At 37.5% G+C, this 70046-nt stretch overlaps 9 protein-coding genes, 1 non-coding gene and 1 pseudogene across 19 annotated transcripts in view; 6 read left to right on the plus strand and 5 right to left on the minus strand.

The window, feature by feature from the left end:
* Positions 1–1492, plus strand: part of LOC147862244 (uncharacterized) — a 1597-nt gene extending 105 nt beyond the window's left edge. Inside the window, exons 1-2 of the mRNA XM_087322166.1 lie at positions 1–1177; positions 1239–1492. The exon at positions 1–1177 is cut by the window's left edge and continues 105 nt beyond it. Of these exons, the coding sequence (XP_087178292.1) occupies positions 337–1177; positions 1239–1438 (1041 nt within the window). The 5' untranslated portion in view covers positions 1–336 and the 3' untranslated portion in view covers positions 1439–1492. The remainder of the gene's footprint in view (positions 1178–1238) is intronic.
* Positions 1493–2314: 822 nt separating this feature from the next.
* On the minus strand, positions 2315–5437 carry LOC147862245 (pentatricopeptide repeat-containing protein At5g27110-like). Its single transcript, XM_087322165.1, has one exon. The coding sequence runs from the start codon at positions 5021–5023 to the stop codon at positions 2474–2476; it is 2550 nt and encodes an 849-aa protein (XP_087178291.1). The 5' UTR covers positions 5024–5437; the 3' UTR covers positions 2315–2473.
* A 7617-nt stretch (positions 5438–13054) lies between these two features.
* On the plus strand, positions 13055–19499 carry LOC147862246 (F-box family protein). 3 transcript variants are annotated; one of them, XR_015530040.1, is made up of 9 exons: positions 13055–13164; positions 13388–13513; positions 16118–16272; positions 16398–16485; positions 16572–16750; positions 17086–17228; positions 17307–17397; positions 17799–17965; positions 18595–18723. XR_015530040.1 is itself a non-coding variant. In XM_087322668.1 (7 exons), exons 1-7 carry the CDS (start codon positions 13112–13114, stop codon positions 18724–18726), a joined length of 876 nt encoding a protein of 291 aa, XP_087178794.1. In that variant the 5' UTR covers positions 13055–13111; the 3' UTR covers positions 18727–19499. The 3 variants fall into 3 exon arrangements, 1 of the variants encoding a protein (XP_087178794.1); XR_015530039.1 differs by having other exon boundaries at positions 17307–17380; positions 17773–17965; XM_087322668.1 differs by lacking the exons at positions 17307–17397; positions 17799–17965 and having other exon boundaries at positions 18595–19499.
* Positions 19500–22709: 3210 nt separating this feature from the next.
* Positions 22710–23483, plus strand: LOC147862247 (pentatricopeptide repeat-containing protein At4g18520, chloroplastic-like). The gene has a single exon (XM_087323085.1). It carries the CDS (start codon positions 22710–22712, stop codon positions 23481–23483), a length of 774 nt encoding a protein of 257 aa, XP_087179211.1.
* Positions 23484–25554: 2071 nt separating this feature from the next.
* Positions 25555–32937, plus strand: LOC147862248 (carbon-nitrogen hydrolase family protein). 4 transcript variants are annotated; one of them, XM_087322173.1, is made up of 14 exons: positions 25555–25768; positions 26750–26949; positions 27188–27493; positions 27602–27825; positions 28490–28593; positions 28733–28870; positions 29911–30079; positions 30183–30318; positions 30399–30537; positions 30629–30805; positions 30946–31113; positions 31632–31727; positions 31817–31945; positions 32442–32937. In XM_087322173.1, the coding sequence occupies exons 2-14, from the start codon at positions 26756–26758 to the stop codon at positions 32673–32675; spliced, it is 2214 nt and encodes a 737-aa protein (XP_087178299.1). In that variant the 5' UTR covers positions 25555–25768; positions 26750–26755; the 3' UTR covers positions 32676–32937. The 4 variants fall into 4 exon arrangements, with proteins under 4 accessions (XP_087178299.1, XP_087178298.1, XP_087178300.1 ...); XM_087322172.1 differs by having other exon boundaries at positions 25555–25740; XM_087322174.1 differs by lacking the exon at positions 25555–25768 and having other exon boundaries at positions 26840–26975.
* Positions 32938–34294: 1357 nt separating this feature from the next.
* TRNAM-CAU (transfer RNA methionine (anticodon CAU)) lies at positions 34295–34366 on the minus strand. Its single transcript has one exon. It is a non-coding gene; the product is annotated as a tRNA-Met (tRNA).
* Positions 34367–36117: 1751 nt separating this feature from the next.
* LOC147862250 (ATP synthase subunit beta, mitochondrial-like) lies at positions 36118–40775 on the minus strand. The gene is made up of 9 exons (XM_087322136.1): positions 40262–40775; positions 39009–39084; positions 38784–38872; positions 38574–38691; positions 38385–38488; positions 37983–38141; positions 37669–37893; positions 37081–37392; positions 36118–36653 (listed from the first exon to the last, which is right to left on the minus strand). Exons 1-9 carry the CDS (start codon positions 40751–40753, stop codon positions 36546–36548), a joined length of 1683 nt encoding a protein of 560 aa, XP_087178262.1. The 5' UTR covers positions 40754–40775; the 3' UTR covers positions 36118–36545.
* Positions 40776–46475: 5700 nt separating this feature from the next.
* Positions 46476–51664, plus strand: LOC147862251 (CLK4-associating serine/arginine-rich protein). 2 transcript variants are annotated; one of them, XM_087322355.1, is made up of 13 exons: positions 46476–46744; positions 48060–48098; positions 48244–48392; positions 48527–48602; positions 48790–49066; positions 49176–49285; positions 49406–49453; positions 49563–49787; positions 50138–50248; positions 50375–50514; positions 50620–50800; positions 51258–51308; positions 51540–51664. In XM_087322355.1, exons 1-13 carry the CDS (start codon positions 46548–46550, stop codon positions 51559–51561), a joined length of 1626 nt encoding a protein of 541 aa, XP_087178481.1. In that variant the 5' UTR covers positions 46476–46547; the 3' UTR covers positions 51562–51664. The 2 variants fall into 2 exon arrangements, with proteins under 2 accessions (XP_087178481.1, XP_087178483.1); XM_087322357.1 differs by having other exon boundaries at positions 46634–46744; positions 48060–48165.
* A 2258-nt stretch (positions 51665–53922) lies between these two features.
* On the minus strand, positions 53923–57771 carry LOC147862252 (GroES-like zinc-binding alcohol dehydrogenase family protein). The gene is made up of 6 exons (XM_087323006.1): positions 57413–57771; positions 55580–55688; positions 54895–54986; positions 54514–54772; positions 54276–54419; positions 53923–54164 (listed from the first exon to the last, which is right to left on the minus strand). Exons 1-6 carry the CDS (start codon positions 57754–57756, stop codon positions 54042–54044), a joined length of 1071 nt encoding a protein of 356 aa, XP_087179132.1. The 5' UTR covers positions 57757–57771; the 3' UTR covers positions 53923–54041.
* A 3207-nt stretch (positions 57772–60978) lies between these two features.
* On the plus strand, positions 60979–63790 carry LOC147862253 (pentatricopeptide repeat-containing protein At2g13600-like). Of its 3 annotated transcripts, none has more exons than XM_087322695.1 (2): positions 60979–61227; positions 61322–63790. In XM_087322695.1, exon 2 carries the CDS (start codon positions 61323–61325, stop codon positions 62829–62831), a length of 1509 nt encoding a protein of 502 aa, XP_087178821.1. In that variant the 5' UTR covers positions 60979–61227; position 61322; the 3' UTR covers positions 62832–63790. The 3 variants fall into 3 exon arrangements, with proteins under 3 accessions (XP_087178821.1, XP_087178820.1, XP_087178822.1); XM_087322696.1 differs by lacking the exon at positions 60979–61227 and having other exon boundaries at positions 61316–61396; positions 61489–63790; XM_087322694.1 differs by having other exon boundaries at positions 60979–63790.
* Positions 63791–66004: 2214 nt separating this feature from the next.
* On the minus strand, positions 66005–69933 carry LOC147862254 (microtubule-associated protein RP/EB family member 1A-like; annotated as a pseudogene). The gene is made up of 8 exons (XR_015530025.1): positions 69650–69933; positions 68569–68637; positions 68397–68483; positions 68170–68276; positions 67798–68018; positions 67161–67252; positions 66782–66895; positions 66005–66683 (listed from the first exon to the last, which is right to left on the minus strand). The product of XR_015530025.1 is annotated as a microtubule-associated protein RP/EB family member 1A-like (transcript).
* Positions 69934–70046: the final 113 nt, after the last annotated feature.

Below are 70046 nucleotides of genomic sequence, written 5' to 3' on the forward strand. Positions count from 1 at the left end.
TTCTTTTATTTAAACAATGATTTCCCCTAGTGTCCTTTGATTAACCCCTTGAAAAAGCAATTATATGTGCGATTTGAGCAATTACATGGTCTATTCCTCCTCTTTTCCTGTCTTCATGTATGAAGAAATCAAGGAAAACTATGGAGGTATTTGGAGTTTCAGGAGAGAAAGGAAACCTTGAGGATATTTTGGAGGATTTTATCCCATAAGATGTACTCTTATGATATTTACATCTTATAAGTTTTTTCAAGTCAATCTATTCATTAAATGTATCATCTTCTTTAATTAACCCATCTTGCTAACTCCTAATTTCATTGTTTTGGGTCAACTTAGGGCATGGAATCGATGCGTGAAAGTGATGTCCAAATAGTACTCAATATCATCTCTGCACAAGACTTGAAGAGGACTCGCTTTGTTGGGAAAGTTCATGCATATGCGATCGCATGGATACAAACCCATACTCGCATCACAACACATGTTGATATGGAAGGAGACATTAATCCTACCTGGAACACTACAATGACTTTCCTTGTAGATAGACACCTGCTTCATGATGAGAGGTCCACCATTATTTCTATTCAAATTTTCAACAAAGGTCGCATTAAAGACACATTATTGGGCATTGTAGGCATAGTATTGTCTAGTATTTATGATCGAGGCAAGTCTCGTGGAGGCATTCAATATTGTGCACTACAAATCAGAAGGCCGTCGGGTCGAGCTCAAGGTATCCTCAATATAGGGTCCATGATATTAGAAAATGATGATCGTATATTATTGTTGCCAAGGACAAGTAAAGAAGAGTTTGATAATAATTATTCGGATGATTCACAAACATCATCACCCCATCATCAACAACCACATGTGCTAGACTTGGAGCCAAGTATTCAAGAAGAGCAACAAGAGTCAAGCAAAACCCAATATGAAGTAATTGAAAGACAATCGGACATACAAGATGAGATCAATGAATTTTCTCCACATTTGTTTAAAGATGAGAATCCACAATCATATATTCAAGATGAGATCAAGGAACTTACCACACATTTGATCAACGGTGAGAATCCACAATCATACATTCAAGATGAGATCAAGGAACTTACCACACATTTGATCAACGGTGAGAATCCACAATCAAACATTCAAGATGAGATCGAGGAACTTACACCACATTTGATCAAAGGTGAGAATCCACAATCCCAAATGCAAGATGAGATCGTGGAACTTACATAATTTGATAAAAGGCAAGAATCCACAATCCCACATCCAATATGAGATTAAAGAACTTACCCCACATTTAATCAAATGTGAGCATTCACTATCTAACATTCAAGATGGGATTAAAGAACTTTCCCCATATTTGATCAAAGGTAACCATCAATCTCACATCCAACATGAGATCAAGGAACTTTCCCCACATTTGATCGAAGAAGAGAATCCATGATCAAACATCCAAGATGAGATCAAGGATCATTCTATACATTTGATGAAAGGTGGGGGATCCATAATCTAACATCTGAGATGTATCAATGTTCTCCACACTTGATTGAAGGCGAAAATCCACCCACAAACATCCAAGATGAGTTCAATGGACTTTCTCCACATTTTACTTGAGGTGAGCATTCACACTGAAACATTAAAGATGAGATCAAGGCATTTTCGCAACATCCACAATCAAATGTCCGAGTATCCAACAAGGAAGAGGTGCTGCTCAACTCCATCGATCTGATGGATCTACAATGAACATCCAAAATGAGATAAAAAAACTCTCCTCATTTAGCCAAAGGTGAGCATCCATAATCAAATAATCAAGATGAGAATGAGGCACTTTCTCAACAGCATCCAAAGTAAATGACATGCAACAATTATGAAAGTGAAATTAAGTTTTTTTATCACCATCAATCAAATATCCAAGAAACTAATGAAGAAATAGATCATACCAGTTATGATGGCATCCATCACAATGGTGAATTTCTATCTCGCTAACAATAAAATGCCCAAGTGGAGAATTTCCAAGAAATTAAGAAAGAATTAAGTAATCCCGAAACCTACACATAGTTAAAACCAATAATCAATACACCAGCCTCAGGGTGTTTAGACAACAGTGAATATAAATAATTATGTGATAGCTTTCCAGTAGAGAACATAATAGCTAAGAACACAATCACAAGTTCCAACCTTTAAATAGCCAATGTGATCCATAGACCCAGAACTCTACATTCAGCAGGATTATGATATTTGCATATCAAGGGATAGGCACCGGAGGCAGTCAATATAGAATCTACAAAACATAAGACAATCATTAAAACCATCCAATTGATTGCAATAATTTTTACTTGTTTACTTATGTATAATATATCTCCTTCTCTTCTCTCCATGCCTAGATCATCTTTGACCTCACCAACACCCAGAAACATGCCTAAAGATTGGAGTGGGAAAAAGAATAAAAGAATACATGTAGAACACCATCCGTTAGTAATCACAATTGACTCTCCATGGATTCAAAGATCAACTCCAGTTTTGGGGAATACCCTTCTTCCTTCAATTTCCTAGATAATCTCTGAAACTTATGATACATGTCATTGCTGCCAAGAGTTATGCTCTCTCCCACAACAAACTCTTGCATCATGTGCCCAACCTCGATGCATGCCCTACCAGGCTTCTTCCATGCACTTGAATACTTCTTCAGTCCTTGAACGTTCTTTACATCGTCCAACATGCCAAATTCACCAAATATATTCGATAACATAGTGTATACAGATGCACTATCAGGTTCCAACTGACTAATTTCATTAAGGCATTGTTTTCCTAGCTCTACATTACCATACATCCGACAACCAGTTAGCAATGACATCCATGTTATAATGTCTGGCCGAAAAGGCATAGTTTGTGGCACCTTTCTTGCCTCCAATAAATGTCCGGCTCGGCCAAGGAGATCTATCATAGAATTGAAATGCTCAATACTAGGTGTAATCCCATGGTCATGTATCATAGACTTGAAGTAGCAATATCCTTCCTCCACTAAAGCTGCCTCACTACAAGCAGAAAAAATGCTACTAAAGGTCCAACTATCTGGACTTATTCCCTGGTATAGCATGTCCTCGTAACATTGCAGAGCCAACTTGGAGAAACCGAGCTCAGCATAGCCAGAAATCATTGCATTCCAGGATACCACATTCTTTTCTCTTATCTTAACAAATATATTTCGAGCTTCTTCAAGATTCTTGCATTTAGTATATGTATCTAGAATGGTATTTCCAATCGCCAGATCAGACTCGAGATCCCTTTCAATGATCCAATGATGAATCAACATGCCCATCTTTAGTGCTCCTACATTACTGCAAGCTTTTAAAATACACAAAATTAGAGCTCGGTCAGGCATTACCCCTTCCTTATGTAGCCGTATAAACAGATCAAGAGCAGGAAGGCCTTGTCCATCTTGCACATAACCTGCCATCATTGTACTCCATGAAATCACATCCTGAACCTGCAGTTCATCAAACACCTTTATGGCATCCTCAAGCCTCTCACATTTGATATACATGTCTATTAAAGCATTTCCTGTGATAACATCTATTTTGGTTCCACTTCTAATAAGATGCTCATGTATTTGTTTACCATCTTCCAGTGATTGTATGGTGCTACATGCTTTTAGCGCACAAGGAAAAATAGTATCACATGGTGTTATGCCCTCCCTTTGCATTCTATGAAACATTTCAAGGGCTGGAAGACCTTGCCCATGTTGGGTATAACCTGAAATCATAGCACCCCAAGAAACTTCTGTTCTAATAGGTAATCTTTCAAATGCTTCGCGCGCTTCTTTTAGACATCCACATTTTGCATACATATCAATAAGTGTATTCCCAACGATTGTGTCATACTCATACCCATTTTTCTTCACTTGATCGTGTATCATCTTTCCATGCTCTATGTCACCCATGGTGCCACATGCCTTCAAAATTGAAGAAAATAATGCTTTATCTGGTTCAATACCATCTCGCTGCATTTCTTCAAAAAGACTAAGGGCTAATGTACAATGTCCATGTTGAACATATCCTGCAACCATTGAACCCCATGATATATGGTCTTGAAAAACCAAGTTATCAAAGACTTTGCGAGCATCCTCTAGCATTTCGCATTTAGCATACATATCAATAAGTGCATTCCCTATGTCCAAATGAACATCAAATCCAGTAATTATGAGTTGATTATGTATCTCTTTTCCTAATCCAAGTGCTTTGATGCTACAACAAGCTCTTATAATGCATAAAAATGTGACCTTTGTTGGAATCATGCCTGCATGTTGCATATCCTTGAAAATATACATCGCAGTTAAACAATTGCCTTGCTGAACATGTCCTATCATTAATGCATTCCATGAAACAAAATTTCTTTGTGGCATTCTATTAAACACTCCCTCAGCATCATTTAGGAATGCACATTTTGCATACACGTCCAGAAGTGTGCTTGCAAGAGCCACATCAGACTCCATACCAGCTCTTATAATCTCATCATGCAGAATCTTGCATGGTTTTATAGTTTCAATGCAGCCACATGCTTTCAAAAGACACAAATAGATGACTCTATCTGGTTTTACACCAATCTCTTGCATTTGCTGGTAAAGAGAAAGTGCGTCATGACCAAATCCATGCTCAATATATCCAGTTATCATAGCACCCCACAGCACAACATTCCTTTGTGACGTAACATTGAACACATTTCTTGATTCTTTTAAACATCTGAATTTTGCATATGTAACAATGAGACTGCTGCTGATATTAACATCCATATAAAGACCAATTCTTATAATTTGATCATGTGTTTCCATGGCATGTTTGATGGATCCAGCACCCACACATGCTTTTAAGACAGTTGTGAAGATAACCCGGTCTGGTTGTATGCCTTCGGCTTGCATGTTCTCAAAACATTCCAGAGCAACCATGCTATGCCCATTTTGGAAGTATCTAGAAATCATTGATCCCCATTGCATTAGGCTTTTGTTTGAGAAGCATCTTGAAGCCAATTGCATTGCTTACAAAGAACAAAGAGAACACAATAAAAGAAATATGAAAGCAAATCTTGTGACTTGCATTTTGGTCTCAATTTCTTATAACTTACACTTTGATCTCAAATTTTGTTGCTTGGATTTATATTGATTTGTGAATAAGCTATTGGATGACTTTGGTATCTAGAAAAAAGCGAAAGCAACTCTTGGAATTTACATTTTGGTATCATATCTTGTGACTTATATTTTGATTGATTTGTTGAAAAGTGGTGGGACTACTCAACTCTATTGAAAAGAACAACAAAACAAACACTTCTGACTTAGATTTTGAACTCCAACCTTGTGACTTACATGTTGAATGCCTTATCTAAGAAGGAGCACGATTATTTTGCTCTCTTGGAAAAGCACCAAGGATCATCTTCTGACTTGATTTTGATTTCACATCTTGCAATTAAAATGTAAACTGATTTGTTGAAAATTACATACATACATACATGTGTGTGTGTTGTGTATGGTTAGGGTTTTCAGCTGAAGCTACGGACTACAGAGGAAACAGAGAATCCTCTGTTCTCCACCTTCCCCTCTTTTACATAAGAAAACCACTCTTTCTCTCTCTATCACCATCATTGTTAATGGTTATTAATATTGTTAACTTGTTAATTATTTTATTACTGGATTTGGTCACAATGTTGTGCTTGAATTCTCTCCCGAATCCCCGAAGGAAATTCTAGCTCTTTATCGGCGGGGATCCAATCTTAGTTAAGAGTGTTGCTTGTTACTTGTTAATTCGTAGTTATTTTGTTACTTGGTTTGGTCACCAATGCTTGGCTTGAATTCTCTTCCGAATCCGTAATTACAGAAGAAAGTCCTAGTTAATCGACCGAACTCCCTGTCTACATTTTGGAGGACTTTGGGTGTTTCGTAGAATGCCATACCCCATTGTTAGCTTTTGAAGTTTTTTCCAAAGCATGTGTTAACTTGTCTCCGTTGAGCGATTGATGGGTATTCTATCAACGAATGGTTGTCAAAGTTAGGGCTACTACTTTTTGTGTGTGTTTTCTGTACCCGTCGACTACTTGTTTGATTGTTTACCAAAATACTCATGAGTCATAAGCTTTCCTAGAATACCCCCACCTCTAGTATCAAATCCTATGTACGTTTGTTTTCTCTCCCCCCTCCCCTTGAGAGAGCTTACAAGTATTATTCTGGCAAATGACCAACAAAGGTTAGGGTTGTTTTCTTCTTTTCTTTTCTTTTCTTTGTGGGTATGTGTGTAGGTGTGTGTAGATGCCCTATCTGGCCCTTATAACAAGAGGGGGCTTCCCTTCTTACCAAAAATGTACATGCAAGGAGGGTAAAATTGTTGGTATTTCCCTAAAAATAAGAAGAGGGGACCTCGATCTATACCGAAAAAATGTATATATACTTCCTTTTGATTGGGGTTCTTTTGTTCTCTTTTTTATTATTGTAATTAGCTTACCCTAGTGATAAGTTGTTACACTACTAGCACTATGTCTTGAGTTCTAAACCCAAATTTCTCATCTCTCTATTATTCCATATATATCTCACTAGCACTATGTCTTGAGTTCTAAACCCAAATTTCTCATCTCTCTATCATTCCATATATATCTCTTAATTTACTAGATGCCATTGTGGAACGTAGGGATTGAACAAATGACCTCTCTTTATCTCTTGTTACAACACTTCTTCATCAAATCACATGTATTAATGGAAATAGGACGAATTCAAATCAAAGGATTTAATCATTTTGTTCAAGCGAGAAATCACTTGAAGAGCTTGTCGAGGGTTTTTTTTCGAAGAATGAAAGATACAAGATACAAGATACAAATACAAATACAGATATAGATACAAGATACAAGATACAAATACAAATACAGATATAGATACAAGATACAAGATACAAATACAAATACAAATACAAATACAAATACAAATACAAATACAAATACAGATACAGATACAGATACAGATACAGATACAGATACAGATACAGATACAGATATAGATACAGATATAGATACAGATACAGATACAGATACAGATACAGATACAGATACAGATACAGATACAGATACAAATACAGATACAGATACAGATACAAATACAAATACAAATACAAATACAAATACAAATACAAAATACAAATACACATACAAATACAAATACAAATACAAATACAGATACAAATACAAATACAAATACAAATACAAATACACATACAAATACAAATACAAATACAAATACAAATACAAATACAAATACAAATACACATACAAATACACATACAAATACACATACAAATACACATACAAATACACATACAGATACAGATACAGATACAGATACAGATACAGATACAGATACAGATACAGATACAGATACACATACAGATACAGATACAGATACAGATACAGATACAGATACAGATACAGATACAGATACAAATCCAGATACAAATACAGATACAAATACAGATACAAATACAAATACAAATACAAATACAAATACAAATACAAATACAAATACAAATACAAATACAAATACAAATACAAATACAAGATACAAGATACAAGATCCAAGATCCAAGATACAAATACAAATACAATATACAAGATATAGAATATCGATACAAGATACAAGATACAAATACAAATACAACATACAACATACAATATACACATACACATACAAGAAACAAATATAGATACAACATACACATACATATACAAATATAGAGATACAACATACAAAATACCGATATAGATATAGATACAAATACAAATACAAGATACAAGATACCGATATAAATATAGATACAGATACAGATACATATGTAAATATAGAAGGGGGAGTTGGATGGATCAAGGCAACAAGACAACACGCCTTGGGCCAAAACGACCCAAAATACAAAAGCGTGTGTCAGGATGGCATGACCCAAGCGAGGAAGAGGCGTAACAAGGTGGTGCAACCCCTCGTGTGTGGCGGGCCCAATAGAAAATAGAAGAATCTGAAAGAATATTGAAAGTTGACACACCGAGAGAGAGAGAAAGAAAGAAAGAAAGAAAGAAAGAAAGATATATTAACGTCTTCTAAGGCCAAAATTGGCCCATGAGACAATTGATTTACAACAAAAATGGGGTATTTACCCATTCATCGAAAGAAAAACTAAAATAGAGTTTAAGCTAAATGGTTCTAGTATAAAAAAAACATGCTATATAAGGAAGTGGCTTTATACTAGGCCTAGTTTCATTTCCATCCAAGTCTCTCGAAAAGAAGCAGGAGGCCAAAGGGTTTCGATGTGGATGTTGCATGTGGTCCCTGGGCCAATGTAAGAGGTACCTCAACCATAGCTTCTAGGTGGTGTAGCTCACGTTCCCTTGTCTTCTTAATCATTTCTACTTCGTGTCGAGTTGCTTTGATGCCCAACACCCGAGGGCGTTTGGTTGTTCTTTGCATTTCCGCTTCATAAAGAGAGAGGTCGAGTGGCGTAAGTGTGTCCACATTTATTATCTCCCCTTGTTCCTGAAAAATTACATTACTTTCATGTTGGTGGATATTTGCAATGGACATGGTGTGATCCTTACGCGGGGCGAGGAAGCAAACCCATCCCTTTCTTCCAATTGGGTCGCCACATTCTAGCTGCTCAAACCGCCCGAGAGCCGGCTGCTGCGAAGGTTTGGCACACATTTCAAGTTCCTCCCACAATTATCACCAAGTTTTGGCAGAAAATCTAGAAACAACAACACACAAGGCGAATTACCACGTTCCAATGGCTATTAATACATAAGTCCCTACCGGTGGGAGTATGACAATGTGGGAACCTTAACTCTCCTAATTGTGTAGAGTGCCCACATGCAGTAAAATCAATACGACGCGCTCTGTGGGACTGCCCAACGTCCCATCGAATATGGCGGGGGGTTGGCCACTTGTTGCAATTATGCTAGGTGCAAGGCTCAATCAAGTGGGGAAATATATGTTGGCTATCATGGCAGACCCCAGTTGGCAGATACAAGCATCAGGAAGAGGGGATGACTTTGGTGATAAAAGCACAAGAGGTTTTTTTCTCCACCAGCGGCAATGTCCACTCAGCTCCTCTTAATGACAAATCTCAAGTTGTGTTGGAATTGGTCAGCCCAATAACTCTTTGGATTCTATGCAAACAACGGTGTAGACGGTCTTCTCCAACCAAACCGCGCATCCAACAAGGTTACTGCAAGAGATATGGAGTGAAATTGTAGCCACTCTAAAGAGCCAATATGATGGCCTCAAGGGCGGCTCTGATGGAGTTGAAAGACAACGAATAGCCTTCATCCAACAATGGTCGTCCTCTCCCTTTCTTGAGTTAGTGGGCATCCACATAAGATGGAACTATCGCATCCCTACATGGATTTGTACATAATCGTCTCATTTGTAAAATTTTATAACTAATGGAAGGAGTTTTTTTTGGAAAAAAAGGGGCTTATCATTAACACTTTGTAATTTATTCTCCCTATGTCGTTTTAGCGAGTCTAAGATATACCTACCTAGTCTCTTTATATCGGGGGTATCTAATAGCTTGGAGAGGGTGGGAGAGGGTCCTAGTATATCTTGGTATTTCACCCTTATCTCGGCATAAGTTGGACACTTACATATAAAGTGATGCTCATCCTCTATCTCTATGTGACATAACCTACATAGCCTTTCCTCTCTAGGGACTCTATTAGCACGACCACTCTCAATCTCAAGTTGGTGAGATGATATCCTAAGTTGTCCAATGGGCACCCTTAGTGCATTTGATAAGAATGTATCTAGATATTTTGGTCGTGTAATAAAATCTAACTTAGAGAAGTGCAAGAAGTGTTCCTTATAGTACATCATTTTAGATGGGAGTGGCTCTCGTGGTGATCCATTTATATCGGGTGTAAATTTGCCATATTTCGTGGCGTATTACTTCATTGTGGTGTTCATGAGAGATTAAAGTTTGATTAGTCCCATGGTTGTACTTAAGGGGAGGTAGGTTATTAATGTCTATGCCATTTGCAAGTAACCAAGAGCTAGTGTCTCCAAATGCATATAGGGATCGGGATGCCTCAAAGGCTTGATGGGATATCCTATCTTGTGGTTGGCTATGTATCAGATGAATAAAAACTACCACTTAGAAAAGTGCTTCTACTAACATTGGGGGCAAATTGAACTCTACTCTAATAATGTCATGTGGTACTGTCGATTTGCGTTGGAGTTGACGTGGTAACATTGTCACCAGAGGTCTCTCTAATTGCATCCACATAAAAGATGGTAGACCTATAGCCCATACTACGGATGCCTACATGAGGGAAGGGGTCACTAATGAGTCAAAGAGCCATCCCTTAGTCCGTGGCTCTTGAAAGTATGCCTAGCGGCATTGTCTCTCTAAGAGTGAGAGGGATGTGTGCCCTCTCGTTAGCCTAGCTTTAGCTGCTTGGGTCATAGAGAATTTACCTGAACGACCACTAAAGGTGACTCCCAAGTACATGTATGATCCAACTACCTCAACTGGTTTATGAGAGAGGATTAGGTGACATTTACTCCTAACTCGAGACGATGTATGAAAGATAAAGACTTTAGTTTTCGCTAGATTCACTACCAGTCCTTGTCATGTGCAAAAGTCATCTAGTGCATTAAGATGCTTTTATAGGTCGTGTTCAGACTCCGAGAGCAAGACGATGTCGTCTGCGTAGAGTAAGAAACTAACTTGCATACCCCTAATGACTACTCCATTGCCTCCCTTACGAGCAATAAAATCAGTTATCTCATCAATGTAGATCCCAAAAAGAGTCGGTGATAGGGGCCAACCTTGTTTTACACCAATGGTGTTGGTGACGCAATCGGATAGCCCACCTGGACATCTTACACACCCAGAGACTTGCTCATATAGAGCATAGATGGCCCAAATCATGTTAGTTCGTATCTCCAAGCTTTTGAGCCTATAAAACAACCGCTCCCTAGGAACTATGTCAAAGGCTTTGTGGAAGTCCACGAAGCAACAATATAGTTTCTTCTTGCGAGCCTCCGTCTGGTCATTTAAGTATCTAAGTGTGAAGATATGGTCAATAGTGGAGAAGGCTCGTCTAAAACCAGCCTGCTCAGGTGCTCGAAGACTTAAGGTTTCCCTATAATCGTTGAGCTCTGCTTCCATTACTGCACCATATAGTTTAGAGAGCGCATGACCTATCGTAATGGTCTTATATGTATTTGGGTCCATTGGGTCACCTCCTTTATGTATAGGGGCCACTGTGTTCATGGTCCACTGTGGTGGAAAACCCTCGGCGAGGGCACGATTAAAGATTAGTATGAGAAAAGGGGCTAGGCACTCTCGAGCATATATGATGTGTTCGGCTCGTAAACCTGTGTGGTCCATGAATTTCCTACGATGTAGTTTTTTTATTACCTTTGTGACCCTAGAGGTCGTGAAAAGTGTCCCCATGGTAGGTCGAGGTGTGGAGGGCATGGGCATGGGCATGGGGATGGGTGGTTGGTTGGTTCGGGATGTGGTAGAGTCTCTTTGCATATGTGTGCCAAGTGTTGGGATCCTCGAATCATGGGTGTTTGTAGTCGCAGTTCACATAGTCTCTTCCATGCAAGGGCGCATTCCCTACTCATGAGCATGTGGTAGAGCTCCCAATATTGAGACGCTTCGCAGGCTCGTCTTTTACGATGTGTCATCTTATGCATCTCTTTGCAAGCATGTACTGAGGAAATCGTACCACTAAGTCGCGATACTTTATGTTGTTCATACAAGTCTCTACAATCCTTATCATACCACTTGTTTGTGGCATAGAGCCTATTCTACTGTGATTGGAGTGTTTCGTGTATGGGAAGCTATTGGTTGCTGTTGAGCGAAGGATGTGTGTGAGTTTTGTATTGAGATCCTCTAAAGGCAGGGAAGGATCAAGAGAGGAGAGATGGGCTTGAACATGTCAGGAGTAGATGTCAAAGAGCTCATGTGTGAAATCTATTGTGGTGTGATGGTTTGGTTGACTAGGGTTGGTGGTGTTGGAGGTGTCGCACTTTAGCTCAAAGTATAGGAAGTTGTGATCGGCACCAATAGGGCATGGGGCCACCCGGAAGGAGTTAATCATGTGGGTAGCTTCAGGGCGTCCTATTAGGTAATCAACTGTGCTTTCCCCTCCTCCATGTGGGAAACATGTGAGCTCTTTCGAGCCCGGCCACTTGGTTAAGCCATTATATATGATCATCTGGTTTCTACTTCTGAGTTCAAGCAGATGATGGCCAAAGCTTGTGGCATCCGCACCTCAATCTTTTGATCTACGTGTTATGCCTATGGCTAAAGGGTCGACGTTCACCATTTCTAGGTTTTTATCCATCTGAAATATTGCGCATTGTCGAAACTGGGTTCTTGCATTGAAATCTCTTACAACAAAGACTTCCCCTTTAGAAGAATATTGGATTATATCATCTGACAAAGGTTCGTACGGAGAAGGCCCATGTGGCGCTCCTTCATCAACTATACTTGCGTCTCCAGCCATATTATACCGGGATCCTTTCGGGGGGGAGAAGTAACAAATGGCGATAAATATCGCTTGATCCATGCTAGTGAGGACTTTTCACCCACAATAAACGAGCATCTGGGTCAGTTTTTAGTATTTTCTATCCTATTCTGTATCTCTCTCCCCGAGATAATATTGCAACCCGTCCAGACCCTCTAGCAGTGTGTGTGCCGATGTGAGGTTTTGTCTAGAGACAGATTCCCGACGGAAAATCTTCAAACTCGTGGCAGTCTTCGGTTTGGGACTCTGATGTGTTTCTACTAAGAAAAGTATATGAGGTACCTTCAAAATCTCCTCTGGACGACGGCTTCGGTTTGGGATTCTGATGTGTTTCTACTAAGAAAAGTATATCAGATACCTTCAAAATCTCCTCCGGACAGACAACAGCCGAGAGAGAGTAATATGGCCAAGCTTTGGCCTGTCTCCTCCTCCTATAACAAACAAACAGCTCACAAGACAAGACAAGAGAAGCTGCTGATGATTCATGAAGACAAGAAAAAGGAAGGAAGATTAGATATATGTAAAGGTCCATAGCCATGTCTGCCAATCTGATCTTACCTCTCTCATGATGAAGGATCGATATCAACAACTCGGATTAGCGCAAGCCCTCTCAAGCAGGTTTTAACATACCTACCTACACCTCTAAAATCGCTCTCTATAATTTCTTGAATCCCCTTCTCCTCTTCTTTTCTGCTGTTCTGTTGTTATATGTGTCTCGCATCCTTTTGGATCATGTTCAAATTCATCTCTCTCTCTCTCTCTCTCTCTCTCTCTCTCTCTCTGTGATTCGTTTTTGTAGTGACCATTCCTTTTGCCGTGTTTTTCTCCGATTTCTTTTCAGGTCAAATTTCGCACAGGCATGCGATGAGCTCGCTCTCATCTTGGAAAAAGTGTATCAAGATGCACCCAAGTCGCTGCAAACCATAGTTTTCCAAGACGTTTTGTTTGCGATTCGGCGATTGCAAGAGTAAGTCTCCGATTGTTGTTTCTTTTATATTATCGTTCTAGCGAAAAATAGCTTGTAAGATACCCTAGGTGCTATGTGTGTACACACAATACCCTTGATTATGAGTCAATATTTATCAAGGCGAATGATGGGTGCATGTATGGATGGGTGGTTCATGACAATGAGTGTTCGTCAGAAATGTATAGCAAGGCTGACGACAAACATCTTCTTCCAGAGATAAGTCAGTACAAATATACATGATAGAATTGATGCTGATACACAAACAATCATGGCTGTTTCAAAAGAAAGACTCGGATTTCCGGATTGACAAAAGTGAGGAATTTTTTATACGAATTTGTAGACAATGTCCCTTTCCTCTACTCTACTAGTGAACGCCAATATTATTACTTTTAAATAATGATAAATAGAAATGACGCTTGTGCCGAGTGCTAACCAAACTAATGGGTACAAACTAGCTTTCCATCTGTCCCAGAAAACATAGGGTGCATATCTGCCTACCTCTATCTCTAACTGAAGGGAAGAGGTTTGCAGCTGCCTTATTACACAGCGCAGCGCATAGGATAGATCTTTGTTCATATAAGATCTCCTGATAATGAATCCATCCTCCAATGCGTTAAAAAGTGTGCCTTATAGTGTGCCATCTTCCTGCCAAGAGATTTTGTGGGGCTGATCCATGTTTTTTTGTTATCAAACTTGATAATATCAGTTTGGATCACTCTATTCTTTTTTGCTTTGGTCATGTTTTAGATGGGACAATCAGGCTATAGTGGAATGGGGGTAGTGCTTTTATGTTTATGCCACATGACTTGAACCATTGTTGCATTTCAGCATACCAATAGTGATTATCACCATGTTTAGCAAGTTGTTTTGATGTCATAAATGCCAAACTTGAGTTTGGGCAGCTCCCAAAGCTGTTGGATATCAGTCAGCAACCATTGGGGCTAAAGGTCTCTCCAAATCTTTCCAGTTATCTCCTTTGTTAAGACTCAGCTTCTTGGTTTCTACATTGTAGGGAAGAGTTGGTGTGACAAGTATATCAAATAGCCACATTTTAGTTTGTAGCTTGTGAAGTTGTATACATGCACATTATCTTTCAAAAGCATAGAGAGCTGCATATCCATGAGAAAGTGGAGCATAGGCAGCCTCACGTAAGGATAATCGAGGCCTTGTGAATGCTAGTCCTAGATATGTGTAGAATTGAGTGTATGCCACCTTTTCCTCTCCCACAAAGGATTCTGGTTCTGGCCTCATTACCCATACTTGAATGGTGCTAAACATCATCACTTTAATTCGATCTTTTTTTACCAACAAATCTTTGGCTGGACAAAATGATTTTAAGGCAGTTAGATGTCTCTGTAGTCCCTCTAGAGAGTCAAAGACGAGCACACAGTAATATTTGTATGGCTGTGCTCATTAGCCATGCTCCTGAATGCCAAATGTTAGAGCTTAATCCTAATGTAAGCATAAGATAAGGAAATATAAGATAGTTATAAAGAGAAGAGAGAGAAAGAAGGGTGCCGATCCACCTGACCACCCCTGAGCGAAGGGATCGAGATGGACTTGAGCCTTGATCGGCGTCCCATACCACCGTTGTGGCATTGTGTCATACCTGGTATTGGCGTGCTCGCTACAAGAGTCTCTTTGCCACATTATTAGAGTCTCAACGTAGTCAAATGATGTGTCTAACGAGGGTAGTTAGGCCTCATATTTATAGCCAGACCTAAGGCCCCCAGGCAAGTTCACACTTGGCCCTTATGGGTTGTCTCAATTCCAAGGATTAAAAGTAATCCTCCCTTCTTTACACTCTCATTTAACCCTCACACTTTATACGTGTATAGAATATTATAATATAACTTACCACGAGATAATTTATGGTCATACCCGTAACACCAAATCTCTCCATGTAATGTGCTACCTCATCTATGTAGAGGCCGAAGAGAGTGGGTGATAGTGGGCATCTTTGATTTACTCCAAATTTTCTAGCCACAACCCCTGACAACTCATTGGGAGGTTGCATTTTTGCTGACAGATTCATACAATGCATAAATTTCCTGTTGCATATCTACAAGGACACCAAGGGCTTCTAGCTGCTGCATGAGCTTAGTGTTCAGTACAGTGTCGAAGGCTTTTTGAAATCCACAAAGCAGCAATAAATATCTGCCCTCCTCTATAAGGGCTCGAAGGGTCAATACGTGATCCAAAGTTATGAGCTCGTTTTGAAAGCCTGTCCATTGCATTTGATGCCGACTCTAAATGATTGCAAATGTGGTGCCGAAACAATATGAGGATTCAACTATCCAAATTATTGCAACATATTGCTGAAACGGAATTCACAATATCAAAGTGAACTATGTAAATTGTTGAAACATGATGCCAAAACTATAGAATATAGTGTGCAAACAACCATATTGTTGCACAAAGGTCTGAGTCTGGTGAACTGATATTCAAACACTAATGTGGTAACATTTCTATCCTGTGATCTTCACTAGGTGCCACAACCATACAAACTGTAAAGAAGCACTGAAGAAATGTCTTTGTTGGAAGTGAGGATGATTGTCTTTCCATGTATTTGGGTTTAAATAAACATGTTGATTAATACTACAGATTAGAAACAACCCAAGAGTTGGCTGCTGTGACAAAAGTAGTTCATGCAGCTGAAGTTGTATTACCACGACAGAGAAGAGTTCAAGTTGTTAGTGAGTTTAAGCATGCTGCAGTTATTCAGAGGCGGAGGAAAAAAGTTCTCAATACTGAAGAAGGTTTGTTCTACGTTATTTCTTTTTGTGCCTTGTTTCAGCCTTTGAGAAATTGGTAACGCTGTCTGTATTTGAAGTCAACCTTATAACTCTCTTATTGTTTTCTTTTCCTTTTTATCTCATTTTAGTTCATTTTGAGTTTGGGTTTGACATTCTCGGGCAAGTTTTTCGACATTTGGATGCTCGATCTCTAGCAAGAGCTGCTGCCGTTTGCAGGTATCATATTGAACAATTTATTAGCTCAATGATATCCAAATTAGTTGTTGGAATTATCAGCATTAATCTTTACTTTCTGCATTCAGGTCATGGAGAATAGCAGCAAATGATGAGTTGCTTTGGGAGGAGCTTTTTAAATTTAACTTTTTGGGAATATATGCCTACAAAATTAGTCGATCTCTTGAAGGAAGAAGGACCAGTACAATAGTGGTAAATGCAAGCAATGACGACTTGTGGAAAAAGAAGTTCAAAGATGCTATCACAAGTAATTTATCATTTTTTATCTGTGTGATGTGTTGTCTGCTGTGAATGCTTTTTCTCTGCTTTAAGCTGTTTCATATAAATCATAAAGTCAAAAGACATGAGGGGATTCCTCTTTTTTAAGCTGTTTCACATAAATCATTAAGTCAAAAGAAATGAGGGGAACTGAAGTTACTCTGCTAAAAAAGAGGATGAATACATTATCTTTGTCTTTTATCATTTTTCCTGGTGTCAAGTTTACTTTAATAATTCCTTTGAGTTTAGTCTTTGTTTTTGTTGTGATACCCGAACTTGAAATGGGTTTTTTAGTTTTGCTGTATTATTTTATCTTTCTGGCAGGACATCCGTTACAATGGTTTTCATCAAATCGAGCATTTTGCAAGAGGTGTGATATGTGCATGTGGTTGCCAGGAAAGGGCCCTCCGGTATGTGCTGTTTCTGGAAGTCAAGCTCACTTATTGAAGCCAATGCTACCAACTCAAGTAATGGTTTTAGTTATCTTTCATTTTACACATTCTGCAATCTCTATCTGAAAAAGCATAATACATGTGTGGTGCCAGGCAGTGACATTGTATACTGTCCTGGAAATGAAGATCACTCATTGAAGCCATTGTGGGTAGTCTAAGTGTAATGTCTTTTATCTGTTGGAGGGTGGCAGCTCCAGACCTGCACTCTCTTTCATCTTTATTATCTCTGTACTACATTCTCTCTTTTACCAGATTCTTCTCTCTCTAGAATCTGCAACTCTTTAAATGCCTTTTTTTTCTCTTCTACTTTTTCCAAGATATTCCCTTTTATTCCTAGTTTATTGTACCTGTTTGGTAGTACAAGAGTCTCTTAACTACCAAACAACCATTCCCAATTTTGTATAAATAGGCTTATACCAGCCTCTTTTGTAATAAGATTATTTTCTGCTGCTACTCTTTGCAACCATTTTTTCTACTGCTGTCTAACAGCCTTCTCACAGCTTGGCTGTGTCTATTTTGTTCTAACTCTTCCGCTGCTGCTATTAACAGCTTTGCTCACATTATCTTCTTTTTAATGATTTCAAGAAAGGAGAGGATCTATAGACGCCATTGTCACTACCAAGCTAATGCCCCTTCTACAAAAGTTCAGTATATACAGCCCTGGCTACAATGACTAAGGTGTCCTATGCCAATAGTTATATGAAGTTTCTATCACATCTGGTCACTACCAAGCTAATGCCCCTTCTACAAAAGTTCAGTACATACAGCCCTGGCTACAATGACTAAGGTGTCCTATGCCAATAGTTATATGAAGTTTCTATCACATCTGTACTCTCATTGCTCTTCTTTTTGTATGGATTTTATCATGATTATGCTAATAGTGCTAATATTATCATAATGTTATTTGCAATCTGTGAGTCTTCATAGAACATAGAGCTTTTGCATGTCTGTCAATTTTCAGGCAGAAAACACTAATATAGGCAAGAGTGTCTGATGTCATATAGGTATTTCAGTTTGAGTGGAGGCAAGGCACAGAACATGATTTATGTGGATCAGAAGTAGGATAATGATTTCTAGATTATATCCTCAATTCTATAATACGGGTCTCTGTAGATCGTAGAGCCTCATTTATGTGCATGTCTTTGCGATTGCTTTGAAACTGACAACTGGAATCTCAGGAACATGGATATCTTGTTTTGGCAACATTCTTACACATCATATAAGCATTCCAGTTTAAGGTGGAGGGAAGACATGAAACATTATTTATGTCTTGCATGCTTAATCAATACTAAAGTTTGGAATTTGGACAAATCATGCAATATTTTGTGCATTATACCAATTGAAAGCTTAACTTGGACTTTTCCACACTGGTCTTAAGCAGGTTGTACAGCTTCTCTTGGAAGATCGCTTCACTTCAAGATCATCGTCTAGCAGTGATTCTGATGATTCTGATGATATGCATAGAACTGGAGGGGTTTCAAAGCTGTGGGCAGTGCCGAAGCTAAGTAACTGAGATATATACGTGGGTCCAGATGATATTTGATATAAGATCAAATGGTGACTTTTTGCCTGAATGGAGGAACGAACAAGATCAATTTTTTGGGGTAATTTCATAGAGTCAATTCCATATTGTTGGCCCTTGGATATATGCTTATTCAAATACGATAAAAGGATTTGAAGGCAATTCCTTCAACTGGCTAAATCCCTTTCAAGACTATATTTGAAAACCTTTTGTACATTTGAATTACAAACCTCATATAGTCTTTATAAATAAAAACCTCGCATAAAGGCTTCTTCTTGCAAGAGGAAGGATAGGGAAAGATCATGAACACCAGGTCAACAATACCATGTCAGCATCTACAAATCATCAACTGGTTGTGTCACTGTTGCTGACTTGAAAATTGTAGAAAATACCGTCGAAGGAAAAAGCTGAGAGGCTGCAGAAAAGAAGAAAAGAGCTGAGAGCTTTAGCTCTAAAATATGAAGGCTTCAAAATTCCTTGTGTAAAGACAGTGTGAACACAACTGGGGTGGGGGCTTGTGGAGCTATGAATGAAAGAAGGAGAATAGAGAACCAAATGCAGACAAAATTATGGGGAGGGTTTGTTTTGGTTACTTGTGAATCTATCTATGAAAAGATAAAGTGCTAGTGGAATGTGTCACAATCAAACAATTGTAAATATTTTCAACTTGGTTAGGCTTGTGCAGTCTCTTTTCTTCCCATCTCTCAAACCTTCAATCGGTGACCTTTTGTAAATAATAATAGAGAACAATTTGGAAATATTTGCTAGTTACAACTTCCACTCCTTGAAATTCTGATTTCATGTCACCGTTTAAGTGTTGTGCATTAACTTATTTTGAACTAACCATGCAGCAATGAAATACTCACAATATGATACTTCATTCAGATAACTCTCCTAGTAAGAGATAACAAGTAAGCCCTACACCTTGCAGCAATCCCTATGTCCTAGAACCTTGCAATTAGTAACCTTGATGAATTTTGCTGCTTACCAAAATTGACCTTATGGTGCGTGATAATACATGTATTATATGTCTACATTAGTTGGACTGTTTATACTAAGAATGTCTTGCCAACATGTGGAGGGTTGTGTTTTTAGACCTTGAGACTTAATGAATATACTCTAAATCCAATTGATGAGAAAATGGATCATTTCTTTGATTTTAATGAATTTTCCATTCCTAATGTTTTGTAGGTAGGAAAAATAAAGCAACACAATGGTAGAGCAATTACCTAGGGTTGTAAGTTTGCTATAGGGGGTGGGTGGTAGGAGGTTTTAAGATCTTTGGGGCATATGTGATCGAATTTGATCCCTTGATTGCATTTTCATGCTATGATATGCAATATAATGTAACCAAAAGTTGTGGGTTTCATCTCATCAACATTTGGGTTTGTAACCTTATGTAATCCTTATCACACTAACATTGGAAGCATGCATACCGATAGCAAAAACATCACCTCTCTTTATTTCATAGAGAGGGGCCAAATAGTTGGATCAAGCTGATGTGGTATACTAGTTGAATTGAGGTTACAAGTGAAAGGGATTTGTCCTTGTTGTCACTGGTATCAATGTCACATAGAACAACACTTCATGGCACAACTTTAACTGTGAAAATCAATGTGGGCACTTTCTCAATATATAGACAACATGTATGCAACATACTTGGCTTCACCACATTGTGACGATGATTTGTATGTGCAACATACAAAATTATTGCATGAAGTGAAACCTTAAATATAGAATCACATTCATCTCTGATACATCGCCACTATTGATAAGAATATAACTCAACTCTTAGGTACTAATCTATATGACATCTCAAAGTTGAAAAAAATGTCTCAAACAAGGCAATTAGTCTTCTTTGGACTTCACTGTATGTTGAATAAATATTCTGTGATTGAATTGTTTTGACCCAACCCAAACCCATGATTGTTGTTTGGAACCTCTGTTGGGTGCTATCAATAATTAATCATGAGCATATTGATATGTATATGATTATAAATCCATGCTATCATCACTCTAGGGTAACATGTTAAAACATTCTAATGTATGATACATGGTGTGTATGCTGTGCAAGAGAGAAAGAGAAAGGATCTGTCTACCATCTGAATTTATCTAGAGACACAGAGATACAGAGACAATTAGAGAGAATGAATGATTCTGTACCATAGCTCGCTCTTTTACCTGGACATGAAAAGCAGTGTCTAACCAGGTACACACATTCATCTGAAAGGCCCTTGAGAAACATGTTAATACGGGGTGGGATTGCTTTTTGCTGTTTGTCGAAACCAAATGGTGGCTCTTTTCTGTTTACCATTTCCTGTTTTCGTTCAGTTTCGTCCCCCAAAAGAGGAAAGAATGGAATCAGGATATTTATGAAAATTTAAGAGTTTCAATCCTTTTTTAAGCATGATTGGAAAGGTACATTGGTGTATATTAACTATAACATAAATACAATTTTTTTCTTGATCTGTAGCTCAAAAAAGTAAATTGTTAAGAATTAAATTGAGCACATATGTAAATTGAATCTCTGGATGAGTGGTAAACAATATCTTTGGATATGATTGGAAAGATGCATCGAGGAATGTAATTATAATATACTGCTGCTGTCTTTTCGGCCATTAGGCTGAAATGTGAAGTTACATGAATGTAATTGAGCACATATGCATGTATTTGTAGTTTTTTAAAGCATGATTGAAGGGTACCTTGAGGGTTGCAATTACATAACCTGGCATTTCTTTGAATAAATAGGTTGAAATGTGAGCCACGAGATCCGATGTTATAATTGTAACTGAGGTAGAAACTATTACATAATCTGACTACTTTCTTTGACCAATCTGCCGAATGTAAGGTGCAAAATCTCCAATTGTGCTTATTTTGAGAGGCCAAAGTAATCCGCCTTCTTCTTCATAAAACAATTGAAATTTCAGCCATAAGACCTGTGCTGAAAATTTAAGTGAGGATCCAGTTTTTATATAAGCACACTTATTTTTCAACAAATCAGTTGACATTTTAATTGCAAGATGCGAATCAAAATCAAGTCAGAAGATGATCCTTGGTGCTTTTTCAAGAGAGCAAAACTATCATGCTTCTTCTTAGATAAGGCATTCAACATGTAAGTCACAAGATTGGAGTTCAAAATCTAAGTCAGAAGAGTTTGTTTTGTTGTTCTTTCCAATAGAGTTGAGTAGTCCAACCACTTTTCAACAAATCAATCAAAATATAAGTCACAAGATATGATACCAAAATGTGAATTGCAAGAGTTGCTTTTGCTTTTCTCTAGATACCAAAGTGATCCAATAGCTTATTCACAAATCAATCTAAATCCAAGCAACAAAATCTGAGATCAAAGTGTAAGTTATAAGAAATTGAGACCAAAATGCAAGTCACAAGATTTGCTTTCATATTTCTTTTATTGTGTTCTCTTTGTTCTTTGTAAGCAATTCAATTAGCTTCAAGATGCTTCTCAAACAAAAGCTTAGTGCAATGGGGATCAATGATTTCTAGATACTTCCAAAATGGGCTTAGCATGGTTGATCTGGAATGTTTTGAGAACAAGCAAGCCGAAGGCATACAACCACACCGGGTTATCTTCACAACTGTCTAAAAAGGATGTGTGGGTGCTGGATCCATCAAACATGCCATGGAAATACATGATCAAATTATAAGAATTGGTCTTTATATGGATGTTGATATCAGCAGCAGTCTCATTGTTACATATGCAAAATTCAGATGTTTAAAAGAATCAAGAAATGTGTTCAATGTTACGTCACAAAGGAATGTTGCGCTGTGGGTTGCTATGATAACTGGATATATTGAGCATGGATTTGGTCATGACACACTTTCTCTTTACCAGCAAATGCAAGAGATCGGTATAAAACCAGATAGTCATCTAGTTGTGTTTTTTGAAAGCATGTGGTTGCATTGAAACTATAAAACCATGCAAGATTCTGCATGATGAGATTATAAGAGCTGGTATGGAGTCTGATGTGGCTCTCGCAAGCACACTTTTGGACGTGTATGCAAAATGTGCTTGCCTAAATGATGCCGAGGGAGTGTTTAATGGAATGCCACAAAGAAATTTTGTTTCATGGAATATATTAATGATAGGCCATGTTCAGCAAGGCAATTGTTTAACTGCAATGTATATTTTCAAGGATATGCAACATGCAGGCATGATTCCAACAAAGGTCACATTTTTATGCATTATAAGAGCTTGTTGTAGCATCAAAGCACTTGGATTAGGAAAAGAGATACATAATCAACTCATAATTACTGGATTTGATGTTCATTTGGACATAGGGAATGCAATTATTGATATGTATGCTAAATGCCAAATGCTAGAGGATCCTCGCAAAGTCTTTGATAACTCGGGTTTTCAAGACCATATATCATGGGGTTATGTTCAACATGGACATTGTACAATAGCCCTTACTCTTTTTGAAGAAATGCAAAGAGATGATATTGAACCAAATAAAGCTTTATTTTCTTCAATTTTGAAGGCATGTGGCACCATGGGTGACATAGAGCATGGAAAGATGATTCACGATCAAGTGAAGAAAAATGGGTATGAGTATGACACAATCGTTGGGAATGCACTTATTTATATGTATGCAAAATGTGGATGTCTAAAAGAGTCTGATCTGGTGATTGGAAATACCATTCTAGATACATATACTAAATGCAAGAATCTTAAAGAAACCCGAAACATATTTGTTAAGATTTCCACTTTCTCCGATAAAGAAATTTAACACATTAGTACCTCTCTTAACTTTCACGGATATGCTTTCACTCCATACGCATACCCCAATTACAACGCAATCCCCAATATCTCTGAAATAGGAAAACAATCTCCATCTCTAAATTTGGGTTAACCTTTGGAAAGTATGCAAACACCCACTGTCTAGACGTCAAATAACATCGAGATAAAACTTGTCAAATTTGGGAAATGTAACCCAAAATCTAACAAGCAATCAGACATTGTATAAAACAATGAGTATTTCTTCTATTTCAACAATGCAAAAGAAGCAATTGCCTGTTGCTAGTCTAGAATGATTTAGAGCTAATCCCAAGGCAATCCTTAATTGGCAATTTAGAATACGAACTAGACTTTAAGATCTGCCATCACACATGATCAGATTTGTGTATTTTCTATTCTTTTTTCAACCTTAGATGATAACCATTTAAGAGACTCAATGGAGCAATGATACAAAAGATTAGTAATCACTTGTAAATACAGTGTTTGACCTCATAAACACCAATTAGTCTATGGTTGTTCTCTCTCTCACACACTTTGATCGGGACTCTTTTACCACATCAACACAACAAATATCACTTTCACGATTCTCTTAATAAAAAATAATACATACATTACACTCTCTAGGCTTTTAAATTTCTTTTGAGATTCTTCTATTTTCTTTTGGGCCGACATACAAGTTGTGCATGAGGAATCAACTAAGATGCTCGTACACATGCCCCCCCTGTTATCTACACTCCGTTAAGCCTCTTCCTCACTCTAGTCACGTAGTCCCGACACATGCTTTTATATTTTGAGCTTTTTTTGCCCCAGGCATGTTGTCTTGTTGTTGTGATCCATTCAACTCCCCTTACATGTCTATATATGTATTTGTATCTTGTATCTTGTATCCATATATGTATATGTGTCTTGTATCTCTATTTTGTATTTGTATCTCTATATGTATCTCTATCTTGTATGTGTATTTGTATCTTTCATTCTTCGAGAAACCCAATCGACAAGCTCTTCGAGTGATTTCTCGTTCGAACAAAATGGTTGAATCCTTCGATTTGAATTCGTCCAAGTTCCATTAATACATGTGATTTGATGAAGAAGTGTTGTAACAAGTGGATTTTCCATACAATTAATGCAATTGTCTGTTTTTACCTGAGAGAGAGAGAGAGAGAGAGAGAGAGAGAGAGAGAGAGAGAGAGAGAACAAGAGAGCCCCAATCAAAAGGTAATATATAACATTGATACATTTTTCAGCACCAATCGAGTTCCCCTCTTCTTCCTTTCAAGGAAATACCAACAATTTTCTCCTCCTTACGTGTACATTTTTGGTAGGAAGGGAATCCCCCTCTTCTTATAAGGCCAGATGGCGCACCCACCTGTAGAAGCTCTCTCAAGAGGGGGGGAGGGGAAGAAAACATGCGTACATAGGATTTGATACCAGAGGTGGGGTATTTTGGGAAAGCTTACGAGTACTTTGTTAAACTATCAAACAAGTAGTCAACGGATACAAAAAACACATAAAAAAAAAGTAGCCCTAACTTTGACAAGCATTCGTCGATAGAATATCCAAAAATTCTCTCAAAAGAGACAAGTTAACACATGCTTTGGGAAGCGTCAAAAAAGCTAAATTGGGGTATGGCATTCTATTAAACACCCAAGGTCCTCCAAAACGTAGTCAGGGGATACGATCGAGAATTAACTAGGACTTTCTTCGGTATTTACAAATTCGGAAGAGAATTCAAGCAAAGCATTAGTGACCAAACCAAGCAACAAAACAACTAAGAATTAACGAGTAACGAGTAACACTCTTAACTAAGATCGGATCCCCTCCTAATAAAGAGCCAGGATTTTCTTCGGAATGACAAATTTGGAAGAGAATTCAAGCAAATCAATGTGACCAAATGCAGTAACAAAATAACTAACAATTAACAAGTTAACAATCTTAATGATGATGATGATAATAGAGTTAGATAGAGAGAGAAAGAAAGAAAGATATATTAACAGTCTTTTAAGAGGCCAAAATGGCCCATAAGACCAAATAAGAGATTACATCTTGTGTAAAAGATAAACTAAAAGAGGGGGAGGTGGAGAACAGAGGATGCTCTGTTTCCTCCGTAGTCCATAGCTTCAGCTGAAAGCCCTAACCATACAGACATATATATGTATGTATGTATGTATGTGTTTGTACTAAGATATTGCAAACAGATTTGATCTGCAACAACAGGAGAGGGAGAGAAAAAAAGCCATTAGAAAGAAGAGGTGGTATCTATCTCTCAACCAATACCTGGTATTTATTCTCTCCTTTGCACATACAATTCAGATCGTAATTATTAACTATCTCCAAATGTTTTGATTCCTGCGCATCATAACTGGTTTACCTTAATTGTGTCTTATTTAAACTCACTCGCATCCTCCGGTCACTGATAGTTCCTTCTCTTGTATGATTACATGATGCTATGCACATTTTATCTATATAATGTACACATCAATCTACATAAATATGGACATAAACATACACATAAACACCCACATGACTCTTTTTCTACAGTATTATAATGATGATTTGCACATAAATCCAAATGTAGGATATGCAACATAGATCCATGTGCTTCCTTCACTGTCATAATGTAGTGATTTTACCCATAAATCCACTACCAAAGACGCTTGATTCCATGGCTATGATGGTATACACATAAATCCTAAATGTCGCATGGTTCTATGATAATATGGTAATATATAGCAATGTGATATGGCCAAAAATTGTAAAAGCATATGTTTCCTTAGCTATGATGAATGATATAGAGCTATGTAATGAGTCCAGGAACTTGTAACTCCATGCTATGATAAGATATATATAAGCACACATACATATATAGATGTGATAACATCTTATCATACTTAATCGATAACCTTCTTCATGATTAAAATTATCTCTCTCTTGCAGAAGTGATAGAAAACTATGTATCGCAGTTCGTGTAGTAAGGATCACAGTATAATATGCATGATTATTGTTGCGCATATCATACAGACTTTGAAAACCATTATAAAAAACTTCTTTTTTTATTCTTTTTTTTCAAATGTCATAGAACATTGGGGCAACGAGTACATTACACTTTTTGAACGTAATTTCTTTTTTCAATAATGGGTTTTACATTTAATTATCAAAATATTGAGGGGCTATTTAAATGAAAATCTCCTTCATTTGATAGAGTTGTGAAGAACACCATGATTGTGCAGTTCTAACCATTCGTATCCATCATTTACACAGAAAAGCATGAGGCCAATCAAAATAGCAACATGTAATTTGAATCAATGGGCTATGGATTTCGATGGGAACCTGAAGCGTATTAAGGAGTCTATTCAAGAGGCTAAAGACAAGGGTGCAATACTTCGAGTGGGTCCAGAGCTTGAAATCACAGGATATGGGTGCGAAGACCATTTTTTGGAGCCAGACACCAGCACTCATGCGTGAGTAAATGATTCATCCTTACTTTGTGAGTGAATCATTTAGCGGTGATGTGGAGCACAATTGCTTACTTCAATATATATTTCTGAGATAATTTGCTCTAACTTTTAAAGGAAGTTTTTTGATCAATTCATATGCTGCCTTAATTTATACATATATAACTCATATTCATGATGCAAATTTATGAGATAGTGCAATTTCAATATTATGGCTATTTGATATGCGAATATACTGTTTCAGGTGGGAGTGCCTGAAAGAACTTCTATTATCAGATCTCACTCATGGCATTCTTTGCGCAATTGGGATGCCAGTGATATATGAAGGGGTACGATACAATTGTAGTGTATTTTGCCACAATGGTCACATACTCCTTATACGACCAAAGCTATACCTTGCCAATGATGGTAATTACAGGGAATTAAGATGGTTTTCAGCATGGAAAAATCCTCAAAAATTAGAAGAACTTCAACTTCCTTGTATGATATCGAAGGAAATATCTCAATCAAGTGCACCCTTTGGAGATGCATGCCTCTCCTTTGCAGACACGTACATATCCAATCCCTCCTTATGTTTTGAGAGAGTTTTGATGTGGATTGTTTCATGGTGTTAAAAAAACAGCATTTCTCACTACTTGAACCCCTTTATGTCACAAAGGAAAATTGGCGTAGAGACTTGTGAAGAGCTATTTACACCATTGTCTCCTCACATTTCGCTTGCATTACACGGTGTTGAAATCATCGTTAATGGGAGCGGGAGCCACCATCAGCTTAGGAAGCTCGACAAGCGCCTTGAGTTGATTCGAGGGGCTACAAGCAAAATGGGTGGTGTATATGTCTATGCCAACCAGCAAGGTTGTGATGGTGGCCGCCTTTATTACGGTATATCATCCTTACAATCTATAATATGAACATTATTTTGCATTTTCCTTTTGGAAAACAGGGCTACATATTATCTGCACTACAAAACCATCAGAATTGTTCAAGTGGCCTAAACTTGACCTCCTAGTGTTTTTCATTATACATATTGCATGCCCTTTTAGGATTTTTAATACTTAGAAAAAGGCATTGTCTGTGTGGCATAGTAGTTAAGAAGGCATTCACAAATGGATTTTTAACTGCGTGTTGTGCACATGCTGTCTATATTTCCAAAAGTTAAAAGAAAACAAATTGAAATATTTCCGTACCAACTTTTTCCCACAGCTATTATGCTGCATTATGTATATGTTTATGAGCACATGCACATACACAGATAACATATATACAATACAGACATATGATGCTTGACATTGCATGAACTTATTGATTGTCATCCAGTATATAATGCTTGTACTTCATCATATCACCTTAAAATATGTTATTTGAGTGATTTTATGTGTCTTTTTCTATAATTGCAAGTGATGCATGCAATGTTAACGGATACCAAGGTGCTGCTGATGTTACTAATACTAATACTGATGCTGCTGCTCTGGAAGACAATCTCTTGTCTAACTTATTGCTGCTTGTATATTCAATGAGACCTTTTTTCTTTCTACGATTTTCACAGATGGTTGTGCATGTATTGTGGTCAATGGAGACATTGTTGCCCAGGGATCACAATTTTCTTTGCGGGATGTGGAGGTCTTAACTGCCTCTGTTGATTTAGATACGGTGAGTGAGAGAAATGCATTCTAAAGTAAGCTAGCATATGTGAAGCATGATAGTTCTTTGAATGAAGCATCTCATGCTTTGGAACTAAATGAGTTCTTTTTTATTATTATCTCTGTGGCTGTTCTGGCTTTGAATACAGGTACGCAGTTATAGAGGATCAATAAGTAGCTTACGAGAGCAAGCCAGCCAACAGGCTCCTCTTCGTTATGTTGACATTGATGGACACTTATGTGAGGATTATGATACATTTCATTGTTTTCCAAATCTACCCATCGAGGTCAGTAAGATATTCATATAGCACAAGTTTTAGAGTATTCATCTATTAATTTTGTAATATGGTATATTAATTGGATCATGTGTTGAGGAAACAATTTCAGCTGCCATGAATCCTTCTACATTTATATGGGATTGATGCCCTTCACAAAATTGTGAAGAACATATCTTGGTTGAAATTTCCCCATAATTTTTACATTTTCCATCTGATTTTGGTTGCTCTTCTTTGAAGCAGAAAAATCATATTTTATTTATGTAATCCGAGTTGGTTTTATTTAATTATTATATTCATATATCTGAACTCTTGAGTGTGCAAGCTGTACCTAGTGAAGTGATAGAAATTCGGCATAATCATTTATAGAGAATGAGCTTACAGGGTGTGGCCCATTTTGATTCTATCGGTTCCGACATCGCTTTATTGTAGTTCATGTATCTTGCATATTCTATTGTTTAGATATATATTTGCATATTTTTCTCATTGACTCATAGCATAATTAATTTATAGGTCGTTACTTAGTGTTGAATTCTCATGGACAGCATTGTCTATCAGTTAAGGAAGAAGATATAGATCATTCAGCACATTGAAGTAAAGACGTCTCATGGATGATGTTGCCAATCAGTCCTTCTCAAAGTATTAGAAATTTCTCGTGCTGAATAATGTACTATTGCTAGCACTCAATATGAAGGACTGGTGACATGAGTAAGGATGCTATATCAGCTAGAAAATGGTGATAACTATCGGTGTCTTGAAATGAAGTTCTTACAAATAAGTCAGTCTTATGCTGCCTTAATTGTTTGTCTCCCTGCAATGACCTCAATATATTGCTCTTTTACAGAAAAATAAAAGTATTGTATTCATTTACTTTTACAATTACCGTTATTTCTGTTTCATTCTCATTTTTTAAACATCTTGAACAATGATTTTATTTTAGATCTAGGATTCTTTTGTAAATATCTTTTGCTTTGAATCTCAGTAGACCATATAACCTCACTGAATCACTACCAACCGTTATGATTAGTCACAGTAAAAACTATGTGGGGCAGGTCAGGTACCATCTTCCAGAAGAGGAAATTGCTTTAGGGCCTGCTTGTTGGCTGTGGGATTACTTGCGTCGTAGTGGTGCCATAGGTTTTCTTTTACCACTTTCAGGTGGTGCTGATAGTTCTTCCGTTGCTGCAATTGTTGGGTGTATGTGCCAATTAGTTGTGAAGGGTAAAGCAATTTATTTTGTACCATAAAAAACAATTTGCTATAAATGTCTGAATTTGATGGTAGTATCTATCGCTCACCTAATTATCTATCTATTATCTTTCAGAAATAAATGAAGGAGATATGCAGGTGGAGGCAGATGCAAGGCGGATTGGGCTTTATGCTGATGGAGAAATCCCAAATGATCCAAAAGAATTAGCAAATAGAATTTTCCAAACTGTGTACATGGGTTCAGAGAACAGGTGAATATGGATAAGGTTTACAAAATAATAACATGTTGATTCTTATTGTAGGCCCCCCTCACTTTTATCTATGATAACAGCTCGGAAGAAACTCGTAGTCGTGCAGAACGGTTAGCAACTCAAATCGGGGCAAGTCACATGAACCTAAAGATTGATTCTGTTGTTTCTGCACTGGTTTGCCTTTTTAGTTCAATAACAGGCAAAATACCACGATTTAAGGTAAGATTTCACTCCCAAGGCTTTGACAGGTACTAAGTCATAAATTAAATAATATAATCGCGAATAGTTGATTAGTTCTATCTTTATATAGGTGGATGGAGGAAGTACAGCTGAAAACCTTGCTCTACAAAATATCCAGGCCCGTGTCCGTATGGTTGTAGCTTTCATGCTTGCATCATTGATGCCATGGGTTCGGAGCAAGCATGGATTCTTCCTAGTTCTTGGCAGTGCAAATGTTGATGAGGCTTTACGTGGTTACTTAACAAAGGTAAGCAACAGTTTTGCATTTTGAAATTTCTTTGCAACAGAAAACTATATATGAAAGTTAAAGATAACTGTATGATGTATATATTAATAGTCTGGCATTTTCAATTGTGAGAATTCTCATATTGTCTGGATGATTTACAGTATGATTGCAGTTCAGCAGATATAAACCCTATTGGAGGTATAAGTAAGACAGACTTGCGGAAGTTTCTACGCTGGGGTGCATTAAATCTTGGATATCCAGTTCTTGCTGAGATTGAGGCTGCCCCACCTACTGCAGAGCTAGAACCAATCAGACACAATTATGTGCAGGTGAGTTCATGTACTTAATCTGCATTATATTCAAATGATGACAATGAATATATGAGAGATTCGATTTGTACACATTTGGTAAATGTTCTTATGCATGAAAAAACTATGTATGGCCATATATATACCATGTTGTGCAATAATATCACTTTTATGTTATATGTATGTGTATGTGTGTATGTGGTGGCATCTGCTTTTAGCATTGGTAAAGAAAGAAAAAATAATGTCTCTTAAGAAACCATATGGTCTATTGGACTGAATCAGAGATCTGATATATTATATTGTCTCATCCTGGAGAATGACAAACCAAAATGAATATATTTATATAAGTAACATGTACTGTTTAAGCTATGAGATATTTCTTTTAGCTAAACTTGTGATGTTGTGAGCTTAGATGGTCTGAAACTTCTGCCTTCTAATATTGCTATATATTGAAGTTGTCGACCTCATCAAGTCCTTACTTGATATGTGATTTTGGGGTGTTAGCTTTTGTAAATAAGTGTTAATTGTGTCTTTAACAGCTAGATGAAGCTGATATGGGGATGACTTACGAGGAATTGTCCATGTACGGGCGGCTTCGAAAGATCTTCATGTGTGGTCCAGTATCTATGTTTAAGGTGTACATCTGTAGCCTCTTTTTGTTATGATCTCTTAGATTGATGAAGTTTTTGAAATGTTCTACTAATATTCTGATATCCATCCTTAGCATCTGTGTCATCATTGGGAAGGCAAACTCATGCCAGCACAAGTTGCAGTGAAAGTCAAAGATTTCTTCAAGTATTACTCCATGAATCGCCATAAGATGACAACACTTACTCCAGCATACCATGCCGAGGTAAGAAGCATGTATTAAAAAGCAGTATAGGAGGGTCAATGCCTAAATAGGTTGTTGAAGAGCTAAATGTTCTCATCTCTGGCCAAATCAACTCCATTAATGGAAGAATTAACAGCACATAAGGGCTGCTTTTATCTTGTGATTCTTTTTTAAATATCATAAGGGGCAATATTGGAAAATATTCATGCGGTTTCAAAAATATCAATATGTGTCCCTTGTTGAAACTAAATTGATTAAGTAAAGAAAGAAATATATGGTGCCATCTCTAAATGATCAAATAAGATACTACAACTGAAAGAAGCATTTTTGTCTACGGGAATAATATCCTGCATGATATATGAATATGCCTGAGTATGCTCCCTGAAGCATATGTAGTTTAGAAGTTTACAATTAACTGACGGGATTATTTTTTCTAAAAAATTCCCCTTTGAACTTCATAAGTTTTGAAAATAGGAGAAATTTCCTAAGTTTTGAAAATAGGAGAAATCTCATGCAGAATTACTCCCCTGAGGACAATCGATTCGATCTTCGTCAATTCTTGTACAATACCCGATGGCCATGGCAATTCCGGAAGATAGATGAGCTAGTAAAATTGCGGGAATTTGAAGAAAGCACGGTATCCCCTGTGAGTGATAGACCTTCTGAAGCCGAGAGAGTATCGATACATGCCAAGGGCCTGGGCGTACCTGCTGCTGATGCAGTAAATGCATCTGTTGGAAGAGGTGCATAAAAGCATTCACTGAAACTCAGATGGTGATGAAATAAATGTGATTTGCAAAGAGATATAAAAGCCAATTTGCAAAATAATGTATACAAGAAATGCTTGTATTGATTCTCATCTGATATACAAAAGAGGCCATGCATTCCCTTTTTTTGTGTACAAAAATGCCTGTATTTCCTTACGATATAAATAACACCTTGTACTTCCTTTTTGTACACAAAAATGCTTGTATTTTCGTTTGATAAACAAATAACACATGTACTGCTTGTTTGTCATTCTTACCTTTTAGATAATGCACGTTGAAGATAACCATGTTATATATATATTCCATAGCCTCGTGGAATGGTGTTCAAACTTGTTTATTATGCTCCTTCAGGGTAAAGATACAGTCATGTACAAGTTGGGCCATGCCTGGTAGCAACTTGAACTAATTGAAGAATATGTGCTTGTCCACATAATTGTTACATTGTGTCAGTGTACATCTCACACATGAAATCAACATTGGGTACCTATGCATCATCGAAGACCATACACCCTAAGGTCCTGTGTACAGCTTTAGGACATATTAGCACACTTCATGTATTTGTTTACTTGGATCTCTTTCTCAGTTTAGACAAGAATATCCTTCCATGATAAGAATTAGATGGACGTATCACGGAACCATAAAAACAACTTATTTATATTGCCCTCCATTGTAGTGTGATCAGATGGGAGAGTGTAGTTATCCCAAAGTTGACTAGGAGACTTGATAGATTTTATTTACACCATGACTAAAGCTTCAAGAGCCAAAAGCCCTAGCTTCTTGAAGATTGGAAATGATACATATGTTGTGTGTGTGTATAGAGAGAGAGAGAGAGAGAGAGAACTGAATAATGTCAACAAGCATCACCTTCGGGCCGATTCACCAAACGTGTACATTGACATTGTTCAGTTAACTTGCTTGGTTAGGTTATGTATTGTTTGGGTGGCACCATATGGATGTAATTGGTCTTCTCTTGACATGGATGTCATTGTTCATAGTCTTCTTGTGGCATTAGAGCATTGTAACAAATCAATGTTTCTTTCTACAGTTGCATTCAAGAATCAATTGTATACCATAGCCAATATCATCATGTCTTTGGCAGGGTGCATTCATTGTAGATAATTTACTTGCATGGTGCTATGAGTGAAATTGGTGTGGACATTAAAATACAATCCAATGTGTAGGAGTTGTGTGGTTTAGTAGGCCAAATCCATGAAACCTTCTAGCAAATCCCAAGGCAAGGCAAGGAACATTTTATCAATATGTAATCAGTTTATGAAGATAATCTCTATGCATTGATTCCGATCGAAGCTATCGAGAATAGAGAATGGTTTGTAGGATTCGTGTTGTTAGGTCTCAGCACTTGACAACGACAATCTCCGGGATGGAAAAGGAAACGATGGCAAATGGTGTATTTCAAGCATACAATGCATTGAGTAGAAAGGTGGGGGAGTCTCAAACTCATCAGAAACCACGTAGGTCCAAAGGAAGATAAAAGAAAAAAAATACTCAAATTCATCAGAAAACAAACGGTGAAACATTCAAGAATATTTGCAAAAAGACGAAAGGAAATGAGAAAGTGAGGAGATAAAAACAATGTCCGTTGTATCAGAGCGAGGTTTCGATCCTCGGACCTGTGGGTTATGGGCCCACCACGCTTCCGCTGCGCCACTCTGATACTGCAATAGGAACTAACCATTTTTATTCTAATTATACCTAACATTACATGTATTTGCACCTATATATAATATATGTATGTATGTATGTGGAGACACTTTTGCTTCTTCTTTTCTTCGAAGAGGTGTGGGTCAAACAATGCATATGCCATAGATAGTAATCCGGTCCAAAAGAACTCCCTTTTGTCGCTTTTGTTAGCCGAAAGGATCAATAGAGAGGCAGGGCTATGGAAACCCTCGTTTTTATCACTATATTCTTGTGCCATTGTTTGAAATGCCATGCAACTAGCCACTTGTTGGCACTACAAATGTCGTCCAAATATACCTTGTTGCTTTGGCTCCAGAAACACCCCAATGATCATTCGGCAATTATGTGTTATTAAGAATCCCAAGTGTTCAAATATCAAACACTTTCAGCCACAAGGTAATCATCCGTTCAACAAAGACTCGGATGACATGGGGACCTATGGAGGAGTGGAGGGCCCACTCATAGTACGTAAAATTCGTGTTCGTCTAGCATAACATTCATTTTCCTACGTTGGAAAATGAATGCGAATGTTATTCAAACATTCTTGTGTTTTTTTTTGTTTTTTCCCCGTTTTTTTTCATTATTTAGGCTTATTTACCTCATAATAGGGGTTTAGGGTTTTTCATGATAAATAGTTAATCCAAAAATATGGTATTTATCATTCTTGAGGGTGTTTTTCATACGCGAATGTGAATGCACGTATGGTACGTATGGTTCATACTATGGGCCGCCCACTAATATAAACTTTAATGAGATTAATGGAGGTACCAAATTTTGCTTAAAGCCATCAAGAAAATAAAATTGCGTTCGTCACATCTTTCTTTTTTCTACTCTTCTACGCCCTCTTTGACATCTCTCTACAAGCCTTGTTATTATGTGTAGTGTTCGTACTAACCAAAATATTTCATAAGAATTCAATCACTTTAAACAAAATGCTTTCACATGTGCCATTTAAAAGCAAGCACTTGCATTTTATTAAAAACAGCAACACTTTTGTCTATCTTCTTTGCTTTTTTGAGATAATATCTAAGGCCTGAAACATGGCTGGTCATGTATGATTGACAATAACCATGTATGCAAAGTAACGAGGGATTGCATGGCTGGAGTTGCATCTTAAAAGTTTCCAAGCATTAAACGGCAAACTGAGCAGACCGATCACTATAGTACAAAATATGTACATGGCTTCTTACATACTTGAGGTACCGCAATTTCAACACCAACAAAGCTGGAAAACCATTTACAATCTACAGTTATAACTGCAACATCACAACTAGTTCATAAATGTTTTTACTGAAGAAAATGTATCAGAATCAAAGGTGGCTATGGTATATGGCCAGATGAATGAGAGTTGACCTCCTAATAGCTCTCTAGCAATGGCAGAATATTTCCAAGATGTCAACAAGTAAGATGTACTTTCATTCACTGACAACATTTATTATTAACACATATGACACTTTCTCCAATTGCACAAGACAAGATTCACAGACAAATACTGTGCGGTGTTAGGCACTTGGGATCAAACCAAAGGCACATGAAACAGTAGTATAGCTAGGGTCGCATCCATTGAAACAGCCAAGCAATGAACTTTACAAGGCAAAGCTATGTAGGGTTTAGGGCTCTGTTACTGAACCAAAATCAACAAGCTAAAATGTACAATTGTCCAATCCCTGAGGTAAAATCCATAACACTACCAAGTTCTTAATCGAAACACGTGCTATTTCAAGATAATCAAATTGCCCTTCGCTTATTTTTTTTATATAACAGTAACAGTCAATCAGCACTAATCAAAAACCATGGTTCCCAACCACTGAATGCAAAATTATGAAATGATCAAAATACCATGATTTCCAAAAACAAATGAAGTAAAAAGACAGTAGATAATAGCATCCACTGCAGCTGCAACAGCAAGAACTGATCATTATTATCCTGCCTCCGCTCAGTTTCTTAATATATAGTAGCAGCTCATTTCTTCTACACAATGCATATAGGATCCATGCAAAACCCTTCTTTTGAAGGGAAGTCCTTCCAAACAAATCCCTCTCAAATTTATTCCTCTTCATCGAGTCATGGTTTGATGATCAGTTATGACAAACTTTTGACAAAAAAGTGTGAGATTTTGAATGTTGTGGACCATCTCTTAAGAAAAGACTTGCTTAAGAGAGCTTGGAAAGTTTCTCTGCCTTCTGTACCACTTCTTCGATACCTCCAACCATGTAGAATGACTGTTCAGGCAAGTCATCGAATTTGCCTTCCAAAACACCCTGCAAATACATACAGTATTTAGCATATAGCTACGTCATCTGTTCGTATGATAGATTTGACTTTTCAAACATAAAGTGTTTACAAGATGGTGCCAGATATAGTTGGACCCACAGCATTAGGAAGTTCACACTCTCAAAACAACCACCATAAAGACAAGCATATTTACATCCTACCAATTTGGCCTCCTAAAAAATCTATTGATATATTGATATTAACATATACAACTGTAGTGGTTATTTTACCCTTGAGACAGTTAGACTCTAACCAAATTTAACCTTACGGTTGTGCCCAATAATGTCAACCAAAATGAGCCTAATCATATTAGACAACAGTAAAATGCTTGACAGAAGGAAACACTATGCTAGTCATCATTCATAAGTACCAACAGCCCACATTGCCATCATATTAAATAAAGGTCCAACTCACCTTAAAACCAGCGACACACTCCTTCAAGTCAACATACTTTCCAGGTGAGCCAGTGAAAACTTCAGCAACATGGAAGGGTTGACTCAAAAATCGCTGGATTTTCCTGGCACGAGCAACTGTCATCTTATCATCTTCACTAAGCTCATCCATACCCAAAATGGCAATGATATCTTGAAGATTCTTGTAGCTTTGCAAGACCTTCTGCACTCCACGAGCACAGTCATAATGTCCTTCACCCAGGATGCGAGGTGAAAGCATGCGAGATGTTGAATCTAAAGGATCGACAGCGGGGTAGATACCAAGTTCAGAGATCTATGATGCCAAGAAAAGATGGGAAATGTGAGAATCAAAAGGATACAATCAACAAATCAAAAAGATATTTGTCAAAAACAACCCAAACTTGTTGGGCATTTACGACAACCCAGGCCACAAAGAAAATCCTGTATATCCCTCAACATTTAAAATATCCTTACTAACATTGGAGGTATTCTGGTCCTTCTCAAAACTTAGGGTTACTCTGGTAACTATGCAAAACACTATGGGTACTCTGGCAATTTTCATTATGTTTTATGGATTCTTTAAACAAACCTGTCTGGATAGCACAGTTGTGGCATCAAGATGGGCAAATGTGGTGGCTGGAGCAGGATCTGTAAGATCATCAGCAGGTACGTATATAGCCTGAACAGATGTGATTGAACCCTTCTTGGTAGTTGTGATACGTTCTTGCAAACCTCCCAAATCAGTTGCCAATGTAGGCTGATAACCCACAGCAGACGGAATTCTTCCTAGCAGAGCCGACACTTCAGAGTTTGCCTGCAGCATAGGAAAAGACAAATCAAAATAAGAGACTTTTTACTTTAGGAGGCCAAATTGGTAAGCATGAAAAACAGAAGCACATTTACCTGGGTAAACCTGAAAATGTTGTCAATAAAGAGCAACACATCTTGACCTTCAGCATCCCTGAAGTGTTCAGCAACAGTCAGACCAGTGAGTCCCACTCTTGCACGAGCACCCGGTGGCTCATTCATTTGTCCGTACACAAGAGCGCATTTGCTCTCAGACTACAGAAAATTAAAAGCAAAAATCAAATGGGTTTGCAAAAAGTTAATAACCGCATTTGCTCTCAGACTACAAAAGATGAAAAGCAAAAATCAAGTGGGTTCGCAAAAAGTTAATATCTCTAATATTAAGTCAGTACGGCAAACAAAGAGTGATGGGAAGCTGTCCAGAGGTTTCCAATCTCTAGTACTGACTCACTAAAACTGATTCCAGACCTACCTTCCCTTTACTACCTAGAAACTCACCTGTTTCTCTCCTAGCTTAATGACACCACTTTCAATCATTTCCTTATACAGATCATTGCCTTCACGAGTTCGCTCTCCGACACCAGCAAATACAGAAAAACCACCTGCAAAAAGAGTGTTTTATTCTTCAGTTAGCCGAATTTAAAGTAGAAATATTTCAATCAGGAGAATATGTGATAAGGCACTAACCATGGGCCTTTGCAATGTTATTGATCAACTCCATGATAAGTACAGTCTTCCCCACTCCAGCACCACCGAAGAGACCAATCTTTCCACCTCTTTGGTAAGGGGCCAGAAGATCCACAACCTGTAATAACAAAAGATTCCTTGCTAGATTTTATAATTCAAAACACATGTTAAAAAGCATATCCTGTAGCAATAAGTATCTCCAAAATTAACCTTGATTCCAGTGACCAGAATCTCTTGTTCTGTACCCTGGTCGATAAAGGCAGGAGCCTCTCGATGGATAGGTAAATAGTGCTCAGTTGCTGTCAAATAGAACCACATGGTCAGCAAAAGAACATATTGGAATGAAAAAATACACACCGTATAAATTTTCAATCAAATGAAATTCCTACAGGAACTTCATGTTGTCAGAAACCAGGCGTTAATACAACTACATACTTATGTCGCCTCTCTCATCAATTGGTTCTCCGATCACATTCATGATGCGCCCCAATGTAGCCCTGCCCACAGGAATCTGGAAACATATTTGATCTTAAAATCAGAGATAAGCAACACACATTTAAATGCTTACACATCAAATTTCTTAAAAACTAGGAAACCATAATTCAGTTATAACATAGCGAGTTTGTAAAAAAGAATATTCTTTCAGGCACACATTCATGCTTTTAGATAGTATTATCAATATACTACATCCAGAGATCTTTCCAAAAAAAAGGCAAAAGAAAGACTACATCAAACTACTTACATCATCATGAATGAGATAATTTGGGTTTTCAGCTAAATATGATCGAGAATGAGAAATCCAGAATTTGATAAGGCTATATTATCAAGAAAAAGAAAACTTTACAAAACACACAAAATACAGGAAAGGTTCTACGTAGAGAAGAAGCAAAAAGGGCTAGAATGAAGACCTTCACATAAGAAAGGGTGTGACAACGTCCAATAAAAATGCGTACATTTGACAATCGTCGAAAAACTACGATGAATTTGCTGAAGGAAAGAACATGAAGAAGAAAGAAACGCAAAACAAAACAGTGGACTAAAAACAATTTACAGCGATAAGACCAAGTAATTTCATATGCATACTTGAGACAATTGAGACATGGCACTATAGGGAAATATTGCTATTATCAAACATGAAACATGGTCAGATTGGCAAAATTCTACATGAAGAAGGTATAAAGCAGAAATTGCATGAAAACACGTCTGTATTGAGCATATGAGCATAAGGATTTGCTAAAAAAGGGCTTCAATATGCGAAGGAAGTGAGGAATCATGAGATATTTCTAAAGATAAATGGATCAAGAAATGTTGATTTCCCTAAATCAAAGGACAGATGAGCAAATCGGAAGGGATAACAGGAGTGAAAAGTCAGGCATTGACGCATTGACAAAAAACTGGAGAAATACAACAATTCCAGGAAGAGAATGAAATAGGGAACGAATATTTCACTATTCAGACGGACAGCAAAACCTTGTACTCAAATACCATGGAAATAAGGCTAGATCGAGGGAATTCACATGATGGTAAAGCTAAAACTCTAGACAAAATGACCGTACTTTTGACAAAAACAACACAAGAAGAAATGCAGGATACATACTGAAGAAAATAGCAGGGAAGAAAATACCACATCTTTAGCTTTGGAAGAAACTCATGGTGAAGGAGGAAAAAAGAATCTGAGCAATGCCTACCGTGATTGGAGCGCCAGTGTTAAGAACCTTCTGTCCACGGACGAGACCGTCAGTAGAATCCATGGCTATGGTTCGAACAGTACTCTCTCCGAGATGCTGAGCGACTTCAAGAACAATTCTGATGTTATGGTCTTGAACCTCGAGAGCTGTAAGGATGGGGGGGAGGCCGGACTCGAACTTGACATCAACCACAGCACCGATGACTTGAGCGATAGATCCGACGCTTCCTTTACCGGTGAACTCGTCAGTGGAGGATCCATCGTCGGAGATCAGAGGGGCGGAGGCCTCGGCGGAGAAATGGCGAGATCGTAGGGTTTTCGGCAAGGAAGGGGGCGAGGAAGAGGGCCTGGAGTGGAGGCCTGCAGAGATACAGCGAGAAGAAGAAGGAGAAGGAGAGGGGGAGGGAGAGGCGGGGCCGCGGAGGTTCTTCGAGAAACGGCGAGCAGAGGAGGAGTTGCGAAGCAGGGAAGAGATGAGGCGGCGAGAAGCCATGGCTATGGATGGATGGATGGATGGAAAGGAGAAGAAGCTCTGAGACACAGAGACACACAGAGACACACAGAGACACAGCTATGGCGATCGTCTCCTTCTTCTTCGTCTGCTCTTTTAAAAAACAGGAAAAGTAAATAATTAATTTAAATAAATAAATAAAACAAGCGTAAAAATAAAAATAAAAAGAAGGGCTCAATAATTCTTTGCTTTTTTCTCTTTTCTAGGGTTTCTTCTCCTCCCTTCCTCCTCCTTTTATTATTATTATTATTCTTATTAGTGTATGTATGTACGTATGTATGTGTAGGTACATATACATACATATGTATGTATGTATGTATGTATGTATGTATGTATGTATGTATGTATGTATGTATGTATGTATGTATGTATGTATGTGTATATGTATGTATGTATGTATGTATGTATGTATGTATGTATGTATGCATGTATGTATGCATGTATGTATGTGTATATGTATGTATGTATGTATGTATGCATGTATGCATGTATGCATGTATGTATGTATGTATGTGTAGGTATGTATGTATGTATGTATGTATGTGTAGGTATGTATGTATGTATGTATGTGTATATGCATGCATGTATGTTTGTGTATGCATGCATGCATGTAGGTATGTATGTATGCTTGTGTGTGTGTGTATGTATGTATGTTTGTTTGTTTGTTTGTTTGTATGAATGTTTGTGTATGTGTGTATGTGTTGTGCATGTGTGTATATTATGGGTGTTCATGTGTGTATGTATTCTGTCTTGTTTGATTCATCACCATGAATGACATACCGTATGTACCTTGAATCTCTCGCTAGAGAACGAGCATCGCATGCAGATTTCGGCCTTCGGTGTTTCTCCCTCGACTGCCAATCTATTTACCCTTCATAAGTAGGTTTGCTTGAGAAATTATCTTGTGTATGAGTTAAACAACAAGCAAATCACATGGTCATGGGTCGGACGTATGAGTGATGACAGTTGTAGAAACTGGAGACATGACCAATGCACAAACACAAGAAGTTCCTCATAATGCAATGCTCTTCGGTTTTCTCTCTCTCAACCATTTGCATGTAACATATTAGAGTGGCAAGAAGCTCTCTTCATTATTATTCCAGATTTCTTCGTTACATGCAACTTCTCATGGGCATACCCAATCCCCTGCCATCAACTGTTTGTACCTTCTAGCATAAGATCATGGCTTCGTGTGTTGGTTAGGGTGTCTTTGCGTATTATGAGGTTCCCATTTCTACCATATTTACATTGCCCTTAATTATTCTAACATTGGCCCACATGCTTCCTCATTTTGTTGCCCTTATAGCTTTTTCTTATATCCTATCTCCTTATATTGGGTACTATAGATGTTTCCACTCTACTCAATGTTGTTGCATAGGCATACACCCTCGTCTTATTATCCTAACATCTTACCCAATCAATGTTTCCATGCAACTACATTACGCAACTAAACACTGGCTCCTTATGGACAAATCCAATATACATTTCACTTGTTTCAATGTTTATTGTTGTGCGTCCTTGTCCATTTGTTGTTATGATATGGCATACCTAACCATGTAGTTATCAAGTATGATTCATACGAGGTCCCATGTCCCACACTAGATAGAACTTACAACAACTATCGTCGATCAAATGCATGTGCGTGTCATTGTTAATGAATGGCTCAATGATCAACCTCATGGGAATTTGATAGATGAGACTAAAACATGTCTTATTTTGGCCACATTTATCTCCTTCACATGAGTTCAAACATCGCTCTTTCTCTCTCCCTTTAGCATAAATTGAACCTTATTGAGGGATGCCTCCTCTTCACTAGGCATATACGCAACTTGGATGCAAGGTTGGCTCACTGATGCTGGCAAGCTTGTCATTGCATTTCAAATGTCAAATTACTACATATGAAATTTGGATATTCATACTAAATTGTATAACAACTTTCAATCATGACGGATCATCCATGAAGAGTTTAATTATGGGTCATGGATGGTTATGCATGAGTCATGCAACCATTTAAAAGCACAATTGAAATTACAGTGCCTTGATCAAGTTTTAAAACGAGCAAAGTATAGAATGTCACACACTAAGCTCCTCTAGAGGGGCTTCCACAAGAGGCATCTGAGGTGGTTGAATGAGATTGTTCGCCACACTATCAAACGTTGAGGATCCTTTTGGGTCGATGTTACTTATTGTCATGTAAGAAGAGTATGGTGAGTGTGGCAACCAACGTTGGTGCCACGATTGAACATTGACTCAATAAACTCCAATTGGGTAAATATAAGATTGAACTTGTCATATACATTGTATTTTATCGTGTGAAACAGATGACAATAGTGCTCATTGAGTTTTTTCCCCCTTGGAAAATATCCTTTCATTAGTTATAAACAATTATTACAAGAATGTTGACCTACCATCCCCATCCCTAAAGGATAAATAATGTAAGCATTCCACCACTTCATAACCTAGTTATCCGATTGGTGGTGTTAAGCATCACATGGGTCTTGCATTATGTTGCACTCTTCCTTGGGTCCCTATCCCTAAAGGATAAATAGTATCAACTAGTGCGAGTTGAGTTGAGTTCTATCGTGTTCAACTTCTCTTTTGCACACAAAGGAACTCCATGCAGAGAATACTCATCCGCTACAAACAAGGAGGCTAATATTGAGCCTCCTTGTTGTTTGCCTTATGATATCTAAGGGTGGGCTAAAACCACCACGATTCCCACAAACATTGATACTTGAAGACATAAGAGTCAACATCAACACAACATATCTCACATGCACATTTGCACATAAATGGAGCTATGATCCAGAAGCACACAATTCGATGCCTTATTGGGCATGCAACCACTTTTGTCATACAATCGCACATTAAAGTAGAGAAAATCACACTCGTGCACCCATCCAGAAAAATGGTCTTACAAACACAATTCTAAAGTGTTATCACACCTACATATAGGTGAAATAACCAAGTGTGGGCTTTTGTACCATTGTGAGCATTTGACTTCAACAAACTCTAAATACATACTTGTCAACCCCATCTTCATTTCACATGCACACATGGATTTCTACGACAACGGGGGGAAGTGCACCACTACACTTGTGTATCAAGAAAGGAAGAAGAAGAAGAAGAAGGGTTTGTCATTGTTAAAATAAACATGCAAATGTGAACTTGTTTTCTAATGATAAGCTTGGTCATACCAACTAAAAAAGTTGGAAGTACGAGGTTACACGATATCTTCTTAGTCAAGGGTATTAGAGCTACATCAACTATACCCCTGATACCATGCTCAACTCAATACACATTGACTATGCAAGATGTCCACAATGACTTCGCGAGTTGCATTATAAGGGCACCAATTGACAACGTGATTATTAATGCAACATGGCACATGTCGTGGGAGTGTGAAACCTAGGGGGTGTATTTATCGCTACACTAGTTCTCGTGATCATTATCGAGGAAAGCCTATTATACATCACAGTTCTCTTTCGACATGTGTCCTAGTACGATTGTCAATCAACATAAGGGGCATGCTGCCAAGCATGTCAGACAATGTTATCGGCTCACTTCTTGTTAGTAGATTGGGACAGGGGCTTTGGCGAGAGCATTATGCGAGCATCAATTTGCGACGTGGTTGCTTACAAGACAAAACACATGACGATATATTGTTTGTGTAATAGATCAAGGTGGATGAACGTCAAATTACTACTTTGTAGACATGCATCATTATTGGTTTACACTTGGAAGTAGCTTCACTGTGGCTACTTGGAGGAATGTGTAATAATAGGTTCTAGACCTTCAAAGTAAATACTAGTAAATTCCTTGCGGCTCATGAACAAGTCACGAATTAATAGATCATGACTTAAAGATGAAAGATCGTTAATGCCTTATCTCCCAATTCCAAATACATATAATCATATATATGTCTTATGGTTATTGCATGACCATTGTTAGAATATTAACACACAATGTGCATGTCGGTAGTATTTATGATGCAAATGAACCCAAAAATGGAAAAACACAATCATGTAATATTCGTGACTCGGAAAAAGAAAATTTGCCCAAATTTTATTTTCAATTATTCTAGATGTTGTAATTATTTGTGATTAAGTTTTTCTCAAGGTTCTTGTTGTTTTTCATTAAATTACTATCTCCAAATCTACGAGAATAGGGGTGTTTAATAGCTCAACCCTCTGAATGAAACAATCACTCAAATAGGTCACTTTGGGTAGAGTGCAACGTGAACTAGCTTTCATGTCCCCTTCCTTCATTCATCACTTCCAAACTCGATGGTATAATGAATGGTCTTCATTGGTTGGGTTTCCAAGGACTTTGGAGGGGCATCATGGTGTTGTTGGTTTTGAGGCCATTGTTGTTTGCATACAATTGTTTTTTTCTTTGCATAAGATGCTCATGGCATGATAATTTTGTGTCGTAGGCCTTTACGATGCTTACAATCATTCCAAATGTAGATACAAGCGATATTGTCGGGTTATACACGATCATATTGCATCCATGAAAAGCATTCTAGTTCGATGTGTGTAAACCCAAGGTGAACATACCCACCAACCTGAATCGTCCACATAATGACATTATGTAACCTAATATCATCAAATAAGTAATAGCATGCATATCTCATAGAACCAAAATCTACGTATGTGTTGAGAAGGGCAAACGACTCATAACTAATTGCCAACTACCCTCCCATGTCAGAATAAGCTACCGGAGCAAGAAGAGGGGGGGGGGGGGATTGTATTATTTACTACAACTACGACAACACACGACACTATTCACGACATTGCCGCCACTAGAGGACCCTGGCTCATAACATTTTGCACGAGTGGATCTCGAAATGACGGAGGAACCTTTTTCTCTATCGCCATTACATTCAACACTATCACGACGAGCGAGAGAGACACTCTCACGATCACGGACCACGATTATGACTACGATACGAACACTATATCAGGATGTAGCCATTGCAAGAGGGACCCTAGTGTTCTCGAAATGAGAGAACCTTCGCTATTGCTGTTACGACGACGACCGTGGCCAAGACTATTACCATTACCATGAACGGGGCTAGGACCATGATGACCATGACTAAGACTATTACCATTACCATGAGCATGACCAAGACCCTGATGACCATGACTAGGACCATGATGACCAGGACCATGACCAAGACCATGACTAAGGCCATGACCATGATGACCAAGGCCAAGACCAAGACCATGACTAAGACCATGACCATGACTAGGAGCAGGACCATGACACGAATAGGGGTGCCGCTACTGCTGCTGCCACCAGAAGGCATTAGCGAATGAATGAAAAAGAGAGTTACATACTTATGTTACATGAGTGTTGTGTTGTAACTTGTATCATGTAATGTATGTATATGATGATGGTATGATGATGGTATGATGATGGTATGATGATGGATGGATGGTATGGCATGGATGATGATGGTATGTCATGGATGGATGGGTGGGGGGGGTGGGCATCTTTTGAAATTCATGGAATTTGCTCATTTCTTTGCAGTTCTGCATTACACTGCTTTAGGGTTTCGTCTGTCGGCCTGCGAGCTCTGCATTTCTAGGGTTTCGGCTTGACACAAAGCCAGCTCTGCTTTTCATCTGTTTGTTTGTTTTTTCCTCTCCTTTAGGGCTTCTTCGTCTCTGCGGAGAGCAAAGAAGGAAGGGAAAACACAAGAAGCAAAGGAAGATCTGTGCAGAGAGAGGAAGAGAGAGAGAGAGAGAGAGAGAGAGAGAGAGAGAGAGAGATGTGGCATGAAGCGCGAAGGTCTGAGAAGAGGGTCCATGACATGATGGATGCTGCTCGGAAGAGAGCAGAAAGGAGAGCAGTTTTCCTCGCCAAGCGAAGAGGAGACCCTCAGCAATCCCTGCGCCTCGTCGGTACACGCTGTCGCGTCCACCACGATCCTTCTCTCTATCAAGCAACTCAAGAACAACAAGGATTGTATGGTTCTTTCTTCTTCCCATTTCTTCATTAGATACACATCTATTTATATGGTTTTGTTATTGTTATGTCTTCTCTCTTCCGTCTTGTCTTTGTTTTCATTAGAAGTGGCATCGGTATGTTCCTTTTCTTCATTAGCAATCGAGTCAATGTCTGGCTTTATTATCATTATCATTGGCATCTCTAGCATTGACATCTCTAGCATTGGCATCCGCATCTGTTTTCTTGTAAGAAATGGCATTCGTATGCTTCTTTTCCATTAGAAATGACATCCATGTACTCCATTTCTGATAGAAATGGCTGCTGTTGGCTGTCTTTTCGTCTAGCTGATTGATCTGTACACAATATTATCCATGTAGAAGTAGCATGCTTCGTATCTGTCTTCCTCATTTTACTTACTAAACTTATAGATTACACATGATATTATGCATCTAGAGACTTTCAAATTTAGTTGATTGATTGTCCCATCCTTTAAATTTGAAGTCGGAGGTAAGTGCAGCAAATCATGAAATTTCAAATCTGGATATGGAAACTCAAAATTTTCTAATTGCTTGATTAAATATCTACATAATTTCCAACAGCACACCCAATCACATAAAGACTCGGCACAAAAATTTGTCAATATCTCCATGAAGCATCATGAGAAATGATTGCAGGCGCTGGTGAGAAACTTTTGTAGACCTAAATTGCCCCAAAGTTCCTTCAAACGAATTTGAAAATTCTCAGGGTGGGTTGAATTAGTCTTAATAGAACATAATCAGACAAGACGAGATTGTAGAAACACTGAGGTAGAAACCAATGTATCACGTATCAATGGGTTGAGGCATTTCTAGCTGGAGAGAATGCTCAACAGTTGTGTTCTGTTTTTCCACTATTGAAGACATTGAAACATGGCAACCATGCCCATAGAGAAGATCCATGCAATGAATGACTGAAGATTGCGGCAATACAGTTGCAGGATCCAGTTGAATTAAATCATCTGATTTGTAGACTCCTTCATGGTTGAATTTGTTGGCAACCCATGAACGAAGAAAACTATCGTGGCTCATGTGTACCTTATTTGGTGTCAATAAGTGATATGATAAATATCTGCTGTCAAGAAGTTCATATCATCAATCTAAGGTTGTTGATTGAACATGCAGCCCAAAGTAAAATGCATGATAACAATGTAACATCAAAGACATCATATATTTCAGATGCTAAATCACATCATCCATACATGTAACATGAATAATATCTTTTTGTTATTATTTCCATATATGTTCTTGCTTCTATATTGTTAACTAAATGGGTGTTAATGTTGATCCTTATGCAGGATTCCTTGGAATGGCAAGCAAAACAATCTTATTGACAGGTGGTGAATTCTGTCAGCCATTTTCAAAAGATTGTCATACTTATGCCTTGGGTTAATGTACTCTCATGTGAGTTCACCATTGGGACATATGAGACATGCTAAACATAGAATTGTGTTAAACTAACACCTGAAAACTATGATGCAGGTTTGATGGAAGAGCTCTGCTTGATTTCATTCGAGAGAATGATGGAAAGTTTCGTCCTCAAACAGAGAAGACAGAGGAAGAAGAGGAATTAGAGGAGCTTGTAAATTTTGAAAGATATAGAGATCTTGTGAAACACAGACGCAAAGGATGTATGTATTGCTGAGTTTCTCATTGAGAGTCACTTACTTTTATTGATATCATGATTTTATGATGAATTCAGGTAACCTTTGATCCTTCATAAAGTTTCATTAATTCATTGTGATTCTTGCGTACGTGCTTTCAGTAAATGATGAGCAAGGGCTTGATGATGTTGAACAAGAACTTGAGGCCAAAGCAGTGGCACCATTCATTTCAGACAGGTCAAACTTCCTTAAAATCATTTAACTTGATGGCTGAGAGTACAAAATATAATCTAATCTAAAGTGTCTTCACTGGTGGTTTTGTTTTTTGTTTTTGAAAATACCGCTGATAAATCTATGCATTCAATTTTTATTTGTTATGATGGTGTCAACCTGATGTTGAAATTTTCTCTCCATATTCTTACAGGCAACGCGCTGCACAGGCTGTTCAGCCAGGCACAGGGACATATGCTCAGGTTGCATTTGCATATGATGCAGATGCTAAGGAAGATTCTTCTGACAGTGATGGTTTTGATGATGACGACGAAGAGGATAGTAGCAGTGAAGATAGTGAAGATGAAGAAATAGAAGCCATTGCAAGGCAGCATGGAATAAAGAGGTTTAATTGGCTTCTTTATACGGACCGAAAGGCTAAAGAAGATGAGAAGAAACAGAAAGAGGCTGTCAAAGGTGATCCTACAATGGTAAGACAGGCGAAATCTAGTATCTTTTTTAAGGTTTAGCTGTGAACAAGTGAAGAACTTAGCATGCTGCTGTGTCATATAAATATTCTGCGTTATTTGTTTACTGAAGAGGAAATTGAGTCGTAAGGAGAGGAGGAAAGCTTCACAGCAAGAGAGGGAGAAAGAAAAAGAAGCAGGCCGCATCACAAGTAGCCGCTTTTCATACCATGATCCATACAGGTTCTGGAGGCATTCTTTTATTGGATTTATGTTTTTATATGTTCTTTCTTTTCCCAACATCAAAAGTCTTCCTCGGCATTCTGTTTACTGTGAATAATGTAGACTTTGCATTTCTTATAGGGAACCGAGGGGCAGTCCAACATATGATGACTATTCAAGATCTCGGAGGTTGGTTAGTGTAGACACTCATGCTTCAATGGGATTGTTATCTTTGATATGCCCTAAGTATCTCAAAACTTCCAGTACATGGTTTGCAAATCTCTTGGTTTTGTTATAGGGGAAGATCTAGATCACGTTCTCATTCACCCTCATTATCGAGGTCAAGAAGACAAGGTTCTTACGAGCGAGGTCGAGAGTTAGAGAGCTCATCAAGGAGATCAAGGTCGAAGGCATCGGCAACAACAAAGATAGAGTACATAACGGAATTTGGAAGCACGGCTGAGGCTACAGTGGGAACTGGTCCACCGTTATCACCTCCTCAACTTGACTTCTCAATTAACCGGTCGGAGCACTGGCCCTTTAAGACATGCAACGATCATAAGTTGGCCTCACTTTTTGCACTGATGGAACTGCTTCATCTGGTTCCCCAAGGCAGGTGTTGGGGTGGTCTTGGGGTAGGTTGGGCATAGGGCTCACTATCCAGCTAGTTAGTTGATGAGCCTCATTTATAGGGTAGAAATAATTGCAACCATAGTTGTAAATCTTTGCAGTTAGTCTTCACCATGTCAACAGTCTCGTATCTTGAATGCTTTTATGATGATTGTGGAAGGATTTGTCTTAGAAGCTGCATGCGTTACAGGAGAAATGTTTTGTTGAGGATTTTCTTTTATAATTGTGTCAGTATTATTTCAGGCTTTCAGGTGGTAACAGGATCCTTGAAGCCCTTCATAATGATCCGGCTGCATTAGTTGGAACACCTGCTGAGAAGGAAAGGAGTGTCCGTGAAGTAAAAGGGCCTGTAAGGTCAGGAAAATCACAGAACTAGTTATGGCAAACAAGAGATCTGAATATTAAAGCCTTGTTTTTTTAAGAGAGATCCAAAATTTATACTTTGATGATTAATCCTCGAGTCTTTAATTGTGAAAGCAGTGCCAGTTCTGCTATTGCAAAGCTTAGTAAGCCTGTCAGTGCTGGTGGGCTTGCAGCAAAAGAAGCTCCACAAGGAGAGAAGAAAGAAACTCCACAGGAACGCTTGAAGAGAATAATGAGCAAACAACTTAATAAGCAGAGTATGTTTCTGGCCATAAATTCCTTGTATTCTAGTAAAATATTAGCGATTTTCTACTCATGCAAAAGATAAATCTGACTTTTTTCTTTTTATTTCAATTCTACAGTTAAAAAAGACAGTGTTACAGAACTAGCAAAAAAACGTGAACTAGAAAGATTGCGACAGGAGAAGCTGGCAGAAACCAGGAGAATTGCTCAACATCGCGGAAGAAGTCGAAGTCGGAGTCGGAGTCGCAGTCGCGGTCGCAGCCACAGCCGTAGTCGAACTCGGAGCTACTCTCCATACAGGTATATAGATGATAATTGAACAAAGGAAATATACATCATATATGGGCAAGAGCATCACATAGAAAGTATTTTCCTTCTATTTGCATCAAGTAGTTTCATCCCATATAAGAAAACATAGAAGAGAGAAATAAATCTAGTAACTCCTTTAGAGTTATTCTGCATGTGGATTCTGGACATTATGTGCAGTTAATATAAGCTCTTTTTTCGGCAGAGAATTGTAAGCACTGTTTTTTTGGCAAAGAGGATTGTAAAGTGCTGGTTTATGGCAACGAGAAATGAACAATATTATGGTATAGGGTAGAAACTATTGTTAAAATTGGCTTAAAGAAAGTGCTGGTTTTTGGCAAAGAGAAATGAACAATATTATGGTATAGGGTAGAAACTATTGTCAAATTTGGCTTAAATAACCATTTGATTGTTGGTTTTTGCTTTATTGTCTCCTTTTTGTCTCTTGCAGATACCGTCGGAGGAGTAGAAGCCCACCTAGGAGCCATCGTCGCTCACCTTCGTAAGTACATTAATTAGTGTGATAGTATGTCCTGGTAAATTTTGCCCAAATATTCTTGTGGTTTCAAATCGTATGATTGCTGATTTTTTGTTTAATGGTCTTTGATGTGATCCATGTCAGAAAAATATTAATTTTTACCATATCCAGATTTTGTGTCAAGCAAGTTATCTCTTCAATATGATCTTTAACTGATTCGATGGATTTAACTCATTTTTCATTGTTGCTTTGCAGATCCCGAAGTCGAAATTACTGAGTTCCTGATTTTTTTCTTATGGCATTTTGGTCTGAACCAGAACACGATTGTATTTTACTTTGAAAAGTTAATATGAAGGAATGCACTTTTTTAGTTGTGATAAGCTTGCTTTGGGCAGTGTTATGGTTCTGCTTGTTGGTTATCTAACTTGTCACCATACCACTTATTTTTCTAGTCTTCTTTCCCTTTGCAAATTCTATAGCACCATCTATTAGTAATTCATGTTCTTTTCATATGATATGGCATTGTTATACATTCATGGCATGGTCGCCCCATTGACTCAGATTGTCCATTTTTCTCATCATTTTGAACTTTATGTAATGTTATGTAATCAATGCTGCTGGTCAATAACAGACTTTTCAATTGTTAAACACAATTTGATGCTAAAAAGGCCATCATGCGATATTTAAGATGCACATATATAGATAGTGTTGTTTCTCTGTAATATTAGTTGATTGATGCTGCTGGTCGATAATAGACTCCATGTTAATCTTGACTAAAATTTGATGCTAAACTCTCAAGCTAAAACATTGTGTCATATTAACGTGCACATTTAGAGATGGTGATGAACATGGACATTTGCATGTTTTGCTGTTACATTATATATTACAGTTGCTTGTCCAATGGATTGCATGGGTTACCTGGTTAGAACAGAAGCTATGGTATTTTGTAGCTTTTAAATTTCAGTTTTTTAATTTTTGGATGTGGTATTAGTGTCCCAAAGGGTAAAGTCTGAATCCAGGCTCTATCTCGTTACCTGAAAGCTGGAAGCAAATAATTATTGTGCCCCTTACATAAAAGCACGAAACAGGTAATGGTTGTGCCCCTTGCATTGAAGCTTGAAGCACATGATGATTGTGAATGTCCGAGAATGGCTTCATAAATAGATCGAGTAAAATGTGTGGTGGTATGTGGACCCCCTCCATGAGTTAGGAATGTATTATTGGATGAATTTTAACTTGAGAAGATACAAAGTAGAAAGATTATCAGCAACTCCTCGTACCTTGGGTTGGCTGTGCAATTAGTAGAGCAAGAAGCCTCATATACCAAGTAACTACTTGCATATCTAAAAGGCCCTATACCAACCTTCAAGGAGCTTGTTGGAAAGTATGGCAATCAGCAAGCTAAAAATATATTCCCTTTGTCACCAAAAGTAGCAATCATCGGCAATTCAGTTGTATGATATCTGCGAGTGACTGATCGTATTTTTTATTGCCAATCATCATTTTCAGTTTGCTGGCAAGGACCACATTTCTAATGGTTTCTTCAAGAATGGAGGTATGCATGCACACTTTCACCCATGATCATAATGGTGTTGTTTACATGCTCATAAATCTTTTTATTTGTGATTACCACTATCCAAAACTACAAATAAATATAGGGAAAATGCGAACTTGTTTTGGAGGGTTATTCTTCACTCGGAATGTTACTGCGTAGATGTGGGTATGCTCATTGGTTGATTATGGAGATGCAATTCCCCCTTGCACATATTGTATCATTGAACATTTCTTGTTTCTAAGAATACCTCGGGAATTGTTGGCTCATTCTGACTTTACAAAAGTCCTAGATATTAGTAAATGATGACCAACATTGTTTCTAGAATAAAATCTTATAGGTTCCATAGACCTATAACTAGGTGTGCAAATGTTTGTTGTAGCAAGGGCTAGATCAATTAGATCATTTGTGTGCCTTCCCAATTCCACACTTTATTCCAAGAGTTAAAAACTTGCTACATACATATACAATGATATTTTTCTTTTGCGTCTGTCACTCTCACATCAAGGCATTGATTATGAAACTATTGGGTTTGGCACATAGATCTTCATTCTCATGCTCTTACACTTCTTATTACTCTTCTCTAATTCAGAAGGAATTGCATTCTAATTACAGAATTTCATGATACCTTGCTTCCAACTTTTATGAAAGGATCATTGATCAGGTTCATAGAACTCCAATGACAAACTTCAAACAAATGCAAAACATGATGAGATGACCAACAAGTGCTTATGATAGGCTCAAACTTGTGCAACATTTGTCTTCAATGATAATTCGTGAACATGTTTGCTGCCTTAGAATCTCATTGGACTTGAGGTCAAATAAATTCTTCATGAAGATTATGGATATGAGTTCCACATCCTTTATTTATTGTTATAGAGAGTACCTTATATAAAGTCCAGAACAATTATGGAGGCCTTCATATCTAATGTTATTGCATTCTTTAATTCATGGTGTTGCCAAGAAATAAAGAACACAATGCATAATTTACACAAAAAAGTTGTTCATAATAATGTTTGTAAAGTCTTGCAAGAATTATATTACATAACAATTAAGGTAAAGGGTCAGGAGCTTATTAGATGCATATTTTGACTTGACAAATTTCAAATTTATTACCATTTATTTCCAATTGTGTTTACATAAAAGAGAACATTGGGAGATACTAGATCAAAACAGATAGTTGGATCAGAATTGTTATTCTTTCATTATAGCCTAGATGTACTACTACTGCTTCCCAATTTGTTTCGCTCATCATCAATTCCTTCGAAAACAATGGCCACTTTACCAAGAACTTTTCGTTGTTCAAGAACAGTGAATCCTTCGTTTGCCTGGGATAGTATAAAAAACTCAAAATGTCAACATTCTTCTCTTACCAAATCATCATCTCTAAGGCAGCAAAACATTTCTTCATTCAAGTCATCAAAGTCTAGAAACTTAACCTGTGAAAGTGGAAACTTGTGAGAGACATGGACGTTTATAAAGCCCTTAGAAAACCATGAAAGAAGTTCATTCATAGAATCTCGCCATACATTGTGTTGGTGTATGAAATAGCTACCCCAATATAAACCATGGATTGTAAGATTCTATCAAAAGGTTCAGCCAAAGAATTTAGTTGTAAATTAGCTCATTACTACATTTCTTACATGGAATTGGACATCAGGTACTCAAATAGTTTACCTTTACAAGTGCAATATTTGCTGGAATCGGTGGAATCTCACCGCTAGCAAATCCTATAATGAGGATCTGAGCTCCCCAATTCAGGACTTTCCAGCTATCTTTGAAGAGTTTCCCACCGACAGGATCGTAAAGAACATCGACCCCCATGAGGCTTTTACTTTCAAGAAACCTCCTTATGCTCTGGATAAAGGAGCCATCTGAAGGATCAATGACAATATCTGCCCCAATCGATCTCAAAAGATCTGCTTTTTCTTTACCCCTTTTAATTTGAAAGAGAAAATTTTGATGCTTCAATCACATGCATACACATTATAGATGCACATTCACAACAGCAAACATAAATTTAAGGAAAAAGTATCCATAGTATCATTAGCTTCGAACCTTGCAACGGCAATTACTGTTGCACCGCAAACTTTCCCAATTTGCACTGCTGCAAGACCCACACCACCTGCTGCACCAAGGACTAGTAGTACCTGATGAGATCATTAAGAAACCCATGATAAAATATAAAAAACCATTAATGTTAAAAGTAAGAAATGTGATGAGTGCTCTAAGTACGAAAGAAAACCACAAATGTGTAGAAGTGACAACCTATTGATGTCAAGTTTTCTCTCAATTCATTTTATGTTCTTTCATTGTTTTGATTCATATTTATCATCTATGGAACAAGAAATTAATGTAGGTAATGTAGTTACAGTACCCATATTTTCATTGCTCTATATCCTTTGAAATGTATACCCCATCTTAGGGAAGGCAAGCATATGGCATATACTCCTTAAAGAGCTCAAATGTCTATGATGTATATCCCCAACTAATATCATCTAGTTATAAATTTGTATCTAAAAAGACATCAAAATAATGTTTGGATACATTTCAAGATTTAAATTATATGACCCTTCATTCGAATTTATATCTCAAAAGGCATCATTATAATAGTTGAATACGCTTCATGATTTAAGTTACAACACCCTTTATTCAAATTTATAACTAAAAAGGTATCATTATAATAACCGAATACACTTCATGATTTAAATTTCATGACCCTTGATTGATTGAGAGGTTTAACCTGTCCAGACCGAAGGTGAACACGGTGTGTAAGCGCCAAATGAGAAGTGCCAAAAGCAACCGGAAGACCTGCTGCCTCGATTAAGTCACAGCCATCAGGCACCACAAAGCTGGAAACGCGAAAGGAATCAAATAATGCATTGATGTGTTATATATGTGGAAACACTGGACATTGTTGACACTTACATGCTATTATAAATGTCTTAATAAACCAAAATGAAGAACAGTAGAACTTGAATTTATCTTAAATCCAGAAGCAAGTAAATGAAAAGTTAGAAGGCCTGTTCGATATGCCAGACAATTTATTTAGTTCGACAACAAATGCATGAAGAATGCTCAGACATAGATGTGATAGAATTAAGTATCTATGTTAATGGCTCTTTACCACTTAATCATATTGTAAAATGGTTATTGTTCTTATGGAAGAAAAAATGTCTGATAAGAATCATGATTATTTCCTTCCTGCAGGCTACCTTTCATCAATCCTTGAAGTTTCTATACTTTGGATATAATCTCTTATATTCAAACTATATAGCTAGTACTTCACATTGATGATTGTGTTTCTACACTCCAGAACTTAGGGTTTTTTAAATTTCGGTATTTATGGTTTAGTTTCTACACTTATGAACCTTCTTTTTGCAGTTTTTTTACAAACCAAAGATAATAATATCTGTGGTTATGTTTTTATTCTTACGATGTTATCCCATAAAAACAAATTATAATTCTATTGGCATAGAAGGCTTGTACTATTGCCTTTGATGCCTAAGGTTTTATACTGAGCATAATATCCCTTAAGAAAAAAAACTGTTATTAAAGTGAATGAATTAAAGACACTTGGGGTTTAGGGGTTTACTAAAGTTACAAAATGAAGATGGCCATTCTTCACATAGAACGCCTCTTCACATAGTTGTACTTCACATCTATGGCTCTGTTTCTATACTCAACAATATATATGAATATATAATATTGAGGCTGTGCTTTTAACTTGGAAGTACACTTTGAATCCAATGGATTTCAATATTGTGGTCACAAAAGTTGTACAAAATCAAATGATATATTTCAACAGCGAGTCAAATAAAAGTTTTATCTCGTATCAAATTAGTTTATATAGTGAATCACAATATATTTTTGGATTAAAACTAAACATCAATAGTGAATCACATGTTTTTTGAAATGAAACTAAAAATAATTAGTGAATAAAGGTCTACATATAGTTTATATTGAATCAAATTATAAATAATCTATAAACCAAATAGAAACTTCATATAGGCTACAATCCAAATAGAAACTATATATCGCCTATATTTCAAGTTGAAACTATATGTGGCCTTTTTATTTAGAATCAAAACTAAATAGCTGATATTTGGAATCAAAAGCATACAGAGCATGTCTATTTCAAGTCAAAACTATAGACAGCCTATGTATTTAGAATCAAATACACAGCCAGAACTATACACAGCTTATATATTTCAAATCAAAACTATGCAAAGTGTATACATTCTGAATCATAATTATACACGTGCTCTCTATATTTCCAATCATAACTATACATAAATAGACAAACCATATATTTTGAATCAAAGCTATACATAACCTATTTATTTGGAATTGAAACAATGATCCAAACAAAAAATCATATGATATTGTTTGGATCAAAACCTTAAACTCAATTGTGATTAAAAAAATAAAATCTCAATTAAATTATAAATAAATAAATACATAAAAACAAATTGAGTATAAATCAAACAAAAATGCATAAATAAATTTGAACCACGAAAGAACACAAAATATGATATTTTGGGTATGCAAATTCAGAAAGAGCAAACACACTCACAGTTTACTTTCCGAGATAACATGCTCCTCAGCAAACGAGCCGATTTCACCAAGGCCACAAACTGCGTCTCCAATCCGAACCAGAGAAACTTCCGATCCGACTTCTTCAACGATGCCACAAAAATCACTCCCGGGGACGAAAGGCAGCGTGTGCTTCTCTTGATAGGATCCCTTGATCGAGAGAAGAGTTGCATAGTTCAGGCTCACAGCTCTCACTCGCACCCTAACATCATCTGGCCAGAGCAGAGAAGGTCTAGGATGGTCTTCATCGATGAACAGGGGAGAAGCTTCGGATGAGAGAGGGATTGTAGGGTCCCCTAAGGCTCGGCAAACCAAAGCTCTCATCCTTGTCTGCGTACTTCTGCTCTCTTCTTCAAGTTACTCTGTTTTTATCTCTTTCACCTGCGCTTGCTCTGTTTTGCTTCAATTGGATATACATACATATATCTGTATAGACTGTATGTATGTATGTATGTATGTATCATATGTGTACATATACATATACATATGTATATGTATACATACACATACACATACTTCGTGTACAATGGCTACTTGTGCATCGAGCCTTGCCTGCTGGTACATGATTTTTTAAAAATAAATAAAAATAAATTAAAGATATCCTATCTTTAGTGTAATCATTTTACAAAATTTACATTCTATGTGATTGGGGGGGGGGGGGGGGAACAACCATTTCAGAGGTTGAAAATGCCAATAAGGAGTACCACAGTTGGCACATGGTTGCATAAGGTGGGCGCATCCTCTAGTTGTGCTCGCTGTCATTTACAAGTTGAAACTCGGAAACATTGTCTATGGGACCACACTAAGTCTCAACTGGAATGGCAATGCTCCCTTAGAATATTTGCTAGCTACTTCCACCCCCCCCCCCCCCCCCCCCCCCCCATCGGTATTCACCTGGGAAATGGTGGTTTGGACATCACTTGCCCGCTCTATTTTCCATTACGATGCTGAATCCATGGACCATGGTTTCACACTAACTCTAGAAGTGTTCGTGTACTTCCATCAACGTCTTTGTAGTTTTTAGGGATAAGGAAGGAGGTGCAACCACCATGGGAGATATTGAGTAGTACTATTACATATAACATCTAGAAGGCTCGATGCTCTCTCCTTTTTCATCAACGTCTTTGTAGTTTTTAGGGATAAGGAAGGAGGTGCAACCACCATGGGAGATATTGAGTAGTACTACTACATATAACATCTGGAAGGCTCGATGCTCTCTCCTTTTTCATCAAGTTAGAGCCTCACCAATTGAATTGGTGCTAATATTTTGGCTAGACATGATTCATACTTTGAAGGGTCGATGGGATGGTATTATTGGAGACTTAGATGATAAAGGTGCTCATCGCCATCAATTTCTTACTTTGTGGAAAGCTACTCCACTTTTGTCCTCGAAGAATGACACTTCTTTTTGCAAATGTCAGCCACCAAGATGGTTGTTCCCTCTGTCAATCACTTAGGAATTAGAACTTTGTAAATCGTTTAGACTAATGAATGGATATCTTTTCAAAAAAAACAAAAAACTAGCATCCGAATTGTCTACATCACGTAATAGCCATAGTTGGACCCATTGGGTTGCATTGGGATGTGCATTTTGTGATGTCTTCCCTCAATTTGGATGTAACTGTCTTGCGACGTGCTACAATTTTAATGTACAACCATATCTAACAAAGTCTTCAAGGTGCGGGTCGCCACATTATTCAATGGATTGTAGAAGACTATTGGGATCGTCATCTTCTAAGCTAAGCATCCATGCTGATTGGACTGTGCCACATCTTCTTCCAAAGCACCCAATGGCCCACGTGCAATGTGGGTAGGAATCATAATCTCACTCCAACATACAATCGAGGATGTCGTCCACCTTGGAGCTTTGCTTGCCAAGTTGCACCCAAAGTGAATCAACGATCTAATACCTACTAGAGACCTCTTAGGGGTAGTGTATATTCTATCCACATGTTAAATAGGCTTATCATCTATTTGGATGCCATCTCCTCCCCCTGCTTGGCACAACAACTGCAAATCAACCTCAAGCATTAACAGTAATAGGTCTAGTCTTCAACATACAAGTTGGAACTTGTTTTTTACGGTAAAATCAACATGTATTACAAATCAAGGGCCACAATCGGATTTAGTGTACAAAATAACTGTTTCCAAAACACAGAGGCATACCTAACTAACATATTACCGGTTGTCATGTCCCATGATCTTGTGGCTTTTCTAGTTACTCCAAGGTGGACAGTTCCAACATTTGGTGCTTCCTCATTAGAATATGATGTAATCTCCTAACATTGGGCCAGTCCACCTCCTTCCATCGAACTTTGATTTTTGCCCTTCTCGGTTTAGTTAGTGTTGATTCAAACGGTTGGTTCTGTCCGTCACCATTGGTTGATAAACCACCACCATCTTCGGATATCACAATCCCGTGCGTCTTACATTGAAATATTGGAGTTTGGAATCAACATATTAGTAAAGCCATACATTTTAAATGTCACTAATCTTGAGATTCATACTTACATAAGATTCATATCCAGCAACAATCTTTAACTTGAGCTTCTCCTTTCGTTGATTTGTATACTGCCATCTTGTCATGTGTGAATTTGGCAATGAATTCTAACTCTTTTCCAAGTTTAGAGTTCTTACAGAGTGGTATGGAACTGGTTAGTTGCTCTTGTCTTCAGCTTTCTCACATATGATCGATGAGTTCTAATGTAATTTACCTCAAGATCCAGTAAACGCTTTATTGACTGTTGCCTTTCGTAGTTTTTGAAGAATGATGGGTCACTCTCATACACAACACATACACAAACACGCACGCACACGCACACGCACATGCATACCCATACACATATACACACACGCACACGCACACACACACACACGCACGACGCACATGCACATGCACATGCACATGCATACCCATACGCATACGCATACACATACACATACACATACCATACACATACACATACACATACACATACACATACACATACACATACACATACACATACACATACACATACACATACACATACACATACACATACACATACACATACACATGCACATGCACATCCACATGCACATGCACATGCACATACACATATGGCACATGCACATCCACATCCACATCCACATCCACATCCACATCCACATCCACATGCACACAGACACATGCACATGCACATGCACATGCACATGCACATGCACATGCACATGCACATACACATAATGCACATCCACATCCACATCCACATCCACATCCACATCCACATCCACATGCACACAGACACATGCACACATGATATACATATACATATACATACGTGGATACATACATACATGATACACATACGCATACGTGGATATACATACATACATACATGATACACTTACGCATACGTGGATATACATACATACATACATGATACACATACGCATACGTGGATATACATACATACATACATGATACACTTACGCATACGTGGATATACATACATACATACATGATACACATACGCATACGTGGATATACATACATACATACATGCTCAGACAGGCCCATGTTAGCTTCTCGCATGAATACCCATGTCTTCTCTGTTTCTGCTCATCTCTTCACAATTAGCAGCCATGGTGATTCAACAAAGCTTCATCAGAAGAAAGATTATCCGATGAATCAATGCATCATCACTGATTCGTCAACTGTCGACATAAATCAAATACTTTCATCGACACCTAACTTGGCCTCTTTGGCCTATTGTATCAGATTGTGTGGGGGCTCAAAAGACGTTTCCAGTGGTAAGATAATTCATGAGTACATTAAAAAGCATAGGTTTCATGCCAACAGATACATCAGTAATTGTCTTGTTCTTATGTATGCTGAGTGTGAAAGAATGGATGATGCCCAAGAGGTTTTTGATGGTATTTCTTGTCCAAATAGCTTCTCATGGAGTATACTAATCAGAGGGTACGCTCAAAACAATAGATTATGTGATGCAAAACATGTGCTTTATAGTAATCCTAATGCCGATACTATTGCTTGGAATACTATGATTTCAGCATATGCCCAAAAAAGAGAAGGAATACAAGCATTTGATATGTTTTGGGAAATGCAAAATAAAGGTGTAGAACCAGATATGGTTACTTTTTTATGCATTTTTGAGGCGTGCTCTAGTTTAATTACTCTTGAAGAAGCACGTGAGTTTCTTATAGCTTTTAGTAAGAGCAAATACTATGAAGATATCACATTGAGAACAGCCCTTGTGAGCCTGTATGGGAAGTTTGGAAGGATTGATGATGCAAGGATGGTTTTTGATGGAATGTTGTATCATGATGTAGTATCATGGAATGCTATGATCGGAGCTTATGCGCAGAATGGCCATGATAAGAAGGCTTTGGAACTTTTCCATCAGATGAATGGACATGGTATAATGCCAACACGCATAACGTTTGTATCAACTCTTGATGCTTGTTCAGGTCTTCGTGATCTTGAAGAGGGATTTCAGTTTCATGCATATTGTGTTCTCCTTGCGTATGAAGATGATATTTCCATTGGAAATGCTTTGGTTAATGTGTATGGGAAGTGTGGGTATTTGCATGAAGCTATAGATTCTTTCAGTAGAATACATCGGCACAATGTGGTCTCTTGGACGACACTCATGAAAGCTTACTTAGATAACGAACAGGCTGAACAAACACTTATTGTATTTTGGAAAATACGCCTTGACGGCATAAGCCCAAATAAAGTGACATTCATTTGTGCTCTAGATGCGTGCTCGAACATGATTTCCCTAGACAATGGTCTAAAAATACATACTGAGGCTGTGAATCATGGTTGTGAGGATAATGTTTTAGTTGCAACAGCTCTTATTGATATGTACGGAAAATGTGGTCTTGTAAAAGATGCAATGAATGTATTTAGAAAAATAGGACAACAAGATATCACATCGTGGAATGCTATGCTAACAGCATGTGCAAAGAATGGGCATGGTGCAGCGACCCTTACTCTTTTCTATCAGATGTACAAAGATGGATTTACACCAAACACTGTATCTTTTATTTGTGTCCTTACTGTATGTAGTCATATGGGTTGGGTTGAAGATGGAAGGAGATATTTCATGTCTTTGTATAAGGAATTCAACATGAGGCCCACACTAGAGCATTGTGCTTGTATGATAGATGTTCTCGGAAGAGCTGGTCGTTTGGAAGAAGCTGAAGATTTAGTGGATACTATACCAGTTGTGGTTTTGCTTTCCATCTGGACGAGTTTGCTTGCTGCATGCAGGATTCATGGTGATGTGCATCGAGGTTCACGTATTGCTAATTATTTTTCTGAATTTGATGAAATGGATCCAGGATCGTATTTGTTGTTGGCTGATATTTATGCTGCAGAGAGTGGCTGATCTATGGAAAAAAATTGCAATTATTATTGGAGTGAAGACTTGTATACCTAGAGTGGGGATTTGTTCCATGTATAGAACAGTGATGTGGAGTATTCCTAGGGTATTTTACTCAAATTCTAATTAAGAACCCATATGAGAGCTTAAGCAATAAGGCATTTACTACCACTTGAGTGTTCAGTCTCTTTCTAACACTTTCTCTCACGTTTTACTCATTTTCGAACTTGCCACTCCAGAAACTGGTATTAGACCATTTTGAGAGTGTTTTTGTCAAGAGCTGTCAGAAAGGTGGTTTCAGCGTGTACAATAAACAGCTTCAAGTCTCCAAGAAAAGTTTTCGTCATTGTTATCGTCTGACAGAAGTATGAATATTTTTATGCCTTGTTCATTTTCTACTTCTATGCCATGCCTACAATCACAGGAGACTTTCCTGCCTCCCAACTATAGTGACATCCAGCCCCAGCACGGTATCACTGTGGCTCTCTGGAGCTTCAAGACCACTTTATCCTCTTCCTTGATGGTGCCCAATCCTTAGGCTGCCCATCCATGACCCATTCAGTCATCATATTTGCCGACCTCATCCTCTGCAAACGCGGTATCCTCACTTCTTGGCACTATAGCCATAGTATTGCCATCTTCTCTGATGCCGCTATTAAAACACTTCAGCTAGCCAGACTTGAGAATTATCATTTACATGTGGTGGAAAAGTTGTCCGACATTTTCATTTGAATGGGAAGAAGTATAAGAGGGTTAAGAAGAAGAAAAACTTCAACATCCTCATCGACATGAGAAGAAGCAAAAAAGAATAAAGAAGAAAGCGAATATCAAGAAGATGAAGCAGAAGATTATTGTTACCACTATCTCTATCCCCCCTCACTGCAGCACCGCTTCTGTGCAACAAAAAAGAACAATATTAGATTCTTTTTCTTTTCCCATGAGGAAAAAGAATATCTTGCATTTAACTAGTTTTGAAACAGCAACACCTTCAAACAAGACCACTTTATTCAATTGGGGTAAGTGCATTTGTTTCTTTTTCTTTCTTTTAGAAAAACATATCTTTAAATTTCTCTTCTCTATTATGTTTTAAAACCCATGTGCGTCTTGAATCTTTCAAATCACTTCTATTAAATCCTGTGCCTCATCATCAGATTTCTGTTCTTATGCCTTGTCAAAAGAATTCCCCACAACACATGATTAGTTTTTTACTTAATTTCCAACATCGGTAACTTTTTGCCTCTTTTCTCACAAGTACTTTCCATACGTGAGAGTATTTGGTGTCTTTGACTCATCTGTGGTATTTTCCCATCATGACTCTTTTGGCATCACCACTTCTTGATACTGACTCAGATTTCAACATCATAAGTTACGATGTATTTTGATCTCTTGGCAATTAACAAGTATGACAGCATGAACTCAGTATTCTAGAAGGTCTAAATGATGTTCTCATTCAAAAGGGCCAAGTTACACCTATGACCAGTAATCAACCAACCAAATTGGAGGATGTTATCATCCAGTATTATTTATTCAGATGCACTTGAAAGGTGAAATTATGATAGTCTTAAAAAATCTTGCCTTATTCTGTCCATTCTTCTTCTCATGGTCCTGTTCTCTCTTTTCAATGTTCTTTGTTAAATTTTAGAAACATACTCCAACAAACATGTATATGGCTGCCAATTATAAAGTGGTGAAGTCTAATGGTGTAAACTCACCTTGTACTCCATGAAATGTTAAGAAAGAAGATTTTTTATGTCTATGAACAGAAACCTTTGTTGAGAGGTCAGCGTACGAGAATCAATCCAAAAAATGCTTGAAGTGAAAATCTAATATTGCAAGGGTATGATTGAGAAACTCAAAGAAGAGAATAATAAAAAGAAGAGAAATCCTCAAGTCTAGTTGAATGGGGTGTTAGAATCTTAGGATTGATGGTCAATGTTGGTTCAATCATTGAGGGGGCTTTGATGTTCTATGATCTATGTGTGTGTGTGTGTGTGTGTGCCAATATCAATCTTTAGACAGATAGTTGCAATGTGTCTATCAGGAATAATATAGTTTGGTTAGGCACAATCTGAATCCAAAAACATAATGATATGGCTATAACCTGGCACACAGCAGAATTGAAGAAATATAGTTTGGTTAGGCACAATCTGAATCCAACAACATAATGATATGGCTAAACCTGGCACACAGCAGAATTGAAGAAATATAATTTGGTTAGGCACAATCTGAATCCAAAAACATAATGGTATGACTATAACCTGGCACATTTATCTCTTTGGGTACCTACACAGCTTAGAATGGAGTCCCGAAGATGTCCAATTGTACATTGACCTTAATGAAAGTGCTGAAAATGAACAAGCTTATTTTCTGCCAAGTGATCATCATTTATATGTTACCAATATATACAATGGAGGTGAAGGATACTGGAGTAATTCTGATAAGGAAAAAGATCAACTTTTGTGAGCATCAATCCTCCATGAATTATTGTAAATATAAGGTAATATTTTATAAATAGAAAAAAGGATAATCTAGACAGCATTTGCTCAGATTTCTGGAATCCTTGTGTTCCTCAAAGAGGAAGTTTGCAATGTATAACATAAATTTAAGACAACAATTTGATATCCAAACTGTCCAAATATGTAGGAAAATGTCCATTGATATGCAAAAATCTAATGTTTGAAATGTCAAATAATCCCCATTGGGATGGGAATTACATATACACCTAGCTTTAATATCTCTGCTTAATCTTCTCCCCATCGACATGAAAATGCAGTTTCCTTCTTGAAACTAAATTCTCGAGGAAATGTCCACCCATGCCTTCCTGCATATGAAGCAGAGACTATACACCTTCCACATATACAAGCAGCAACTATATTCTCAAGGAATCCTCCAAACCTTGCATAGTCTAGCAGACACTCTATTCTAAATGCACACCAATCATGCGAAAAAGGAGGTATGCCAACATTCAACAATGTGATATATATAATACAGCATTCAGGCATTCTCTAAAAACTCTCAAAACCATTGGTTGACCATCCATAGTGCGCTATCATGGATCATGGATCCTAGATGGATAAAAGACCAGTTTTTTGGAATGCATAATGCCCATGGAAAGAAATTTTCTATAAATTAAAGGGCAATTAAGTCGATCACCTATCGATACAATATTGCACAGTTCAAGATATCCCAGGTTCATAATTTCAATCTTATTTATGGATCCTGGAAAGATATTGGACCTCTTCAGTTCCTCATTGCATGTAAGTTAAGCAATCAGGTTCAGATCAAAATAAGCTCAAAATTGATAGAAACAAAGATTTTGTAAAACCAGTTTGAAACTCATCAAACAACAATGCTGTGTCAAGTAACACTGTTAATTTACATAAACTTGTTTGCCTGGTGACTTGGAAACACCTAGCTCATCTAGCCTTCCAAATGATTCAGTCAGTTAAGTTCACTGTACATTGCATGCAGAGGACCCAATAGGGAGACTTCCATCTGATCCTGATGAGATATTAGAGTTTTTCAAACATGATTTCCTTATCAGTCTTCATTGAGATATGACAGTGATATGTCATTGCATGGCAGTACACCATTCATTTGATTACTCTAGACAGCAATTACACTCATCGGAGAGCTTGTCTGTAGCATGTCATTGTTGATGGGAGATCAGGCAAACACTGCCCTTTGCTGTTTTGCAGACAGTATTTCTGCAAATGGCCCATTCATTTCTGTAGAAATGTTCCCTGAATTGTTAGCATCAACCTCTTGTTCACCATTTCCTGCCAAGGTATGTGCTGCTTCAATAATGAATGGATTGTTATCAGTTGCATACAGAATCTTCTGTACAGCCACCACAACCTGCGCTATGACAAAACTCTGGTAAGCACATACAAGTCCCAAGAATCATTAGAATTGGACTACCTAATGTATCAGCTACAAAACATATTAAAACTCACAGGAAGGTTTTCAAGATCGGGGTTTTGGCACATAATTTCGATATCCCTCAGTTTTCCAAAGTAAAAATCTCTCTCTTTCTCAAGATTGTCTAATGTGAGCTTCAATTCTGTAATCTGCAGACATTTAGTAGAAAAGAAATCAGGCTTTGATCAATGCATTCATCCATCCTTAACATAATCGTATTTTATGCATTTATTCCAAATCTACTTTTTACTTCACTTGGGTCCTGAGATGCTAAATCATTGTTCATGGGAAACCTGACATTCTATTGATTATGGCAATAAATGTGACTGAAATAATCAGTTTAAGGTCTCCACTCTTCCTAAAATGAACTGCAATGAATGCTTAAAGATGGCATTACCAGAAAATCAAATTTACCTGCTCATTCAAAACCTGCATCTGTGATGAAGAAGAGTAGCTAGAGAATGAGTGTTGCTTGGCTAGTTTATTTCCTGCACGCCCAAAAATCACAAGAAAATTGGGATTTATGAACTTGCAAGCAGTTACAAAGTATTTTTATCATCCAGACAATAGAACGAGAATGCAGACATAATCCATAGGAAGACAATATCTAAAATATGAGATAGAGGAACATATTTCCACATCCTTTGTAAGTCCAAATTATTGGGGCCCCAAAATATTACAAACAGAACCGTTTCCCTATCATAATCTACAACTCTAATGCATCAACATATTTCTATATCCTTTTGAATAGAGTTATTATTGGAGCAAATAAGGAAACAATTCTACACCTTCACTGCCAACAAGAAGATATCACTCTTTTCATTTGACAGTTCTAGACTCCACTAATGTGTGACGTTATCTATGCACAAAGAGAAAGGCAATAATGACAGATAGAATGAGCTCTACAATCAATTGTTCTCTATCTACTACAATGCGGTTATTTTACTGGTATCAAGACCTTACTGAGGCAACAACAAATGGGAGAAAAAATTTATTTTCAAAATTGAGCACACAAACATGCATAAATACAACAGAATTAACAAGAAAATAAAGGTTATTGAATTTTCAGTGCCTGTATTTCCGTCCGTTGTCTCTGTAGGAGATTGAGGGCCAACATCTGTGCGGTACATAGATGCTAGTGAAGGGTTTGGCGCCAATTTTGAAATTCCAACTGCAGCTTTTACAGATGAAGCCTGTGACGCAAAGCCCCCTGCTTTTCTATTTGCTTCCTTCCCTCCTTTACATAGCTCTCTTCTTTCGAGCGCATTATATCTGCACAAATCACAAGAAGTATTTTTTTCTTGATATTTAAATATCATCCCTTTCTTTAACCCTAATAATAACCCTCTCTCTAGAAATTTTGATTTTTTGAAGTCAAATTTCTATGACATACTCTTGCTTGAACCTTGAATATTAAACTTACCTGTCATAGATACCCCGATTCACTGAATCACAATAACGTTTCAGCCACTGCAGAAACTCTAGATTATCTAGAGGCCGACCTTTAATGAGTTTATTGACTTCAATGTGCTGCACAACCCATCATATAGTTTTCCTCATTAAAAAGACATGGTATATAAAACTAAAACACGTCTAATATGAAGTAGTTGTTACAAATTGCTGCATAAGACAAGATAAAATTGATACTACCTTTTCTAGCTTCAGCTTGGTAAAAACATCTTGTAGAACTTTGTAATTTTGTATCTTGTCATACTCTGTCTTGGCATCATAGTTGACCTATGTTTCAACACAGGAAAACAGTAAGACTGATAAGACTGGGATGACTTTAGCAGGAGAAACTAAGTTCATATAGAGAACATACCTTATGCATTGGTACCACGCCTGGATGGGTAGCATCAATAAGTTGACATTGAACTGCCCCTCCTGCTGCCTGAACCAATGTGTATCAGAATATATCAACATAAACAATCCATTCATAAAATAATACTGATCACATTAAAAGAGATAGTTTACGCATTCCTCTCAGAAGCTCAATAGTAGTGTTACAATCTTCAATGTTTCTTAGATGGTACAGTGACAGGCTTCCTTTTGATGTGCTTCTATGTAAATGAGAAAAAACGGGGCTAAAAAATCTTTCCTTTTCTAGTCATGGCAATGTTAAGTTACAACCATTGTACACAAAAAAAACTCACCACCCAGACAAATTTGCTGGTACTTCCTCATAACTTTCCTATGATTTCATGCAAAAGAAGGGAACAGAGTATGCAACCAGATTACCTTAATTTCGTTCATGAAAGCAAAATTGATCGATCGGAAACATTGATAAATTGGATCAAAATCCGAAACACAGTGTCTACTGAAAGTGGTATTTTTCACATAACATGCCATTACTTAATATGTGAAAAGGGATCTTCACTAACCGTAAATATTTACATAGGGAACAAAACAAATTTTGAAGAGAGTTGTGGTATTCTCTCATAACACCAACTAAAATTCATGCATGAAACACTCAATCGATCCTAAATGTTTAAAAAGGAAAGAAACCTGGAATACTCTTTTGAGACTTTCCATTCGAGATGTGATATTTTATCATAGCATCCCATTTTTTCATAGAACACAATGTGATTGGAAATAAGCGAGGAGGGAGCAAAACCGAAAATAAACTTCTAGAATTTGTATTGTATTCCGATAAGTTTTTGATATTTTCTGATAGCATTTCATTATTTCATGAGACTCGGACCCAATCAACAAACAATAACAAAATCCAAAATAAACTTCTAGAATTTGTATTAATTTCTGATAAGTCAGTGGTATTTTCTGATAGCATTCATTATTTCATGAAACTCGAACCCAATCAACAATCAATAACAAAACCCATTAAATTCCAATAAATTTGTGGTATTTTCTGATCGCATTCCATTATTGTGAAGAGAAGAGTTCACCTCTTCCACTTTGGATAGATTGAGATGAAGCGTGGTATTGACCCAAGAGAGTATTTCATTTCTTCCCACAAAATACGCCCCATCCATCATTCCAATGTTGGCTCCAGCCATTACTCCTCCACCTTTCTTCTTCTTCTTCTTCTTTTATGTTCTATTTTCTTGAATTGTTTCCTTTTCCTTCTTCTTTTTTTCTTCTTCTTAGAGATCTGGATTAGCAGAATCGATCCAAAAGCATGCACCCATTACGACAAGGTCTGCAGATAAATCAAATCAAGCAATATACACATGTCTTATAACTAGGGTTTGCTTAGATGAGAAAGGAATAGGAAAAGAGAAGAGAAAAGGAATGATTTTGTGAGCATTTAACCTGATATTGAAGGGGTGGGTAGATTGAGAG

Source organism: Azolla caroliniana, unplaced genomic scaffold (genome assembly GCF_043228905.1).
Source record: "Azolla caroliniana isolate FFs.n. ecotype wild unplaced genomic scaffold, voAzoCaro1.0.p SCAF_7, whole genome shotgun sequence".
NCBI classification, from domain to species: domain Eukaryota; kingdom Viridiplantae; phylum Streptophyta; class Polypodiopsida; order Salviniales; family Salviniaceae; genus Azolla; species Azolla caroliniana.

Coding starts and splice junctions, on each gene's coding strand:
- LOC147862245 (XM_087322165.1), bottom strand. CDS start 5,023: ATGCAATTGGCTTCAAGATGCTTCTCAAACAAAAGCCTAATGCAATGG.
- LOC147862246 (XM_087322668.1), top strand. CDS start 13,112: ATGATGAAGGATCGATATCAACAACTCGGATTAGCGCAAGCCCTCTCA. Junction 13,165..13,387: donor GCGCAAGCCCTCTCAAGCAG/GTTTTAACATAC, acceptor ATTTCTTTTCAG/GTCAAATTTCGCACAGGCAT. Junction 17,229..18,594: donor AGCCAATGCTACCAACTCAA/GTAATGGTTTTA, acceptor GGTCTTAAGCAG/GTTGTACAGCTTCTCTTGGA.
- LOC147862247 (XM_087323085.1), top strand. CDS start 22,710: ATGGAGTCTGATGTGGCTCTCGCAAGCACACTTTTGGACGTGTATGCA.
- LOC147862248 (XM_087322173.1), top strand. CDS start 26,756: ATGAGGCCAATCAAAATAGCAACATGTAATTTGAATCAATGGGCTATG. Junction 30,319..30,398: donor TACATGGGTTCAGAGAACAG/GTGAATATGGAT, acceptor CTATGATAACAG/CTCGGAAGAAACTCGTAGTC. Junction 31,728..31,816: donor GTCCAGTATCTATGTTTAAG/GTGTACATCTGT, acceptor ATCCATCCTTAG/CATCTGTGTCATCATTGGGA.
- LOC147862250 (XM_087322136.1), bottom strand. CDS start 40,753: ATGGCTTCTCGCCGCCTCATCTCTTCCCTGCTTCGCAACTCCTCCTCT. Junction 39,085..40,261: donor ACACTGGCGCTCCAATCACG/GTAGGCATTGCT, acceptor ATATGTTTCCAG/ATTCCTGTGGGCAGGGCTAC. Junction 38,873..39,008: donor TGATGAGAGAGGCGACATAA/GTATGTAGTTGT, acceptor TCTATTTGACAG/CAACTGAGCACTATTTACCT.
- LOC147862251 (XM_087322355.1), top strand. CDS start 46,548: ATGTGGCATGAAGCGCGAAGGTCTGAGAAGAGGGTCCATGACATGATG. Junction 48,099..48,243: donor CAAAACAATCTTATTGACAG/GTGGTGAATTCT, acceptor ACTATGATGCAG/GTTTGATGGAAGAGCTCTGC. Junction 49,286..49,405: donor TCATACCATGATCCATACAG/GTTCTGGAGGCA, acceptor CATTTCTTATAG/GGAACCGAGGGGCAGTCCAA.
- LOC147862252 (XM_087323006.1), bottom strand. CDS start 57,756: ATGAGAGCTTTGGTTTGCCGAGCCTTAGGGGACCCTACAATCCCTCTC. Junction 54,987..55,579: donor TTCACCTTCGGTCTGGACAG/GTTAAACCTCTC, acceptor TGATCTCATCAG/GTACTACTAGTCCTTGGTGC. Junction 54,420..54,513: donor CAAATATTGCACTTGTAAAG/GTAAACTATTTG, acceptor ACCTTTTGATAG/AATCTTACAATCCATGGTTT.
- LOC147862253 (XM_087322694.1), top strand. CDS start 60,993: ATGTTAGCTTCTCGCATGAATACCCATGTCTTCTCTGTTTCTGCTCAT.